General features: G+C 33.1%; 8 protein-coding genes and 1 long non-coding RNA gene across 15 annotated transcripts; 5 read left to right on the top strand and 4 right to left on the bottom strand.

Moving 5' to 3' along the window:
• The first annotated feature begins 2,570 nt into the window (after nucleotides 1-2,570).
• LOC137836019 (nodulin-30) lies at nucleotides 2,571-4,145 on the top strand. The gene is made up of 2 exons (XM_068644822.1): nucleotides 2,571-3,313; nucleotides 3,900-4,145. The coding sequence occupies exons 1-2, from the start codon at nucleotides 2,659-2,661 to the stop codon at nucleotides 3,914-3,916; spliced, it is 672 nt and encodes a 223-aa protein (XP_068500923.1). The 5' UTR covers nucleotides 2,571-2,658; the 3' UTR covers nucleotides 3,917-4,145.
• A 16,344-nt stretch (nucleotides 4,146-20,489) lies between these two features.
• LOC137836018 (nodulin-30-like) lies at nucleotides 20,490-22,223 on the top strand. Its single transcript, XM_068644821.1, has 2 exons — nucleotides 20,490-21,341; nucleotides 21,978-22,223. The coding sequence occupies exons 1-2, from the start codon at nucleotides 20,642-20,644 to the stop codon at nucleotides 21,992-21,994; spliced, it is 717 nt and encodes a 238-aa protein (XP_068500922.1). The 5' UTR covers nucleotides 20,490-20,641; the 3' UTR covers nucleotides 21,995-22,223.
• Nucleotides 22,224-23,900: 1,677 nt separating this feature from the next.
• Nucleotides 23,901-26,386, bottom strand: LOC137836017 (uncharacterized protein At2g34160-like). Its single transcript, XM_068644820.1, has 5 exons — nucleotides 26,161-26,386; nucleotides 26,033-26,081; nucleotides 24,492-24,554; nucleotides 24,305-24,369; nucleotides 23,901-24,161 (listed from the first exon to the last, which is right to left on the bottom strand). The coding sequence occupies exons 1-5, from the start codon at nucleotides 26,275-26,277 to the stop codon at nucleotides 24,066-24,068; spliced, it is 390 nt and encodes a 129-aa protein (XP_068500921.1). The 5' UTR covers nucleotides 26,278-26,386; the 3' UTR covers nucleotides 23,901-24,065.
• A 3,342-nt stretch (nucleotides 26,387-29,728) lies between these two features.
• On the top strand, nucleotides 29,729-30,902 carry LOC137836011 (glyoxylase I 4-like). The gene is made up of 3 exons (XM_068644813.1): nucleotides 29,729-29,988; nucleotides 30,186-30,291; nucleotides 30,418-30,902. Exons 1-3 carry the CDS (start codon nucleotides 29,834-29,836, stop codon nucleotides 30,697-30,699), a joined length of 543 nt encoding a protein of 180 aa, XP_068500914.1. The 5' UTR covers nucleotides 29,729-29,833; the 3' UTR covers nucleotides 30,700-30,902.
• An 8,695-nt stretch (nucleotides 30,903-39,597) lies between these two features.
• LOC137836009 (peptide deformylase 1A, chloroplastic/mitochondrial-like) lies at nucleotides 39,598-42,059 on the top strand. 4 transcript variants are annotated; one of them, XM_068644810.1, is made up of 4 exons: nucleotides 39,598-40,049; nucleotides 40,152-40,241; nucleotides 40,358-40,425; nucleotides 41,515-42,059. In XM_068644810.1, exons 1-4 carry the CDS (start codon nucleotides 39,681-39,683, stop codon nucleotides 41,750-41,752), a joined length of 765 nt encoding a protein of 254 aa, XP_068500911.1. In that variant the 5' UTR covers nucleotides 39,598-39,680; the 3' UTR covers nucleotides 41,753-42,059. The 4 variants fall into 4 exon arrangements, with proteins under 4 accessions (XP_068500911.1, XP_068500912.1, XP_068500910.1 ...); XM_068644811.1 differs by having other exon boundaries at nucleotides 39,640-40,067; nucleotides 40,358-40,395; XM_068644809.1 differs by having other exon boundaries at nucleotides 39,644-40,067.
• Nucleotides 42,060-42,678: 619 nt separating this feature from the next.
• On the top strand, nucleotides 42,679-43,230 carry LOC137836010 (uncharacterized). The gene is made up of 2 exons (XR_011085177.1): nucleotides 42,679-42,810; nucleotides 42,894-43,230. It is a non-coding gene; the product is annotated as an uncharacterized lncRNA (long non-coding RNA).
• LOC137836008 (probable polygalacturonase At1g80170) lies at nucleotides 42,823-46,066 on the bottom strand. Its single transcript, XM_068644808.1, has 9 exons — nucleotides 45,540-46,066; nucleotides 45,024-45,155; nucleotides 44,741-44,911; nucleotides 44,635-44,655; nucleotides 44,325-44,532; nucleotides 43,893-43,974; nucleotides 43,707-43,815; nucleotides 43,505-43,621; nucleotides 42,823-43,164 (listed from the first exon to the last, which is right to left on the bottom strand). The coding sequence occupies exons 1-9, from the start codon at nucleotides 45,753-45,755 to the stop codon at nucleotides 42,874-42,876; spliced, it is 1,347 nt and encodes a 448-aa protein (XP_068500909.1). The 5' UTR covers nucleotides 45,756-46,066; the 3' UTR covers nucleotides 42,823-42,873.
• Nucleotides 46,067-49,351: 3,285 nt separating this feature from the next.
• LOC137834437 (uncharacterized protein At1g15400-like) lies at nucleotides 49,352-49,808 on the bottom strand. The gene is made up of 2 exons (XM_068642492.1): nucleotides 49,465-49,808; nucleotides 49,352-49,364 (listed from the first exon to the last, which is right to left on the bottom strand). The coding sequence occupies exons 1-2, from the start codon at nucleotides 49,806-49,808 to the stop codon at nucleotides 49,352-49,354; spliced, it is 357 nt and encodes a 118-aa protein (XP_068498593.1).
• A 1,853-nt stretch (nucleotides 49,809-51,661) lies between these two features.
• Nucleotides 51,662-68,365, bottom strand: LOC137836007 (ABC transporter C family member 13). 4 transcript variants are annotated; one of them, XM_068644806.1, is made up of 37 exons: nucleotides 68,197-68,324; nucleotides 67,658-67,698; nucleotides 67,454-67,553; nucleotides 66,978-67,133; nucleotides 66,748-66,879; nucleotides 66,510-66,610; nucleotides 66,202-66,265; nucleotides 65,575-65,826; nucleotides 64,608-64,677; nucleotides 64,207-64,267; nucleotides 63,214-63,301; nucleotides 62,909-63,027; nucleotides 62,412-62,509; nucleotides 61,727-61,793; nucleotides 60,954-61,071; nucleotides 60,683-60,799; nucleotides 60,486-60,566; nucleotides 60,161-60,397; nucleotides 59,745-59,846; nucleotides 59,598-59,665; nucleotides 59,333-59,464; nucleotides 59,077-59,224; nucleotides 58,596-58,879; nucleotides 58,328-58,487; nucleotides 57,685-57,860; nucleotides 57,493-57,604; nucleotides 57,341-57,394; nucleotides 56,970-57,092; nucleotides 56,018-56,116; nucleotides 55,747-55,839; nucleotides 55,562-55,672; nucleotides 55,316-55,477; nucleotides 55,038-55,225; nucleotides 54,677-54,866; nucleotides 54,188-54,355; nucleotides 53,996-54,098; nucleotides 51,662-52,085 (listed from the first exon to the last, which is right to left on the bottom strand). In XM_068644806.1, the coding sequence occupies exons 1-36, from the start codon at nucleotides 68,236-68,238 to the stop codon at nucleotides 54,018-54,020; spliced, it is 4,395 nt and encodes a 1,464-aa protein (XP_068500907.1). In that variant the 5' UTR covers nucleotides 68,239-68,324; the 3' UTR covers nucleotides 51,662-52,085; nucleotides 53,996-54,017. The 4 variants fall into 4 exon arrangements, with proteins under 4 accessions (XP_068500907.1, XP_068500906.1, XP_068500905.1 ...); XM_068644805.1 differs by having other exon boundaries at nucleotides 51,683-52,082; XM_068644804.1 differs by lacking the exon at nucleotides 51,662-52,085 and adding an exon at nucleotides 53,621-53,879.
• Nucleotides 68,366-69,979: the final 1,614 nt, after the last annotated feature.

The raw sequence follows: 69,979 nt of genomic DNA, 5'->3' as shown, positions 1-69,979 counted from the left end.
CTGTCTTTTTCAGGTTCTTGAGGAGAATCGAGGTGCGAAGGACGGAAGCTAGTGTGGTGCAAAGCCGATCCAGAAGGAGAAACCATCGACGTGGCAAGGCTCTTGCGCTCTGGTCAACCGGCAGGATCACATTTGTCCTTCAATTAAAAAATTTCATTTTTTTAGTTTTTCAATTTTATCAAATGTTATTTTTAGTTCTTGATATTGAACTACATTAGTGATGATGATGTGAAAAACTATTATCTACTTAATATTTATTTATATATATATATATATTTAATTAAGTGTCATAATTTTTGAAAATTTATCAAATACTTAAATGTCTTTTTCTCCTCTAAATTGTGGAAACTATTTGTTTTGGTCTTCTATTTTGTTGTGATATTTCCTATTTTACTCCTACTTTGTAAAATCTCACTCTAACTCTAAAGTGTGATACACTAACACCAATGAAAACTTCTTTACTTAAATCAAATTCATCATGTTACTCCTCTATGAAAAATTTTAATCGAATCACCAAAAAGAAACAATATGTAACCAATTTGGATAATTAAAAACATATTTAAAATTTTAATAAATTTTGAAAAGCTATGTCACTTAATTAAATTCATGGAAGAAATGTTGAGTTGTTCATACACAAAATAACATATTACATCTTAAACGTATATACATTTATATATTTACATTTAATAAATATTGTAAATATCAAACACACGTCATACCAAAGTTGCAACTTATTATAAAATATTTAATATTAGTTGTGTCATTGGATTCTTATATAATTTTTATGATTTAGAGTATAAATAAAATATTAAATTCAATCATGAATTCTAAAGATATTTTATAAAAAAATATTTTCAAATATAATATTTAAAACTTAAAACATATGAAAAACTAATTTAAAAATGTTGTACAATATATCCACCAATCATGAACTCCAACACCTTAAATTTGAAAGATGTAATTGCAAAAAAAATAACTAATAAAAATGGTTAATTAAGTTTTTAACGAAGTTTAATTGTCCACAGAAATTGATGAATATATCATGTAATCCAAAAAAAAAATACTGGAATAATGTAAAAGTTTGCTGTGTTATCCTATTATATTTTACCAACTTTTTTCTTAATTATCTTATATTACTCGTAATCACCCAATACGTTTTAAGAGAGTCTAATTTAGTAACTAATGGAAAAAAAATCTATTTTTAAAAAGAGACTTAAAAATATAATTATACAATTTGTCATTTAACGAAAATTTATTCTTCAACTATAACAAAATTGTTTCCCTACTAAATAAATTTAACTACATGAATTATATAGTTCTTTTGTCAATTAATTGTGTTTATTAAAAATATAGTCTTGTAACTAATTAATATAATTACGTATTTTCAATTTATATGTGTTTGTATTTTTATATATTTAATTTACCATAAAAATGTATTTTTATATAATTGTCGTTCTAAACAAACAATTTTAGTTATAACCGTGTTGTAATATAATAATGAATTAACTCTTAATTTTAATGAAGGATCGACCTCTTTTTGAACCCAATTTTCCAAATTAAACATTATTTTTTTATGGGAGTTTTTGGTCCATCCAATACCCGAAAGGGCTGTAAAATATTTTTATTTATATATTTTTTATCACAAATGCTTGATAACTTATTTAACATAATGAAAAATAATAATTACGTAACTATTTTTCTTCTCATCAGGTCTCTTTTCTTAGAAATTATTATTATTATTATTATTATTATATATATAAAAGAAAATTATTAAATAGAAATTAATTTTAGTGATCAAAATAATTAGTTCCTATATTGACTAAATTAGAGACTACCATTTTATAATTTAAAAAACTATTGATATCTAAAGTAGTTTCTATTATTAATAAAAAGAATTATAAAATAATTTTTAAATTGGTATCTAATTACTATTTATTAATGTTTTAGTTACTAATTACGTATATTCTAAATTAATTTTTTTTAATTTTTTAATACTAATTTAGAATCTAAAATATTAATAACTAAAATTTAGTAACTAATTTAAATTTCAATTTAAAAACTATTTTATAATATTTTATTAATATAGAAATCACATTCAATACTAATAATTTTTTAATCTTTAAATTAGTATTTAATTTAATAAATGACTAATTTTTTTATCTTTAAATTACTAATTTTCTTGTATCGTATATATATATATATTATATATATATATATATATCGTTATAATAATATTTTTAAAAACTAAAAAAATAAATACAAATATTACAATATTTTTAGTATATTAATATACTTTAAACTTTATAAAAACAATTTTCAAGATAAAATTACTTAAATACTATAAAATATTTTTATTTTTATTTAATATAAATTCTAACATAAATTATGAAATGTTTTTATCGTATAGATTTTTATCATAGTATATTAAATACATTAATTTTATTTTATTGTTAGAGAGGTAGATATATTTTTAACTCTTGAAAAACAAATGAGTCAGGTTGTGTAATAAAGATGAAAGGTCGTTATAAATTTGTATAATAAACATGTTCATGGTTTCTACATTCTTCTATATATACTGTAAAATTCATGTACCTCAGCACCAAACAAAATCTAAAACTGTAAATTGGTTTATCACTGGAAATCCAATTGAGGGAGAAAATGAGAGCCATACTAATTACTCTGTTCTTGATCCTAAGTGTGGTAGTTGCAGAAGAGGCAGAAGATGCTGCAATTGTTGAAACCATTGATCCTGCAAAAGAAGCAGGAATTTCTGTAGCAACTAATCCTGCAAAAGATCATGGAATTGGTGGAACTGGTGAAATCAATGATCTTGCTGAAGATGCTGGAGTTGGTATTAGCAAAGCCATTTATCAAACACTTAGTGGGCAACCTGAAGCGTACGAATCTCCAAGATTCAAGAGGTTTGTGACACATTGCAGCTCACATGTTGCTGAAACATGCAGTGATCCAATGCACTATGAGGGTGGAATCCGTAACCCAACTGGGTTGTCTCACTGCATTTTTGATTCCATGAAAGCATGCTTGGCAAATCATAAAGCCTCGCTTTATGACTCCGCTCGTTCCAAAACCCTAAATCTTAAACCCACAAAAGTCGAATATTTACCGGTTATCATTCAGACAGTAAAATTTCAAACTGTGTTGAAAACCTGCTCTCAAGTCAGTGCACAAAGTTGTTTGAGTGATTCTGATGTTGATGCATCAACTTTAGGAGCTTGTCTCTTACCATCTTTTAACCAGTGTGTGTATCCTACTCCACCTCCACCACCTCCACCACCTCCACCACCTCCTCCTGGTAAGACTTCTTTAATAATATATATGATTTAAGAAATATAATTAACACACTTTTATTTCTGTATTTTGTTAACAAAACTCATTTTAGATTAACCTCTACAAAATTCTACCTTTTCACCACTACTTTTCATTAAAACAAAAAAAATATAATATTAAAAAATAATATTTAGTTTAGAGTTTATGGTTTAGAATTAAAGATTAAGGTTTACACATACTAAACTCTAAATTCTAAGATCTTATATCGATTAAAAATAAAAATATTTCATAATATATAAATTTTATGTTTTATTTTATTATAAAATTACATAAATGCATCATTTCATGTGAAATTTTTGAAAAACATGTAAATAATTTCGAAAACCATTACATGAGCAGATATATTCATAATGGAAATAGAAGTAGTTTCATCAAACAAATTAATATTATAGGATTTTCAAAAACATAACACTAATGTGGCTTCTTATAGTTTTTTCTTACATTATGTGTTCTTATTATATCTGATGTTTCACATGTTTTCCATTGCTTCTTCTTTTTTTCTGGAATTAATGTTTATATTTTAGAAGCTTAAAAGGTTGTGGTTTGTGCAGATGAGACACGAAGATAAATCATACTGGGGAAGTACTTATAGTTAGCATTGCCATATTATGCTAATACAACAATAATCGCAATGCTTTCTCCATCATCTTATATATGTAATAAATAATCTCTTTTTTCTAGCTAAGATTAAACTCTTAATCTCGTTCTTAATTTAATTTATGGTGAAGGATCTGTTATACCTTCAATATTCTATGTCACTCTATGATACATGGTAATGAAGTTTGATTTTCTATTCACACTGTAACATCCTAATTTTTACCCATATATTAAAACAAACAATATCTAATTACAAATAACATATACTACTTTCTCATATGTGTATCTCAAAAGAAATATCCCTCTTCATAGGGATTTAATATATACATTAAAAGTTTTAACAACAAAACAAAACATTCAAATAAAACTATCTCATCCTCAGCTGCTCACTAAGGAGTTCTATTACCTGCAATCTCATCTGCTCCCGTGTAAAACACGATCATCACAAATAAAGAAACAAACACAAACAAATAAAGGGTAAGCTATCTATATAAAAAGTTTTGATATAATTCAAATTTTAAATTAATAAGCATAATTCATCAATTCTCATGCGATTTCTCAATTTTAATATGAGATATTGATATTAAAAATATTTGAATTACATTTCTTAATTATTGATTTTTCTTTCAAAAACTTGTTTCCATCATGTAGGAGAGAAATGAAAGACATTTAAAAAAAATGACACGTATACATGCACACGTGTAATCATAGAATAAAATAATATATTTTTGCTTAATTATGTTTGTAGTCTAAATTTTTTGAATAATTTTGATTTTGGTCTCCTAAATTTTAAATTTGCTCTTAAGTTTCAAATTGATAAATTGATTATACTATTTCTTTTTGTACCGATCAGGTGGTCGGAAATGATAACGTGGCAGCAAGCGATAACATATGCGTGTTGAGCGAGACATCTGGATGACAGAAGGGAAGCACATCGGAAAGTTTGTGTAGTCGCCAATTGTCAGCTTGGCGTTCTCCAGTATATATAACCGGCGGTCACCAGGCTTGCGTCGTAGTCGCCGGTTGCGAGTTTATAACCGGCGGTCACCAGGTTTGCGTCGTAGTTGCCAGTTGCGAGTTTATAACCGGCGGTCACCAGGCTTGCGTCGTAGTCGCCGGTTGCGAGTTTATAACCAGCGGTCACCAGGTTTGCGTCATAGTCGCCGTATGCGAGTTTATAACCGGCGGTCACCAGCCTTGCGTCGTAGTCGCCGTGTGAGTTTTAGGAGATCAGGTGGTTTGAGACCGCCGAAAGGGACACATCGCCGAAAGATCAGGAAGGCTTGCTTAAGGCTTTCAAGAGGTACTAATACGAAAGGCGAGGTTATCAGACGATCATTCCCTAGCCAGAGGTTGAGGCAAGGGAACAGTTTACCAGAACATGCATGATGCACGAGTGAAGCAGATCATCATAAGCGGCAAGCGAAACCATAGGGAAGGTGTGTATGGTGACCCCCCGCACTCGCCACTTAAGGGGTCGTGCTCCAAGGAAGCTGTAGTTGCTCCTCGACGGGGTAACTTAGTCAAATAGCTTGAAGAGTAGAGTTGACGCTCAAGTAGAAGGTGACTCCAGATGGTGACACGTGTACAGTTGGATGCGAGCCACGTGTCCAGAGGTGTAACCGTCAGGAGAGAGAAAGTGCTCAGGTATATAAGGAACTCTAACGAACTTATGAGGTATGCGCGTTCAGAACACTTCTTTACGCTTTGAGAACACTTGAGTACGCTGATAAGTGTCTAATTTCAGTAATATTTCATATTAAAATATAGGCACTTATGAGGATTTATTGCTAATTTACATATAAAATAATCCCTAATTTATGAATTTATACCTTTTTACATTTTTTATGATTTTTATTTGAATAAGAGTATTTTATTCCCAAATTTGGTGTTAATTGCAGATTTCTAAGGAAGATTGGAGATTTGGATTAAAGATGAATGATTTGAGCTAAAAAGATAAAGATAGAAGGTCCCAGAAGGGAAAAGATGCAAAGAAAGATTGGGCCTTTTTTTTATGTTTTATCATTTAGCCCATTAGCGCGACACAATAAACAACCTAACCCTAGAAAACTAGGATAAATAGAGGGCTAGAGGCTCAACCTTAGTGTGCCAGATTGAGAGGAAAACACCATAGAGTGAATTGTAACCCAATTGGGAGAATGGAATGTGATAGAAGTATGCGTGGCTAATTCTACCCTTTGGGATTGGGAGTAATCTGCTCAAACTCTTATGTATTGAGGTGATATTTTATATATTAATATTCAGTTCTTGATTGATTATTGGTATTGTTGTTTTACTTTTAATTCTCCATGACAAATTGAGAATCTTAAATCTGACCGGGAGGTATTTTTAGGGTTTGGACCTAAACAACAATACTTAACATATTTGAGTGTTAGGAATAGACTTGAAATGTTAATTGCTATTAAACGTCTGAGCTTCGTTCTAAGTTGTTCTTATAAGTATGCGAGGGATCGATAGTTAGGGAACATTCTTAAGGATTTTATATGCGAGGAATCGATATAAATGATTTTTATACGGGCATCAATTTCAATTAAAGAACTTAATATTAACATGCTAATCAAAATACATGAGAGTGAGAGAGATGAAACTTAATCCCAATTTTTCCAATTGAAGCAACTAATTCTTTGTTTGTTTTCTTATTGGTCAGTGCCAACATAATCACTTCACACTCTTTTTTATTGTTCTGTTGTTATATTTAGCGAATATTGTACTCGATGATTCACTGTTCTTTGTGGGATCGATATCCGTCATTAGGGACAATTATTACTTCTGACAAACGCGGTGCACTTGCCGTAAAAAGTCATCAAGTTTTTGGCGCCGTTCCTTGAGTTTTAGCTTTTCTCTCTTAGATTTTTGGTGGTTCCGTCACTGACTTGAGCGTCGGAGCGCGATCGGCCGCAGTGGCGCCACTCTGTCTTTTTCAGGTTCTTGAGGAGAATCGAGGTGCGAAGGACGGAAGCTAGCATGGTGCAAAGCCGATCCAGAAGGAGAAACCATCGACGTGGCAAGGCTCTTGCGCTCTGGTCAACCGGCAGGATCATCAGGTGCCCACCGTGGGGCCGTGTAAAACGTGTTCCCATCCACAGCGTGAGTTCTTGAAGTTTCTGCAGTTTCTGTGTGGTTGTGTGTTGGTGCAACCATTCTTCACCGTTCCTTCGAGCTTCTGTTCGGTGAATTGAAGTTTTCCACCGTTCGTTTGGGTTTTAATCGGTAGTTTGAAGTTTTCCACCGTTCGTTTGAGCTTTCGATCGGTTTCTTGAAGTTTCTTGCTGCTTGTGCGGTGTTCGATCGATTGAATCGAGGTTTTACCGTTTGTTCGCGTTTCTGATCGGTGAATCGGGAGTTTTGCTGGAGAAGCGGTAGGTTCGTGGTGAGATTGCGAGTTTCTGTGAAGGTTTGACGTCCGAATCTATCGGCGTGTTGTTGTGGTTGCATTTGAGGAAGTTCTTGGGTGTTTGAGAGTTTTGATCGATTGATTGCTGGATCGATCGTTTGTTGGTGAAGGTTTTGTTCGCTGGAGTTTGATTTGCTGATTTTTCATGAGAAAGATGAGAAGCAACCGTTCAAGTCCCGTTGTGCCAATTGCTGCAGAAGGCGCCATGACCATGGCGCAGATGATGGAGATCATGCGTGCGTTGCAGGAAAATATGGAGGCATCGCGCATAGAGCAAGCGAAGATGCATGAGGACCTGGTCGCCTCTCAGGCCAGAAACGAGGAGCTCAGTAAAGTAACTAAGGAGACTAAGGAGTTGCGTCAAGCTCTTTAAGAGCAGAGAGGGCGCACAGTTGCTGAAGAGGTCGCGCCGTCATCGCCACCGCGCGTCTTCCCAATGCCGTTTGCTCAGGCGATCACGGACACGCCTATCCCTGCGAGCGTAGTACCCGTGAAAGCCTCTTTCACCAGCGTGGAGGATCCTGAAGCACATCTCACTACGTTCCACACGCAGATGATGCTGTCAGGAGGCTCAGATGCTGTATATTGCAAGATGTTTGTGAGCACGCTCCAGGGAACGGCGCTGGAATGGTTTGTTAGCCTGCCTACAGGTCACATAACCAATTTCCAGCAGTTTTTGAAGCTCTTCGTTGACCAGTACATTGTGAACAAGGCGCCACCTAGGGTATCTTATGATTTGTTCGACGTAAGGCAGTACCAGGGAGAGTCCCTCAGGGACTACTTGAATCGCTTTGGAGCACAGATGGTCCGCTTGCCTGCTAAAGACGAGGAGATGTTGGTGTACGCCTTCAAAAAGGGCGTGCTGTCGGGACCCTTCTGTGAGGCGTTGATTAGGGCCCACCCCGCCACGTTTGCTGAAGTTAAACGACTTGCGGTGGCCCACATCGCCGACGAGAGTGAGGTCGTCGAGAAAAGAGGGAGCGTGGCTCCTGCTAGGCCACGAGCCCAGACCAGAATCCAGCCGCAGAGGGTGCTGGAGACGGAGGCGGCCAAGAGGGATCAAAGGACTCGCCATCCTTACGATCCAAAGAAAAACAAGGGAAGGGGCCCAGGGCGCCCCAGGGAGTACAACCGCCCACCAAAGCACAAGTTTTTCATGGGGTTGACGGATCTGATCGTCATTCCCAACATAACAGCCAGGCTTAAGGCGCCTGAGAAAGTGAGCGACAAGGTGTTAGGACCAAAACCAAACGCCTGGTGTGAGTTCCACCAGAGTTTTGGTCACACCGTTGATTCGTGTTTGGCCCTGGGATACCAGCTCGACGACCTGGTCAAGAGCGGTTTCCTGAATGATTACCTGCTAGACAGGAGGACAGGGGGTGCGTCGAGCTCCCAGCCGGCGAGTGGGGAGGGTCAGCAGCACGAGGTGCCAACCCATGTCGAGATCAAGTACCTCGTCATGAACGCCCCCTCTGCGTATAACATTTTGTTGGGAAGGCCAACACTCAACAGAATAGGAGTTGTGCCCTCGACCAGGCACATGAAGGTTAAGTTGCCATCTATGGAGGGGGTGGTGATCACCATCAAATCTGACCAGAAGGAAGCGAAAAAGTGCTATGAGAATAGCCTGAAGAATAAGAGGTCAGTGAGTTACATCACGACCACGCCGCCCCCCGGTGTGGAGCCCAGGTCGATGGCGATGGAGGTGACCGCCGACGGTGATGTCGTTATGGTAGACGCTGAAACAGGGGGAGAAAACGTTGATCGGGGGGAAGAAGCGAGAAACCGCCTAGAGGAAGCGAGGGAATCGGGGATCGCCAGGGAAGCCAGGCCCGCCCCCGTCGAAGAGTGGCTCGAGAGGGAGATCGGGGGTAAGGTCTTCAAGTTGGGAAGATCTTTGAGAAAAGAGCTACAAGACCAGATCGCCAAGGTGATAGAAAGGCATCTGGATGCTTTTGCATGGTCTGCTTTAGACATGCCGGGAATTGACCTCGACTTCTTGTGTCACCATTTGGCGATGGACACGCAAGTCAGACCAGTGCGACAAAGAAGAAGGAAGTTTAACGAGGAGAGGAGACAGACGATTAGGGATGAAACGCAGAAGCTCCTCGCCGCAGGCCATATCAGGGAGGTCCAGTACCCTGAATGGTTAGCTAATGTCGTACTGGTGAAGAAGAGCAACGGGAAGTGGCGCATGTGCGTCGACTTCACAGACCTGAACAAGGCTTGTCCAAAGGATTCATACCCTTTGCCAAGCATAGATGCCCTGGTCGAGAGTGCAGCAGGGTGCAAGTTGCTGAGTTTTCTGGACGCCTTCTCGGGGTATAATCAGATAAAGATGCATCCTATGGATGAAGAAAAAACTGCCTTCATGACTGAGAGGTCCTGCTACTGTTACAAGGTGATGCCCTTCGGGCTGAAAAATGCGGGGGTCACGTACCAAATATTGATGGATAAGGTACTTGCACCGATGCTGAGAAGGAATGTGCAAGCGTACGTAGATGATATGGTCGTGACCTCGTTAGAGAAGAGCAAGCACGTCTCAGATCTGGAAGAGTTGTTCACCACGATTGCCAAGTTCAGATTAAAGCTAAACCCCGAGAAGTGCATTTTCGGCGTGGAGGCAGGGAAGTTCTTAGGTTTTCTCTTAACTGAAAGAGGAATAGAGGCAAATCCTTATAAGTGCGCTGCCATCTTGGCAATGAGGAGCCCGGCTGCCATGAAGGAGGTGCAGCAACTTACAGGTCGGATGACCGCTCTGTCTCATTTCGTATCAGCTAGTGGAGAGAAGGGTCATCCGTACTTCCAATGTTTAAGGTGAAACAACAAGTTTGTCTGGTCGAAGGAGTGTGAAGAGGCCTTCGTGAAGCTTAAAAAGTACCTGGCGAGCTCGCCGGTTTTGTGCAAACCCATGGTAGGAACCCCTCTCAGGTTGTATTTTGCTGTGACTGAGAGGGCGGTGAGTGCGGTGCTCGCCCAAGATCAAGACCAGGCTCAGAAGCCTATCTATTTCGTCAGCAAGGTGTTGCAAGGCCCGGAGGTGAGGTATCAGGCCTTGGAGGAAGCTGCACTGGCTGTAGTATTTTCGGCGAGGAGGTTGCGCCACTATTTTCACAGTTTTACGGTGCTGGTGATGACCGACTTGCCCATCCAGAAAGTCCTGAAGAAACCTAATGTAGCTGGGAGAATGGTGAAGTGGGCGGTAGAGCTGTCAGAGTTCGACATCAAATATGAGCCCTGAGGACCGATCAAGGGGCAGATTTTCGCTGATTTTGTGGTCGAGCTCTCGTCAGAAGCAGCACGAGTCGAAGGGGACGATTTTCGTTGGGTGCTTTCGGTGGACGGATCGACTAACCAACAGGGTAGCGGTGTTGGAGTCATTCTGGAAGGCCCCAACGGCGTGCTGATAGAACAATCCTTGAGATTTGCTTTTAAAGCCAGCAACAATCAAGCAGAGTATGAGGTGCTGATCGCCGGAATTTTGTTGGCTAAGGAGATGGGGGCTAGGGTGTTGATGGCCAAGAGTGACTCATTGTTAGTCACGGGACAAGTAACAGGCGAGTTCCAGGCCAAAGATCCACAAATGACGGCTTACTTAGAGTATGTGCGGGAGTTGAAGAGTTCCTTTGTCTCATTTGAAGTAGTGCATGTGCCCAGAGAACAAAATGCCCGAGCAGACTTGCTAGCCAAGCTCGTCAGTTCGGGCAAGGGGGGTAGGCAGAGGACGGTGATCCAAGAAACTATGAAGACGCCTAGAGCATTTGTGGCAGACCACCTGGTTCTTCAGATAAGCAAGTCGATGGAGAAAGCGTCAAGGAGTCACAGGTCCTTGACCCAGGAGACCTTGAGATCGCCGAGAATAAGAGCGTGTCGGGGGGACAGGGTGAACATGACGCAGGTCTGCGCTACGCATGAGCTAGACACATGGATAACACAGTACAAGCGCTGCCTGGCAGATGGCCTTCTCCCGCTGGATCCGATGGAGGCTAAAAGGATAAAGAAGAACTCTAGCAAGTTCACCATGATCGATGGCGAGTTGTACAGGTTTGGGTTTACACACCCACTCCTAGAATGTGTGCACGGAGAAAAATGCACTAGAATTATGGCTGAGCTCCACGAAGGTATATGTGGGAGTCACGTCGGGAGTCGAGCTCTGGCTGCAAGAACTCTCCGTGCAGGTTATTACTGGCCAACGATGAGGGAAGACTGCAAGAAGTATGCTCAGTGTTGCAAGCAATGCCAGCAGCACGCCGATTGGCACAAGGCGCCCCCAGAAGAGCTGAAGTCAATTTACATCCCTTGGCCATTTCATACTTGGGAAATTGACATTCTGGGACCTTTCCCATTGGCGGTCAGGCAGATGAAATACTTGGTGGTGACAATTGAATATTTCACCAAGTGGATCGAAGTAGAGCCAGTAGCCCAGATCACCGCACACAAGATCGAGAGCTTTGTATGGAAGAACATTGTGTGCCGGTTTGGTGTGCCTAAGCGCCTGGTGTCGGATAATGGGACTCAGTTTGCAAGTCACCTACTGAAGAAGCTGTGCGAGGAGGTGGGAATACAGCAGGTGTTTGCATCCGTCGAGCACCCACAAACAAATGGCCAAGTAGAGTCTGCCAATCGGGTGTTGCTGAGAGGTTTGAAAAGAAGGCTAGAGAAAGCTAAGGGGTCGTGGGCTGAAGAGGTACCCCGCATAGTTTGGGCGTACCATACCACTGAGCAGTCAGGAACCCACGAGACACCGTTTAGCTTGGTTTATGGATGTGATGCAATGATTCTAGTCGAAAACCAGGAGAGCTCGCCGAGATTCCAAAACTTTGTAGTAGAAGACTCAAATGAAGAAAGAAGGTTGAGTCTGGATTTACTGGATGAGGTCAGGGAGGAGGCAAGAGTAAAAGCTGAGGCAGTAAAAAGGAGGATTGAACGAAGATACAACTCCAGGGTAATGTCAAGGCAGTTTAGAGAGGGCGACCTGGTGATGAGGAAGGCCCATCAGTACGAGATAGAGAACAAGTTATCGCCAAAGTGGACAGGACCGTTTAGAATAACCGAGGCGCTCGGGAACGGCGCCTACCGCTTAGAGACGTTAGAAGGGGGGTGATTCCTCGTACTTGGAACGCCACACATCTCAAATTATATTACAGTTAAAGCTTTGTAAGTAAAAACGAACATGAAGTGATTTACATGCTTTCTGTTAAAACAGTTTGAAAGGGGGCACTCTTTTTTCCCTAAGGAGGGTTTTTAATAAGACCACCCAATAAAAGAAGAGTTTTCAAGCTTAAGTTTCTGAGTTTGCATGCATGTTTGTGTTGAAAGCTTGTAGAAAAAAGACCTTGTCACTCGTACGTGATTTAAGGCGAGTTCAAAGTTGTATTGCATGCTCTCAATTAAAAGTTTTTAAGTCCCCATCGTCTTTCGGCGATTGGCGGCATCAGTTAAAAGTTTTAAAGTCCCCATCGTCCTTCCGCAATTGGCGGCATCAGTCAAAAGTTTTTAAGTCCCCATCGTCTTTCGGCGATTGGCGGCATCAGTTAAAAGTTTTTAAGTCCCCATCGTCCTTCGGCGATTGGCGGCATCAGTCAAAAGTTTTTAAGTCCCCATCGTCTTTCGGCCATTGGCGGCATCAGTTAAAAGTTTTTAAAGTCCTCATCGTTTTTCGATGATCGTTTTTCGGCGATCGGTGGCATCAGATAAAAGTTTCAAAGTCCCCATCGTTTTTCGACGATCGGTGGCACTAGTTAAAATTTTGAAAGACCTCATCGTCTTTCGGCGATCGGAGGCACCAGCAATGATTAAAGACCTCAACGCCCTCGTGCGTCTTAAGGCGAGAAAGAGATAAAGTCCTCATCGACTTTGTGCGAGTGCAGGCGAGAACAGATTAAAAGACCTCTCTGCACCAGCAGATAGAGGTAAGATTAAAAGACCTCTCTGCACCAGCAGATAGACGCAAAATTAAAAGTCCTCAGTGCATCCAGGGGGGAGGAGATGTACACCCTGGGCAAGTTGAGGCACCAGAAAAAGTCATTCTCGCCGTTGAGCGAGTTCAGGCAAGATAAAGTCCTTCTCGCCGTTGAGCGAGTTCAGGCAAGATAAAGTCCTTCTCACCTTAGAGTGAGTTCAGGCCAGAGAAAGTCCTTCTCACCGCAGAGTGAGTTCAAGCAAGATGAGCTGAAAATTCAGGGGTGTTCGTGACCTTAAATGGTGGGAAGGGAAGGAAAATGCCTTTCCCCCCCTTTAAGTGAAACATCAATATTGACCCAGTAAGACCAGATCATTGTTCTGAAACTCAGGGAGGTAGAGAAGGATCCGAAAGGCGCCTCTACCCCCAGATTAGGGAACAATGATCAAGTTATGAATATGAGAAAGGACACATCGCCAGAATACTACGGCGATCAGAAGAACCACAGGCGATGACAGGAGTAAGGGCCCACTTCGATTGGGCAGATCAGGTGAACTGTATCTTAAATATCTGTTTGAGTTGAAATTTGCTGTTTAGTAAGTAGTTTCACGCTGAAGTTTGTTACCTTAAGTTCACAAGTTTTATTAAAATGTCATCGTTTGAGAGTTAACAGTTTGATAAATTGTTATAAGATTAACAGTTTGTTCAAGTTCAAAGCAGTGAGTAAACGGTTAAGCTCGAGTATCGTTGAGTTGATTTATTTGAGCGAGTTCTACCGGTTACGATGGTTAATCACACAGCGAGTAAGAATAAGAAGAATTCAAAGAGAAGTAGCAGAAAACAACATCTTAGCAGAAGAAGTTATATAAAGCAGTATCAGTTCAAGTTTGAACGCAAATGTGATCAAGTACGTAAGCAGCTATTACATATAAAGTTTTTACAAACAAAGATAAGCGCCAAGTTTCAAAAACACGGTGATGGAGGGAGGCGGTTAGTCTTCAGATGGCACGATCTTCCCATCCACCACCTCGTTGCAGATTGATACCATGGAGAGGTCGAGCTCAGCGTATTGGCATGAGACTTGCTCCAAAGCGGCGTCGAACTCGGCGACAAGGACTTGGGCGGAACTTTGCTCGAGCTCTTGTGCTTGTTTCTTCAGCTCCTCGATTTCTTCACGAGCCCGAGCAAGTTCTTAAGCGGCCTTCTTTCCTTCATCCTGAGCCTGAGCCAACTCTGCAGCAATTTTCGTAGCCCCTTCTCGAGCCTCGACGAGCTCAGCAAGAGCGTCGTCCCTTGCCTTTTCGACCTGTCCAAGAAGAATCTCCCGGTCTGCTGATCTTTTTTCAAGGTTTTCCACCTTGATCGCATCTGCTTTCATGGCAGCCTCCAAGTTGGTCACCTTGAGCCTGTAAGGGACCAGTTTGCTCTCCAGCTCGATTTTCTCTTGGGCTTGGAGCTGCAGTCTTTTGCGCAGATCGGAGGCCTCCGCGCGCTCCTGAGCTCAGCATCCATGGCGTCCTCCAGCCTTGAATGGTCCAGCTCCATCATCATCAAGTTGCAAGACAGTTTCTCAGCCTCAGCTCTTGTCATCAGGTTTGACTCTTTGAGCACTGAGTTCTCGTCTTGGAGTTTCTTGTTAGAGTCCTGCACAGCCTTCGATACGATCAAGGGGAGATCCTCCGCCATCATCTTTAGTTTAGCTGTGAAGGGCCCCAAGATCTCTCCGATGGAGGTTGGGAGGTTTGAGTTTGTTGCTGCTGGAGGTGCTGGAGGAGCTTGTTGCTGACTTTCACCACCACCCTCTTGTGTTGCAAGGGCAAGGGGGGCTTCTTGGCGTGGTAGTGAAGTTGGAGACTCTGTAATGAGAATTGGCGAATTATGAGCGCGCTCATCCTCGCCTAATGCAGCCCCAGCAATAGAAGCAGTAGAAGGAGGACCCTCTCCAACAGACATGAAGGGTGTGGAGGTGCTTGGAGGGTTCTCCATGAAGTTAGGGTCGCTGCTTTCGACCACCGGGGGTGCAACGGCCAAGGGTGTTGCTTGGACTGGTTGTGTTGGAGTCGGAGGTGAGGGCGGTGTTGTTGTTGGGATTGCGGGAGGTGAAGAGGGAGCTACCCTTTTCCTTTTGGTGACAAGGTCATCTTCGGTTTCCTCATCATCCTCTTCATCCTCCTGTACCACCTGAGTAGTTTTCCTTTTGGATCTCCTAAGGACCAGTTTCTTCCTTTGGGGGGCGGGTGGTACCCCGGAGGAGGTTGCACCTCGGGGGAGAGTTTTTTCTTGAGCAGCGGCGATCGCCACCACCGGATTGGGCGCAGCTTGGGAGCCCGCCGCCAGTTTGTGAGATCGGGCGATCGTCCTCAGTTCTGCTAATTTCCCTTTTCCCAACATGTTATCTGCATGAGGTAAAGCACGGTTGAGCAATCAAAACAGAAACAGAAATATAAGCGCATTAATGCAGAGACAACACAAGCGATACATGGTTAAAAGATCAGAATCAACACAGAGTAATAGAATGCCAAAGCAGAGCGGGGAAGGCGCTAAGTTAGGTATTAACTTGAAGTGAAGGACTTGGTGTGGAGGTAGGAGCTAACCTATATGTATTTCGAGCTGGGTTTCGAAGAACTCGTAGGGAATGATTGAGGCAGTAGGGAAGATGATGTTGGCGGCAGCGACACTCTTCCAGAAGAGGCAAAGGTCTCTGTCCAACTTCCCCATGTTGTCAGGGCTCCTTGGTCTTCTGATGCTGTCTTTCACCTTCTTGAACACGGTGGTGTAGATGAAGCAGAACAACTCGTCGTTGCTCCCCTTATCGTCCGCACAGACCGGTTCATCCGGGAGGCAGGACAGCACAGCCACTTTGCTATCGTGCTCTTTATGGAAGGAAAGGTCGGACTGGTCTCCCTTCCTTAGCCGGTGCACGCCCAACTCTGTGTTTATTGAAGAAGTCTCCTTTAATAGGGTTGGGGTGGTCCAAGGGTAGAGTTCCTTGTAGTCTCTTGGAGGTAGGAGGCTCCTCCGGCGACTGGTGGAGTTGCTTGAGGAGGATTGGCTTGAGAAGGAGCAGGCCTCTCAGCCTGTGCAGAAGGGGCACCGGAGGCTCGAGGTGGGTTGCGCACTGGTGGAGGATTTACCCCAGGGGCAACCCTACGCGTTTGGGGTAGAGGGTTTCACGATGAAAGAGGGGGTTCGCAGTGGACTTCGTGCGAGCCATCGCAGGAACTGCAAAGAAAAAAAAAGGAGAGGATGAACAAAGATTGCAGAGAACGACTCGATTGAAGACGAAGAAAGAAGAACGAACGAACATGAGTTCGCTGGGATGAACGTGATGGAAGACGAAACCCTAAGTTACGAGGGAGGAGGAAAGGAAAAAACAGCCCACAACGTATGCTCCAGACAGATAATGGATGATGCGAATCGGTTAAAATGCAACAAGTATCAACAGAAGGCGTAAAAGAGTTACCTTTTTATGATCGGATGAGCGTTGAAGAAAGTTGGAGATTGAGAGAGTTAAGAAGTTTCGTGGGTTACAGAGAAAAACTTAGAACGCTTGAGAATGCAGAAAGGTGATGGAACAGTGAGAAGCGTGATAGGGTTTAAGGGTTTTCGAACGTTTTCGGAAGCGCAAACGCTAGCTGAAGATGACTGTTGATGAAAGCCATGTGTCGAGCGATGGGAAAGGAGGTTGGTGGAGCGTCAGAGAAGCAGAGGGTACGGATGTACGGAAATCTGCATCAGTGCCACGTAGATCGACGATGACGTGACCTCTTAGTCTTTTCGCTGGTCAAGTCTCAGCTTAAGACTGGGGGGCTTGTGTACCGATCAGGTGGTCGGAAATGATAACGTGGCAGCAAGCGATAACATAGGCGTGTTGAGCGGGACATCTGGATGACAGAAGGGAAGCACATCGGGAAGTTTGTGTAGTCGCCAATTGTCAGTTTGGCGTTCTCCAGTATATATAACCGGCAATCACCAGGCTCGCGTCGTAGTCGCCGGTTGCGAGTTTATAACCGGCAGTCACCAGGCTTGCGTCATAGTCGCCGTATGCGAGTTTATAACCGGCGGTCACCAGCCTTGCGTCGTAGTCGCCGTGTGAGTTTTAGGAGATCAGGTGGTTTGAGACCGCCGAAAGGGGCACATCGCTGAAAGATCAGGAAGGCTTGCTTAAGGCTTTCAAGAGGTACTAATACGAAAGGCGAGGTTATCAGACGATCATTCCCTAGCCAGAGGTTGAGGCAAGGGAACAGTTTACCAGAACATGCATGATGCACGAGTGAAGCAGATCATCATAAGCGACAAGCGAGACCACAGGGAAGGTGTGTATGGTGACACCCCGCACTCGCCACTTAAGGGGTCGCGCTCCAAGGAAGCTGTAGTTGCTCCTCGACGGGGTAACTTAGTCAAATAGCTTGAAGAGTAGAGTTGACGCTCAAGTAGAAGGTGACTCCAGATGGTGACACGTGTACAGCTGGATGCGAGCCACGTGTCCAGAGGTGTAACCGTCAGGAGAGAGAAAGTGCTCAGGTATATAAGGAACTCTAACGAACTTATGAGGTACGCGCGTTCAGAACACTTCTTTACGCTTTGAGAACACTTGAGTACGCTGAGAGAGATTTTGCACGGTTCCTTGAGTTTTAGCTTTTCTCTCTTAGATTTTTGGTGGTTCCGTCACTGACTTGAGCGTCGGAGCGCGATCGGCCGCAGCGGCCCACTCTGTCTTTTTCAGGTTCTTGAGGAGAATCGAGGTGCGAAGGACGGAAGCTAGTGTGGTGCAAAGCCGATCCAGAAGGAGAAACCATCGACGTGGCAAGGCTCTTGCGCTCTGGTCAACCGGCAGGATCACATTTGTCCTTCAATTAAAAAATTTCATTTTTTTAGTTTTTCAATTTTATCAAATGTTATTTTTAGTTCTTGATATTGAACTACATTAGTGATGATGATGTGAAAAACTATTATCTACTTAATATTTATTTATATATATATATATATTTAATTAAGTGTCATAATTTTTTGAAAATTTATCAAATACTTAAATGTCTTTTTTCTCCTCTAAATTGTGGAAACTATTTGTTTTGGTCTTCTATTTTGTTGTGATATTTCCTATTTTACTCCTACTTTGTAAAATCTCACTCTAACTCTAAAGTGTGATACACTAACACCAATGAAAACTTCTTTACTTAAATCAAATTCATCATGTTACTCCTCTATGAAAAATTTTAATCGAATCACCAAAAAGAAACAATATGTAACCAATTTGGATAATTAAAAACATATTTAAAATTTTAATAAATTTTGAAAAGCTATGTCACTTAATTAAATTCATGGAAGAAATGTTGAGTTGTTCATACACAAAATAACATATTACATCTTAAACGTATATACATTTATATATTTACATTTAATAAATATTGTAAATATCAAACACACGTCATACCAAAGTTGCAACTTATTATAAAATATTTAATATTAGTTGTGTCATTGGATTCTTATATAATTTTTATGATTTAGAGTATAAATAAAATATTAAATTCAATCATGAATTCTAAAGATATTTTTATAAAAAAAATATTTTCAAATATAATATTTAAAACTTAAAACATATGAAAAACTAATTTAAAAATGTTGTACAATATATCCACCAATCATGAACTCCAACACCTTAAATTTGAAAGATGTAATTGCAAAAAAAATAACTAATAAAAATGGTTAATTAAGTTTTTAACGAAGTTTAATTGTCCACAGAAATTGATGAATATATCATGTAATCCAAAAAAAAAAATACTGGAATAATGTAAAAGTTTGCTGTGTTATCCTATTATATTTTTACCAACTTTTTTCTTAATTATCTTATATTACTCGTAATCACCCAATACGTTTTAAGAGAGTCTAATTTAGTAACTAATGGAAAAAAAAATCTATTTTTAAAAAGAGACTTAAAAATATAATTATACAATTTGTCATTTAACGAAAATTTATTCTTCAACTATAACAAAATTGTTTCCCTACTAAATAAATTTAACTACATGAATTATATAGTTCTTTTGTCAATTAATTGTGTTTATTAAAAATATAGTCTTGTAACTAATTAATATAATTACGTATTTTCAATTTATATGTGTTTGTATTTTTATATATTTAATTTACCATAAAAATGTATTTTTATATAATTGTCGTTCTAAACAAACAATTTTAGTTATAACCGTGTTGTAATATAATAATGAATTAACTCTTAATTTTAATGAAGGATCGACCTCTTTTTGAACCCAATTTTTCCAAATTAAACATTATTTTTTTATGGGAGTTTTTGGTCCATCCAATACCCGAAAGGGCTGTAAAATATTTTTTATTTATATATTTTTTTATCACAAATGCTTGATAACTTATTTAACATAATGAAAAATAATAATTACGTAACTATTTTTCTTCTCATCAGGTCTCTTTTCTTAGAAATTATTATTATTATTATTATTATATATATAAAAGAAAATTATTAAATAGAAATTAATTTTAGTGATCAAAATAATTAGTTCCTATATTGACTAAATTAGAGACTACCATTTTATAATTTAAAAAACTATTGATATCTAAAGTAGTTTCTATTATTAATAAAAAGAATTATAAAATAATTTTTAAATTGGTATCTAATTACTATTTATTAATGTTTTAGTTACTAATTACGTATATTCTAAATTAATTTTTTTTAATTTTTTAATACTAATTTAGAATCTAAAATATTAATAACTAAAATTTAGTAACTAATTTAAATTTCAATTTAAAAACTATTTTATAATATTTTATTAATATAGAAATCACATTCAATACTAATAATTTTTTAATCTTTAAATTAGTATTTAATTTAATAAATGACTAATTTTTTTATCTTTAAATTACTAATTTTCTTGTATCGTATATATATATATATTATATATATATATATATATCGTTATAATAATATTTTTAAAAACTAAAAAAATAAATACAAATATTACAATATTTTTAGTATATTAATATACTTTAAACTTTATAAAAACAATTTTCAAGATAAAATTTACTTAAATACTATAAAATATTTTTATTTTTATTTAATATAAATTCTAACATAAATTATGAAATGTTTTTATCGTATAGATTTTTATCATAGTATATTAAATACATTAATTTTATTTTATTGTTAGAGAGGTAGATATATTTTTAACTCTTGAAAAACAAATGAGTCAGGTTGTGTAATAAAGATGAAAGGTCGTTATAAATTTGTATAATAAACATGTTCATGGTTTCTACATTCTTCTATATATACTGTAAAATTCATGTACCTCAGCACCAAACAAAATCTAAAACTGTAAATTGGTTTATCACTGGAAATCCAATTGAGGGAGAAAATGAGAGCCATACTAATTACTCTGTTCTTGATCCTAAGTGTGGTAGTTGCAGAAGAGGCAGAAGATGCTGCAATTGTTGAAACCATTGATCCTGCAAAAGAAGCAGGAATTTCTGTAGCAACTAATCCTGCAAAAGATCATGGAATTGGTGGAACTGGTGAAATCAATGATCTTGCTGAAGATGCTGGAGTTGGTATTAGCAAAGCCATTTATCAAACACTTAGTGGGCAACCTGAAGCGTACGAATCTCCAAGATTCAAGAGGTTTGTGACACATTGCAGCTCACATGTTGCTGAAACATGCAGTGATCCAATGCACTATGAGGGTGGAATCCGTAACCCAACTGGGTTGTCTCACTGCATTTTTGATTCCATGAAAGCATGCTTGGCAAATCATAAAGCCTCGCTTTATGACTCCGCTCGTTCCAAAACCCTAAATCTTAAACCCACAAAAGTCGAATATTTACCGGTTATCATTCAGACAGTAAAATTTCAAACTGTGTTGAAAACCTGCTCTCAAGTCAGTGCACAAAGTTGTTTGAGTGATTCTGATGTTGATGCATCAACTTTAGGAGCTTGTCTCTTACCATCTTTGAACCAGTGTGTGTATCATACTCAAATGCCACCTCTACCACCTCCACCACTTCCACCACCTCTACGTCCACCACCTCAACGTCCAACACCTCCTGCTCCACCTGCTGGTAAGACTTCTTTAATAATATATATGATTTAAGAAATATAATTAACACACTTTTATTTCTGTATTTTGTTAACAAAACTCATTTTAGATTAACCTCTACAAAATTCTACCTTTTCATCACTACTTTTTTATTAAAACCAAAACAAAAAATATTAAAAAATATATTTCATTGTATCTCGAACTTTTTCTTGTCCGAAAGTTTAAAATTTAAAATTTAGAGTTTGTGATTTAGAATTTAAGATTTAGGATTTCTACTTACTAAACCTTAAACTTTAAGATTACATTGACTAAAAATAAAAATATTTCATAATATATAAATTTTATGTTTTATTTTATTATAAAATTATATAAATGCATCATTTCATGTGAAATTTTAGAAAAATATGTAAATAATTTCGAAAACCATTACATGAGCAGATATATTCATGATGGAAATAGAAGTAGTTTCATCAAACAAATTAATATTATAGGATTTTCAAAAACATAACACTAAATGTGGCTTCTTATAGTTTTTTCTTACATTATGTGTTCTTATTATATCTGATGTTTCACATGTTTTCTGTTTTCCATTGTTTCTTTTTTTTTTTTGGAATTAATGTTTATATTTTAGAAGCTTAAAAGGTTGTGGTTTGTGCAGATAAGACAAGAAGATAAATCATACTGGGGAAGTACTTATAGTTAGCATTGCCATATTATGCTAATACAACAATAATCGCAATGCTTTCTCCATCATCTTATATATGTAATAAATAATCTCTTTTTTCTAGCTAAGATTAAACTCTTAATCTCGTTCTTAATTTAATTTATGGTGAAAGATCTGTTATACCTTCAATATTCTATGTCACTCTATGATACATGGTAATGAAGTTTGATTTTCTATTCACATGCTTTAACTTCTATAATAGTATAAGCTCATAAAATACACTTTTTTATATTACTTTCCAATATTTTGTATCATGTATTGAATAAATTTTTATGTGGGTCTTACTAAAAGATTTAACTCTATTTTTTTTATCTGATGATGATTTAAAATGTGTTATATAAAAAGTATTATTCATTTTTAAAAACTCACAACTAACACTAGTTCAATGAATTTTTTAATATACAATCACTATAGAACTAATGTGATAAAAACAAGTAAAGAAACTCATTTAAATTTTGTTGTAGATTATCAAATACAAGAAAATTAAGGCTTTTTACAAATAATATGGAACTCGATATTAAATTTTGCTAAATATCACTCGCGCGTGTGAAAATATTTTTCCATTTAAAGTTTAAAATTGGTTTTTCTTAATTAAAGTTTAAATTAAAAAATTTATAAGCAGAACAGTAAAAGGAAAACTTAACCTCTGGTATGTAAAAAAAATGGTGGTTAAAAATAATTTGGTATAAGGTTAAATAATAAAAACGATTTAATTTATTGATAGATAGATAATTATTGAAAGAAAATGGTTTAAATATGTAATTGTGAAACATGGTGAGAAAAAAAAATTAAATGAATTTTTATGGATTAAAATTATGAATGCATTTGGTAGAATAATATAAAATTTTTAAAAAAACATAAAACAATGATATAACTTTTAATTATGTTTCACAATTATTTTCGTTTTATGACAAATGTTTTACGATAAATATTGTATTACTTCTATTAAACAATTTAATAATATTAAATTATTCAATGTGGTGGGTAATTAAGTTATTTATTTAAAAACCTTTATCACTCCTCTTAGATTATTTATTCCAAAAGGTTTAAATAAATATTTTGACCGATCAAACATATTAATGTTAGAATCTAACTTTTAAATATTAATGTATAAAACGAGCATGACAAAATTTATACGTTGATTTCTTTATAATTATATAATTATAAATGTTATAAATTGATAATAAAGTTTTATCTACAATATGTTTAAAAAAAAAAATTCAAAAATATTTATTTCTTATTTTTATAATCATATAATTCAAAAATATTTATTTTTTATTTTTATAATCATAATAAAAATTTATACTGAAATTTCATAAAATTAATGAATTTTTTTATGATTATTAAAAATTCAACAAATATTTTTCAAATTAAACATATGAATACATGTCCTATAAATATCATACAAGTATTAGAAGTTTCATAAAATTAATGTATTTTTTTTATGATTATTAAAAATTTAATAAATATTTTTCAAATTAAACACAAATTAAACATATTTTTTTTATGATTATTAAAAATTCAATAAATATTTTTCAAATTAAACACAAATTAAACATATGAACGTCCTACAAGTGTGAGTGTCATAGAAATATTAGTGTCTGACACATATGTCAGACACAGACAAATTTCTTAGTTTAGAATATTATCATTTAAATAGACCCTTTTCATAATACTTTTCAGTTTCCACCGAAATATTGTTTAGAAGTGTATTTCATCAATTTAATACAAGTTTTTTTAATTAGATTGTGTTGCTGAAATAAGGGAGGAAATGTAAGGTTGAGCTGCAATTGACATAGATTGACAAATTCATAGAGATTAGAGCACTAGAATTGATACATAAAACGAAGCAAAAAATGAAATTAAGAAATGCCTATTTTATAGAGAAAAGAAACAAGGAATTTTGTTGTTCAATATAGCAGGTCAGTCTATAAAGACGTGTCCTCTACCTCGCCACAATAAAAACGCAAATTACGAAGCGGTACATTTCTTCAACAGATTCAGGCGTAATTTTTAGGAAATTTATGCGTTTTGCTCGTCCCCATTTTCACCGTCTTCAGCAGCTGCAGCAGCCATCAATTCGTCGAAGTTTGCTGTCTTCCCAAGTACTATTTCAATCTAAAACGAGTTATGAAATGCAAAAACTTAGGCTAGTTGTAAAGCAGATTCCAAAACTATGGGTAGGAATCACACACACATCAAGGCCAAACAAGCTCCAAGAAAACATTCTAGAGTGAACACAAATTTGTTTCTAGACTTACCTTGGCCTTTTGAACAGGTCTACCTCTAGAATCGTCCTTTATATCAACAGTTGATGTCGTGATTTCTGCATGAAGATTGCGTCATTAACAAATTAGATTAGATTATTTGTGCACTGAAGAATCTGATAGAGGTGACAAGAAGGGAAGGGATTTCACAGGAAAGAAATGGGAAAAAATAGAATCTCACTCTTCTCAACAGCAAGTCCGTTGTTTTTCAAAATTTCAGCAACAGTTACCACTGTGGCAATAGCTGCAAAACAAAAAAAAACGGGTTGAAAAATCCGAAATCATATTAAGATTGGAATCAAGGAAAGAGAATAGAAAAAAGAGGAGTAGAAAGTCTCATAAAAAGCATTGCATTGTAATCTACTAATTAAGGGAACAACATGATAGCAACATAAAAATATTGCCTCTCAATTATAAAATTTTATGAGTTACTCTATCTAACATTCCATTATTGAAATATACTTATCAGACTGTTGCAACAGTTTTCTCCCAGTATAACAGATGATAAAAGACAATGGCACACTACAGTGGAGCATAGCAGCTATTTGAATGCTATATCAATGTTACTAAGATATAGGCTTCAAAAACCAAATTGTTAACCCTAAAACAACATAGTTTAGGTATATTCTTCGGGTAAATTTGTGATTTCTCCCTAATTTTCTATGCATTTTTTGCTATGAGAACATAATAGCTTTTGAAACCCTTCTGCCTTAAACATTACACATAAGACTGTAATTTTTCTGTTCCTTCACACTTTACCAGTCTATTGTTTTTTTCTATGTACCATTCTTCTTCCTTTCAACTTTCCACTTCGAATTAGCCTAATTTTATCTAACTCATTATGCTATTTTTCTATTAATTTCATAACCAACTTTCATTTTTCGACTTCAACCGTACATCTTATTGCTCCTAGATTGACATTGATTGCCTGGGTAAACTCTAACTTATTATTAATACCTTTGATTTTATTACCATTTATATTTCTAATATTAGTAAGTTCGAATTATAATATTAATAACTGCAATAGAATTTTCATCTTACACGACGTACACGCCATTTTTTCATATCTATGTAATGGATTATACTTCAAACCCAAACTGGACGAAATGCCCATGTAGGTAACTCTCACGAAGTTAATCATCAGTCAAGGACAAACCTCCAAAATACAGCTACGTCAAAAATTAGCTTGTCCAATTTGACAAAGTCAGATTATACACACTTCAGTTCTTACTCCTAGGCCTAGCCCAAGGATACCATGGGGTCAGCAAAGCAAACAAACCTACGACTTATCTGGAATTTCACGAGGCATCGGAGCATAGAAGGCCAGTGATATGATGCTTTAAAACTGAGCATAAGTACATATATAGAAAGTTTAACACCAGCATCACAGTACAGAAAGTTTAATTCAGAGGAAAATACGAAAGGCCTGAATCAAACAACAAGACTGAAGGAATTCAAAAGTTCAGCCAGTGAAACCTAATCAATTTATGTCTGTTTCCAAGAGTAATGTTCTGTTCAACGAATGCAAGACTTTTGAAATGCAATTATTCTTTGGTTTATAAACAATTTCCAACAGAACAGAGTTATATTCAGCAACCTGAATGAACAGAAAGGATTGATTCCACATTGTAAATCAATAAGCAAGCAATAGAACCAACAGCAGCGAAATTCAACGAATAAAACTCAAAACAGAGAGAAATAAGGCGATAGGGATTTGAATACCCATTCCTAGTGCTGAAAGTTCGACCTCGTTATGCTGTTGCATGTATCTCTGCAGAAACGGAAAAATGAAACATGAGGAAAGAAATGAAATGAAATGAAACTCTAACGAGCTTGAAAATCTGATATACCTTGGCGAGATTAACGTAGAAGAAGAGGGGCTTCTTGGTGTTGGAGACCTGAATGCGATTCTTCTTGTAGGAATCGGTGATGTTGATGTTGTTCACTCCCTCTGTTATGGCTTCCATTCTTCTCTCTTTCTCTCTCACTCACACACTCGCGCGATGATGCTAACAACCAAAAACCCTAACGACTTCTCTATCAAATGTGATTCAGAAATGAAAAAAAGCCGTGTACTCCTTTCTCCCTCCCACGGGCCTGGGCCCAATCTTATATTCACCAAACTCAATCATACTGGGCCAAGCCCGTGTTCTTTAGAAACATTCTCTTTGCACCATACCAATTTCTCCCTGCACCCAATCTATCATTAAAATGACGAAAATATTCCTACAAAATCATAAAAATATCTTAAAAAAATCTGAAAATCTAGAATCCTTTTACATAATACATTTTCAGATTTGGATTTCTTAAACATATTTTTGAATTTTAAAAATTCTTTTCCATAATATATATATATATTAAAAATGTTCTCAGAGTTGGGACCAAGAGAACAATTGTCTTTCTTCTTGATTGATCGGTCTACCTCTCTTCCATTCTCCTTAAAATGGTATTTGTACTCTCATTTCACTCTCTTCCTTCTTGTCTTCACGAACTCCAAACTCGGATGATACTTGTAAAAGACACTCTGATACTTAAGTGAAATTTCTGTATTCGACACTCGGTACTATTAATACTGAATGACGACTTACCTGTTTCTTGAAATTGGTGTCTATTTATATGGTTATCATGAGTTCTTTGTTATTCGGTCGGATTAGAGTTTTTAATCGAAATTAATAGTGTATTACTAAATATTTGACCACTGATTAGTCTGGTTAATTTTTTATTTGGATATAATGAATTGGGTTATATCGGTCGATCTTGACTAATGTTGGATTTCCAGCTCTCTTAACTATTTTTTGTTTTTTTGTTTTAAAGTTAAATTTTATTTAATAATTTTCTTTGTAAAGACGTGTATTCACAATTAAACTTTCATTAAGAATAAAAACAGTCACTATAATAGGTTTCTTGCTTAAACCATATTATATATTATAAAGTATACAGAAACGACACATATTTAATATTGTACTATTAATGTTGAGCAAGTGCTAATTTATTATATCGCCATAATACCAAAACCCCTTACATATGCCCACAGAATCTCTTTTTTCCATATTTTAATCACTACTTCAAAGCAATTACATTGCTTTAAATGTTTTTTACGACTTAAGTCATACTTTGCATGCAAAATATTTCTCTAAATTTAAAAATTACATTAAATATTTTATTATATTTTTCATATGGAACTCCTAAGTAAATTCTCAAGTACAAGTTAGACTGTATTTTTGAAAAAAATCAAACTAATTATATTTTATTCGTTTGATTTAGTTTTCATTTCTCAATTTTTTTTATAATTTAAACCAACTCAGTTTTGTAAAAATCGAACTAATTAAATTTGTATTAATAGAATATTATATTATTACGTATACAAAAAGACCGGAGCAGAAAATAAACAAAATTACTCTATAAAGAATCCGACCTTGACTTTGGAAGAATATAAATAATTTTTTTTATATATTGAGTATAAATCTATTTTATATAGTTAAAAGATATTTATACTGTCAAAAAAACAACGAAATTAAAATATAAAAATGGAAAATCAGTGGATCGATGTTGTCTTCATTATATTAGGTAACTAAAGTGATTATGTTATTTGTCCAGAAATAATTTATCGTGCTTCACATCTTTTTTTTCTGCTATTTATTCATGTGGGCTCAAGTAATGAAAATCTTGAAGAAAATAATGGAGACATATAATAGTGAAAATTAATTCAGACATAATGCATGGATACTAACCAATGAAAGCAATAGCTTCCTTGTGTTATTAGAAAAAAATCTTTAAGGAGGTATTTAAAACAAGAAAATGAAGTGTGGGAAATATGGACTCCAAAACAAGATTTTTTTTTCATTATTTAGTTTTTTATTCATAGTGCAAGGTTGATTTATTTGAATGAAAAAAGTTTAAAAAAATGAAACATTTACTATAAAAATAAAATTATTAAAAGTAAAAAGGATTAAAATTTGTGTATAATGAAAGATAAAAACTAAGAAATTTCATCTACTCTCACGAGTATCCAAAAAAGTCTTTTGACCAAAAGACTAAAACACTTGATAATTTTCTTATATTTTAGAATAATATATTACTAATTTATAAAAAAAAAAATCAAAATATAACCAATCTTTCTAAAAAGGGGATCTTCCAACTTAGGTATGATCTAAGATGTTATTCTATGATATGAGGATCTCAATTAATTAAATAGATAAAATCAAATATGCTGATGAATTGACACGTCTATTTTCTAAGTGAAAGTGTTTTTTATTCTTCAAACTTGATGAAAAAGATGTCTAAACTTGAAAAAAATGACATTCATTCATCTTTAACACTGTGACATCCTTTAATGTTTGTTCCAAATTATTACGTTGGAGCTTAGAATGTGTATCATAAAAGAAGAGTGTCATAAAGAATATCAAAGACTTCAAACTTGTGAAAATTAATGCAAAAATTAATGCACTATAACTTGTGACCTTGTGCAGTGTATATAAGATGAAATCATGGCACATTCAATTCAAAATTATACTGTTGAAGGGTTTCGTGATCCTCAATTATTCTTCACTCCCTTATATCCCAAAAATACATTCAATTTATATAAGGCTCAATTAATTTTATTTTACGAGACTTTTATTAAGAAGTCTAACATAGTCAATCTTCAAATACGACTTATATATTTGTTAAGTAATTTGCAAAGCTACTATAAAAATCTAATTATAGCCCCTTAAAATTTGCAACCACAATCTTACTAAATTACCAAAGTTAGATTCCAACTTATAATTTGATATAATTTTGTATTGAAAGAAGTTTCTTTTGAATAATTTAAGATTATTTTAGAAGAAATTAAAGAACTTAGGTTTTGAAACAACGTAATCTTGAATGGGGGAGTTGTCGATGGTTTAGAAGTAGTTGTTTTGGTTCAAGTGAAGACTTGATATTGGATTACGTCAAAGTAGTCTCTCTGGTTTGTTCTCCTTTTACGAGTGGTGTCTCAAACCTTCGATCTGTATGATGATGGTTTCTTGATATATCTTTTAACTCAAGTGTTTGTTTTTAGGGTATTTATTTTTAGGTTAAGTCAGGAGTATTTTGTAATCCTAGACGTGCGAGTTTTAAGATGGAGTGTCTTAGATATTTTATTTTATATAAAGGTGTAAGGTTGAACCACTCCTAAAGTGATTCAAATTTATTTATTTTTTATTGTTAAAAGAATACTTTGAAACAACTTTAATAAATAAAATATAAGAAAAATGGCAATACTATTACACTGTTCATGGAATTGCATTTAACGTTTTTCTAATTGGATTTGATGGGGGCGTGGATTTGACCGGTGATTGGCTAACGTGGAAACGAGGTGTCAAAAAAAAATATCCATCGATGTGGGACTCATGGCGACTTGCCTTCTATATATAGTTCCCAGCCATTTCGCCTTGGTAGGTGCACTTCCTCTCTTTTTTTTCTTCTGCTCCTTCCCTTTCTATCTTCTTCTTCTCTCTCTCTGGTTTTGCATTTTCAACTCTTGGTTTGTTGCTTCAGAAAATGAAAGAAATCGTAGAAAACCCTCTGCACCTAAAGTCCGTCAACCACATCTCCCTCGTCTGCACCTCCGTCGTAAAATCCATCAACTTCTATCAGAACGTTCTCGGCTTCTTCCCCATCAGAAGGCCAGGATCATTTGATTTTGACGGCGCATGGTAATTCAATTTTTTCCTACCAAAAATGAACTCTAAGGGTATCTCGGTGAAAATTGTGTGTGAAAATTGTGTGTTTGCGTGTTTATCAGAGAACGAGCTTTTAGAAAACTCTCATCACCCCAACAAAACAACTTGTTTCAGTCCAAAAAATTTCAAATTTTCTTGTGGGTGGACTAAATTTTGTAATCATTGTGCAGGCTATTTGGATATGGAATTGGGATTCACTTGCTTCAATTAGAGGAGCCGAACGTGATTCCAAGAAAGAAAGAAATCAATCCAAAGGATAATCACATATCATTCCAGGCAAGATTGTGGTGTTTACTTGATTCAGCTTTTTGATTTGTTCATGATAGGTGTGTGTTTGACAAATTGACTGAATGAAAGGAACTAACATGGTTTTTGTGGGTGTGGGTTGATGAATGAAAACAGTGTGAAAGCATGGTGGCAGTGGAGAAGAAGCTTGAGGAAATGGAGATGGAGTACGTGCGTGCAACGGTGGAAGAAGGTGGGATCAAAGTGGACCAGTTGTTTTTCCATGACCCAGATGGGTTCATGATCGAGATATGCAACTGTGATAGCCTTCCGGTGATTCCTTTGGGAGGTGACATGGTTAGGTCATGCTCTCGAGTGAACCTTCAGATGCTTCAACACAGACAGATACACCAGATTGTGAAACAGGACTCAACCAAAATTCAAAATGCTATTGTTTAAGTCACACATGCATCCATGGATATCAACTCCTCCTTCTTCTTCATGCTGTTATAGTGTTCTTATTTCTGGTTTCTTTTCTCAATTTTGTTCTTGTTTTGAAGCATAAACTGCTCCTTATACAAACTGTTCTTGAATGTATAAAGAAGAAGAATATTAAATGATGAGTTTCATCTTATATAAATATTTTCAGTTTTTCCTATCAATTATAAGTGGAAATTATAATGAAGCTTTTAAAAGGTCTGAATTATTGGACGAAATATTTGTTGTTTAAAACTTTAAATTTATGTAGTGTTTTTTTATTTTTTTTAATTAAAGTTTAGAATTAAAGATGTTCTCGGGTTGAAACCAAGAGAACGATTACTTTCCTTATCGATCGGTCTATTTTTCTTCCACTCTACTTAAATTAACTTTACGACCTCTTCGTGCTTCTTTACTTTTCATTTTCGTTAACTTCAAATTCGAATTATACTTGTAAAAGACACTTTAACGTTCAAATAAGACTTCAGTGTCCGACACTCGGTAATATTAGGACTGAATGATGACGTACTTTAGTTCTTGAAATTTGTCCATATTTATATGATTATTATAGATAATTTGTTATTAGGTCAAACTAAGAATTTGAATCATGATTAAAAATGTATTACTTGATGTTTCATCTCTAATTAGTCTCGTTAATCTTCTGTTAGGGCATGATGATTTTAATTATGTCGGTCGATTTTAACTGGATACCAGACCTCCAAGTATCGTATGAGCATGAACGGTACAAAAGATATTAAATCTGAAAATTATTTTAAAAATTATAGAAACATTTGTTCAAAACATAAACAAAGCTATAGATATAACAGGAAATTCGAGAGAACGGCATGGTTAACCAATTAAGCACGAAAAGAAATTTTTAACAGTTTTTTAGGTTTGATTCATTTTAGTGTCAATGAACATTTGATGAAGTCGTGAAGCATGCATGTTGTACATATTAATTTGAATTAATAATTCTCGAACTTCTGATTTTTTTTACACATTAACTTTATTAATCAACTGAATGGCAAATGTATTAAGTTTCATAATAACCACTTTAAAGTTATATTAAAATGATGTTAACATTTTTATATTAAATGACTCTTTCAATTTCATAAATACCAAAAACATGATTAATTAGTGTTACGATATAAATTATATGGGTTCTCTTATTTATTTCAGATAAAATGTTTTTGATTATATATTTTGAATTTCAAATTATTACCTTTACATATACATATTTGGTTTTTTTTAGTGTATATATCCCTTAATATATTACTTTTTATGTAATAAAAAGTATATGCTCTCGTATATTAAATTAATTATTCAATAATCTAAAAAAATAATTATAGATTACAAACTAAATTAATTATTACAACTAAAAATAAATATTGACAATATAAAAAGTCTTACTTATTTACATTGCATACACTTTTCTAAAAAACTTAAAATCAATAACTAATCATGTGTATAGAATGAAGCAACCATCGTTAGAAGGGTAGGTAAAATTTGAGAATCAACAAACTCACCAATCTAGGGTGGGAAATGATAGTGATATATATTTTTATTACATATTAGAGTTTATTAAAAAATATAAAAAAATTGGTTGATTTTATTTCTTATTTAATTACCTGTATTTATGAATCTATAATTTTACGTTGAAGTGGGAAAATAAATTGTAAAATTTGATTAAATAATCCAAACTTGAAATCCTCGTATTAATAATTTTGGGTAAGAAGTTATAACATAGAAACACATAAAATAAAGGTTATAATGCCAAATTATTTTTTGTCCCTACTCTAAATATTAGAGTTTAAGTATTTGTAGTAAGAAAATATTTTTGGAATGATTTCTTACAACTTTTTTTTATGTGTAAGAAACGAAATTTTAGCTTGTATTGTAATAATACCACATCTTAACATCCTATTTCAAAATTCATTTATTATGACAAAAAAAACTGACAATAATAGTTTTAGTAATTTTCTTATTACAAATACCTAAAGTTTAGCTTAGAAATGAAAATAAATTTCACAGTGAAAGAAACTAAAAAAATATTTATGTTCACTGACACAAACAAAATCATTAAGTTTACCAGAAGATTTTAACAAAACTAAATAGTAATCAAGCATTAGATATTACACTCTTAATTATGATCCAAAATTCCAATTCGGCTCAATAACAAATGGTCCATGATAATCATATAAATAGTCACAGATTTTGAAAATAAGTATGTCATTGTCCCGCATTAATTACACCAAACATCAAGATCTCACCTAAACATCAGAGTATCTTTTGCATGTACCATCCATGGAAGAAAAAACACAAAAGAATTGTGAAGTTGTTATGAAAAGAAAGAAAATAGTGAAATATCCATCAACAAGGATTGATTGAGAAAGGGAAAAGAGTAAGATAAGAAATTGAAATTGAGATGCAATAAGGATGAGAGTTACTGACTGTAAACATGGTGAGTCAGCACCAGCAATGAAACACAAAAGCTGAATTGGATATGCCAATTTTGTTTCGTCACCATTTTTTATGCCAAAAATTATAAAATGCTTCAATTATTTCTTCCATTCACATCAAACTTTATTATAAAATCTAAGTTTAGTTAATATTATTTGCATACTACATTTTCATTTATGTTTTGGCGTCTATAATTAGTTTTCCCAAATTTTAAAAATCAACCTAGTAGAAATTTTAACATAATTATCATAAAATAAATAATAGGATAAAAGAATTAAACTTTGAATGACGCGAGAGAATCAATTTTGATGAACTGCAAACATAATTTGACACAAAAGTAAATTACAAAAAGGTTGTCTTCATGAAATAAAAGTTGCATGTGAAGGGTTCAAAAAGTTAGGTTAGAAAATAGTGATGGTTACTGACTTTTAGTTACTATTTCAATAATAAAAAAACTGTCATACATTTCAATAAAAAATATTTGAACATTTTGAATACGATCCTTCACATAAAATGAAAGAATAATAAAAAAAAATTTGAAAGAAACAATTGAATCTATTATTATTAAATGTATCATAAAATAATTCCTGATTAATTCACACTACTTTTGTATGCTCATTTGTTAAATAATATATTTATTCCGTTTTATGATAAAAGGGGTGAAGGGGAAATCAAAGGATAAAATTCTAATTTGAGATAACTTTCATACTAAATAAATTATATTATCAACCAATTAAAAATTCGTATAGATATATGACGTTGAAAGTAATTACTACAAACAATAATTCATTTTGATTTGTCTTATTTTTCCTTTTTTTTAGATAGATATTCATTAATTTTTTTTGTCGCATACTTTAATCTTGAATTAAATAAATAATATACAATGTATTTTAATTAAAACATTGGTTTTTTAAAATATTTTAAAACCCATATATAGTTTTGGGCTGATCCAAAGTTTTAGGTTGACTCCGTTTTATGTAAGGCTAATTCTGCCTATACATGAATTATGATCTACACTCATATTTTTTTTTAAACTCCAAATTATCTTTATAATTTTTTTAGATTTTGCATTTTTTTTTCTGGATCTTAGTGTTTAAAAACATTCCTATGTTCCGGAAGATCATATCCAGAATACACATATTATTTTTTTATGTTGTGAATATAAATATTCGAAAATTTAAGAGTAAAATAAACATTTTTGTACTTGGATGCAGATCACAATTGATTTTATTAGTGGAAGAATTAGCCTGAATGAGTGTTAGAACTTGTTGGTGTGACTTATAAATTAAAATTTCATTTTTAGACTTTTTTTTTGTGAAGTAACTTTGTTGACTTAATTTTGTAATAATTATCTTAAAAATAATATTTATAGTGATTTTTAATTAGTTGATAATGCATAACTTTTTATATTAGTATACAGTTAAAGTGTAAAAACTTTATGCATTATCATCCAATAAAAATTGTCATACATATGCCTAAAATCAATGACCTAACAACCAAATCACTTTTCCCTCATTAGTTTTGGGATTGTTAAATTTCAGTTATAAATTTTATAAAAGATGTAGTCATAAAACTTAACCTGCATACTCATAAATAGTATGATGACCATAAAAAAGTGTGAGATAAAAAAAAGTGCAGAAAAAAAATTATGTTTTATATATAAAAAAAAATCATGTGAAATCCCAACATAAACCCATCATAAAGAAGCTATTGAAACATCATTTTATAGAACTAACATATCAATGATATAGGCTTAGCTTTACCTTATGAGATGTGAATATAAAAACGTTGTCATCTACTATTAAAAAGTGGATTTTAATACTATTAAAAATGACTTTTTAAGTTTAATTCAAGTAAAATTGAAATTTAATATCAGAAGTAAACTTCAAATCTAACTTAATTTTATAAAATATTTTTATAAGATGAGATTTGCAGTTATTTATGTACTATGGGTTGGAGATTACACATATAGTATATAACTGGGTGCAAATCTTATCTTATAAATCGCTTTTATGAGATTTAATTAGACTTAAAGTTTACTTCTTAATATGGTATTGGAGTCGTTTTGAGTCTATTCTGTTTTTGTTCGACTTACCAGGCTACACGATATCGGATCGTTATCGGACCACCCATGATATATAGTCTCAGATATAAGTGTAACTTTTACGTGAGGAATGTGTTGGAGATCCCACATATAATATATAGGTGGATGCAAATCTTACTTTATAAACCAGTTTTATGAGGTTGAGTTTTGCGTAAAATCTACTTCTTAATACTATGAATTGATCGTATCTCTAATCGACATGAGATTAAAAAAAAAAGTTTAAAATAATATTACTTTAACTTTCACCATGGTTGCCAAAGGAATCATACATTGGTTAAAACTGATAGGGATTGTATACTTTTATTTGTCCAAACCATGCATGGTTCTCCAACAAAAGAAACAAGAAATGAAGAGAAAGGAAATTAATTAAGGATATGATTAGATTTAGAGACCCCTATTAAGCATTTGGTGGTAATTCTCTATGGATTGGAGCCTCTGAATGAGGAGCTGGTTCCTGAAGTTCTTGATGAATGCATCAGCACTAGCATTGATGTCTTCAACAGCCTTCTCTGTTCTCTCTCTCCCCTCTGTCACCTTCTTCTCTGATCCCTCTTCTGATGATCCCTGCAACTGCTTCTTCCTCAATCTTCCTTCCATCTCCATATCAGAAATTTGCTGTTGATGCTTGTGTTCTTGTTGTGGAATGCAGCAGCATATTTATAGATGAACAAAGAAGGGAATATGCGGTTTCTACTTTTTAATTCATACCTTTATTTTGCCTCTGCTTCATGTAATGTTTTCACACTGCTTTTAGCTTCAAACCAAAGTTAATTGAGTCTGGGAAGAAAAAAAAGTGCCTCAGACAGAATATTTAGCTGTTTTTTTTTCTATCAACGAGAATAAATAAAATGAGATATTTTATAAATATTTTAATTTTTATATAAAAAAATTCAGATCAAACTTCTTTAACACTGAATTAAATTAAGAATACAAAAGAACTTTACAAAACATCAATCAAAAATCAAAGTAATTAACATAATAAGATATAGACATAATCATATTAAAATAATCACATTAAAATATGATTATCAGATCACGTCAACGTCAACCATAATAATTAATATATATATATATATATATATATAATATTCAAATTAATTTTCCAATTCACTCAATAATTCATTTCTTAATAATATATGCTAAAATTTGAGTAAGAAAAAAAGAAATTATTGTCCATCCCACGCGGTTGTGGCATGTGCAATGCACCGTTGAATTTCATCTTGCGGCTTAAGACATGGTGATATGCCCATTCCTGCCTCCCAGGATCAGGTTTCAAGACGCCATGTTTCACAAATTATAATAAATATTTTATTTTATAGGATTATAACTGTGACTTTCTTTTACATTCACTATCAATTAAGTTTCTAAATAGTTTTGGAATCACACATCAACTAAATATAAAAATAATTAATAAATATAATATAATTGAATCAAAATTTTATTTTATAATTAGTTTAATTACCTTTTTCGTCTCTATATTTATAACCAATAGTCAATTTAGTACAATGGTTTTTAAAAAATTCAATTTCGTTCCTAAGTTTTTTAAAATGTATTCAAAATGGTCCTTTATGTTAAATATCACCAAACGGCGTTAAGTGGTGTTTATGTGGCAGACACGTGTAAGTTACGTGGATTGTGCTTACATTACTTTGGTGAATACTGAATTAGGGTTTAGGTTATTCAAATTGGGGATTTCGAATTTCTGATTTAGGGTTTCTGATACGAGGATTGCTCCCCTGGTTGGATTCTGTGGTCTAATGGACAATTCCACAATGGTTGCAGTGAGCGAAGTAAACTTCATAATTGAAACTATGTTGGTTAACTGATTAATTAGAGTTGCAGTTTCAATTAAGATCGCACCTCCGAATTCACTCGCACCACAGAATCAAATGAGGGGAGCACACCTCCGAATGGAATCGAAGTTGGGAAGCGCACCACAGAATCCAACCAGGGGAGCAATCCTCGTATTAGAAACCCTAAATCAGAAATTCGAAATCCCCAATTTGAATAACCTAAACCATAATTCAGTATTCACTAAAGTAATGTAAGCACTATCCACGTAACTTACACGTGTCTGCCACATAAGCACCACTTAACACCGTTTGGTGATATTTAACAGAAAGGACCATTTTGAATACATTTTAAAAAAACTTAGGGACCAAATTGAATTTTTTTAAAACCACGGTACCAAATTAACTATTAACTATAAATATAGGAACGAAAAAGGTAATTAAACCTTTATAATTTAATTTTATAACTTTTTAATATATTATTAGAGTTATTTAAAATTTATTTTAATCAAAGTTTCATAATTTTATATTAACTTATTTGTTATCGAATTACCCATAAATATATAATATTAACTACGAGTTGAAGAATGTCAATATCTACTCACTAATATATAATGAATATCGACATAAAAAATGTGTTTAACATCTTAGAAATAACAACAGAAAAAGTTTTAGTGAGTGTGAGTGAAATTTGAATCACTATATATGAGGAAGAAGATGCATATATTTATTATCTTCATATTATCTTCTAGTTTGAGTTGAAAACAAACTTTTTCTTTGTACGAAATGCTAATGTTTTGATATAGTTGTAAGTGTAGTTAAAATTGTTGAAAAGCAATGATGGAGAAGATAAATTATTGAGCATCTATACCGACCTGTCTAAACCATAATAGATTAGATGGGTGCAATGTATGTGCATTAAATATGATGATGGGCATGTGATTCCCATACGTGGCATTGATTAAGAGGCATGGGGAATTCCTATTTCTCTCACAAAATGCCAAATGGGTACATAAAGGCTTTTCTATTTGCAACACCTACACTTCCTTCTATACCACAACATCTTTATCAAAAACCCTAATTTGAAAATTAGCATATCAATTTGAAAACCTTATACCACATATTCTCTTGACACACAAAGCAATGTTAATTATATAGATATAAAAGCATTAGACGAATGTGATGCACAACATAAATGCTAAAGCAGACACAAACCAAACTTATACCATATAGTTATAAATACATACCAGATACTTATAAATACATAAGTGAATTTTTTCTGGGTTTAGGGTTTAAGATTTAGAATTTATGGTTTTATAGAATTATTTATAAATAAATATAGTTTATATACATATTTTTTTTAATATATAGATTTTGTCCTAATTTTCTATATTTTTATATTTTCTTTAATTTTATTTTTAATAATATTTTTTATGTGATGATAAATTATTGTGTTGTTACTTGAGTTGTCAGTATACCTGAATGTTTGAGATGTCAAGTTGCATAATAATACTTAATATAAAAACATTTTTATAAAAAATAAACATGATTCGGATGTGATATGTACTATGAAAGTGATAAGATACTCATAAAAATAAAAGTTAAAGTGCATATTCAATTTTTAGCAAATATTATTTAGTATCTTTTAACATTATCATCATTATTTTGTTTATGCAAAGGTTTATATAGTGAAGTAATATCAATTGTTTTAAATATGGATTTTAAAATAATCATTAATAAAACTAATATTTTTAAAGGACATTACTAAAACGCAATTAACTTGGTTTTTACTTTTTCGGAAGATAGTAATAAAACCTTTTTTAATTTATTTAGTAATTTTATAACGAATAATAGTTTTCACGCTTTTATTATCTAAATAATTCATTTCCGGATGATATTGATATACATGTTCCACCTTCTTTATAATTCCATATGTAATAATTAAAATAACTATTTTAAAATTATTTTTTCATATTGAAAATATTTTTATTTTTACTCTATCATAATTTTAAAATAATCATTATTTTTTTTCGTTAATTTTCAATAATACTCAAAATTGAAATTAAATATTATTGATTATTAATTATAAATTCTTAATTCTTATTAAAATATATTTTAATTAACTAACTACTTTTATGCCATTTTTAAAACTATATTAAATATATTAATTATTAAACAAATTTATCTAATTGTTTTTTAAATCAAAATTAGTTACCAATATAATTTAAATAAAAAATAGAAAAAAAAACTTAAATTTCGGTTTTTTCTGACCGAATTCTCAACCTAAATTTTAAGTTAAGTATATTTGACTAAATAAATTGGCAATATTATATATATAAGAGAAAAAAAAACGGTAAATCTATGCTTTCAACCATATTTTTCGTAATGATACATTAACCATTATAATTTTGTATATAATTATATTATAATTCCAAATATTATTATTTTAATATTTTTTTATATTATTTAATTATAAACTACTTTTAATTATTTATATTTATTTTTAAATCCATCTCATAAAGTTCTAAACTATTATTTTCCTTTTCCGAAATAGAAAATAGAATAAAATGAAATTAATTTGAATATGGGAGTGGGTGAAAGAAGAAAGCATGGAAGCGGTGCAGCTGGTGGCGTTGCGGCTGCGCGTGGTTCCGGTGGCGGCGTACCTCTTACGAAACGGCGTCGTAATGCACGGGTGCCTTCGAAGCAGCAGCAGCACCACCACCACCACCACCAGCACGAACGGAATGGCAGGGAAGAGGATGAGCTCAGGTTCGGGATGGTTGATGGACGGAGCATGGAAGTTACCGAAAATTGTGAAAGCCGGAGAACCGGTTCTGCACGAGCGAGCCAAAGAAGTTGAGGCGTCAGAGATGAAATCAGAGAGAGTACAGAAGATCATCGACGACATGATCCGCGTCATGCGAAAGGCACCTGGTGTTGGTCTCGCTGCTCCACAGATTGGAATTTCCCTTAGGGTTTCTATCTTATCTAATGTGCCTTATCATTTTCTGGATCAATAACACTTACCTATGCAATCGCATCGAAATATATGATTTCTTTTATGTGTTTGTGTGTAGATAATTGTTTTGGAAGATAAAGAAGAATATATGGGTTATGATGATGAGGAAGCGCTCAAAGAACAAGATAGAAGACCTTTTCATCTTATGGTATGTCTATGTCTGTCTCCATCTCCAATTCTATGCAATGCAAACAATAGAGAACTATTCAATTCAACTTCACATCATAATATGCAAATTCATTCAGCTCTCTTGATTTGAGGTAGGTGATCTTGAATCCTAAGCTGAAGAAGAAGACCAACAGGTCTGCACTCTTTTTTGAAGGATGCTTGAGGTGTGCCTATACCTTGTTAACAATTCATTACTTGCTTTTCCATAAGTTTCAATATCTCCATTCCTCCTTATAGTAACATTCAGTGGCAGATGCATTTGTGTTTTTACTTTTAGGAATTCTACATTGAGAAATGCTGGTAACATACTTTGCTATACACTTGTTTGAACTCACTCTTTATTATTGATTGAAAATTTATTTCACATTACTAAATTTTGAAATTCTTTCGTCACATTTAAATGAGTCTCAATCATGGTTTTATGTTTTTGCAACAATCTTTAATCAATGATAGAGAGCGTGCTGTATATTTAAGTGTCTGTCTAGACTCTTGACGCAGTCGGTCATTTCTTGAGTTATGGCTTCAAATTTCCCGAGACCAGCATCCTGCCTTTAATTTTCTCAATTACTTTAGCATAACAAAGAAGAGATTATGGAACAAATAAAAAAGATCCACTTGTTTTCAAGTGATTACTAGTATGATACCATATTATCTGAAGATTTTCTATACATATACCATATGTATATATATTCTTCCATTTTAAAGAATGGTTCAGAGTTAATGTGATTGAAGTTGTTAAGGGCTAAACTAAAATGTCGCAAATTTCTTATTTGCTTTCCAAACGATGAGTCTTCAGTTCGTGCATGTAACCGGTACGTAAAAGTTCTGCTAATATCTATAAATTATCTATAAGATGATTGCTTAGATGATTTCTAAACTTTGAGATCACAAGAAGCTGTGACCTCCATATTCTGTTGTAGCTTGGGTTTAAGTTTCAACCATGTTTGTCTTAATTTTTGTATCTTATCTGTATGTTCTTTTCCTTATTTTTTAAATGTGGCTTTCGATATTCAATAGAGTTTGTGGAGGTTTAAAAGCAGTTTCAAAAGGGCATGTGCAAAAGAACAGTGGGATCTCTTAACAATATTATCCCTCTCTCTTGTAAATGTGCCACGTTTTCAGTGAGATTGTCCACCAACCTGATTGGGTCCAATTGAATTTGTTGATTAACTATTGTTGAGCTAACAGCTAGTCAATGTTGTTGTCATAATTTAACATATAAGAACATCTTCATCTGTAATGACATTTTGCAGTGTTGTTGGTTACGCTGTGGTAGAGCGACACCTTGATGTTGAGGTCGAAGGTTTTGATCGTTACGGGAAACCCATCAAAATAAATGCCACTGGTTGGCAGGCTCGGATTTTACAACATGAGTGTGATCACTTGGATGGAACACTGTATGTTGATAAGATGGTACCTCGAACTTTCAGAGCTCCAGAAAACAGTTCTAAGCCTCTTGCCCGTGGATGCCCCAAACTTGGCCCTCGCTAACACTGTTGCTTTTTAGAGCTTGAAGCTTTGAAACAGCTTCTTCACAAATTTCTTGTTCATGTTAGTGAAAAGTCGTCACTTGTAGATCTTAGCATGTAGTCCAGATGCATTAAGTTAGAAATATTTAGAGTTTGGGGAGTGACTAAATTTCACTCACTTTTCAGTGTCTGAATTCTGCCTTTCTGTCTGATCAATTCACTTCATACAAGTTTCAATATTCTTGATATTAATCATCCCTAGCTTTTTACACTGTGTATACAACGAATCTTGGGTATGTACCATAAACACGCTACGTGTTTTTGTTTTACTTTTGAGATATTAAGTTGTATGTTTATTATTAGTCTATTCAAGTAATGTTCCTTTACCATTTATGCGCTGCTGAAGAATTCATCTTCTACTGTATGAAAATGGTAGAAAAGTTTGACAATTAAGAAACATCATGCAAATGGAATTTAACATTTTTCTTTCTGTGCATTTTCTTTTTTCCTTATCATTGAGCATAATTTTGATGCTCAAAGATTACACAAGACTTAAAAAACGTGTAATTGGAATTTACAAAAGAGACGAGACAATCATGATATGGATATCTGTTTTCCCCATAGACAATGGTTTACAAAATAATGAAAACAAATCATTTGTTCAATAGTATAATCTTTTTGTCTGTTCTTATTCTATGATTTTAAATTTTATGAACCAGTTTTGAAATGTGAATGTTGAGTTGGAAATTTGTAAAGTGGTATATGATATGCTTGCTACCAATGATGATTTCGTGTAAACACAATTCACTGATTTTATTATATCTTTCTTCGTATTTGTTGGATTTGCGCTATGTTTGTTGGGTGAAAAACTAGACAGACTTTTTGTGCTACTATGTAAAAGAAGCCCTTGAAAAGTTAAGAAACAAGTTCTAAAATCATGATCAAAGTTGAACTTGATATTTTGAAAACGTGACTTACCAGTGACTTGTTTTGCAGATATCTTGATGTGTAAAAATTGTTTGAAAAATACGAGTTGTATAATTCAAATCTAGACTTCCAAACCTTCAAAATGGATCACAGGTGACCACCATATATACCTTCCCCTTAAACGATAGAGTACTCATTTTATTCTATACCTTTGATTCAAATGGAATGAATAACAGGGTTTGACTCTACCAAGACATTTTGTCTAATGAAATCATCACTGGTTGAGAAACAAGTGGGAGGAGGATACAAGAATCCCCGAGCAGAACCGTGAGCTTGCCAGCAGAAAGAGCTAGTATTTCCTCCGAAGCACGATACAAGAAAAATATTTTCAAGATATAGTCCTTCACATGGAGAAACGTCACTGCATGCAAATTTAATTGCTTCATCGGTGGCTGAAGTTCCTTGTATATCAATGAAGGATATATTCTCCACTCTCACAGCCGAAGTCTGTATTTTGATACAGGAAATTACATTCTTTCAGTATATTTGAGCTTCAGTATAGTTTACTACAAATTTGAACTTCTCTATCAATTCTAGAAGCTAAATCCCTCTGTTGTTTGGAATAAATTTTGAAAGAAAAAACAAGGACTAAGTGATTTGTCCTCCTTGGAGATTCAGAGGTCTAGTGACTACATAATCAATGCGAAGTATATTCTCCAAATAATATTTTTTCTCAAAGTTATGGAGACAGTTCCTCAAAAGTTTCCCCAACCAACTATAATGCATCACTCCACATAAAGGAAAATTTGTCAGAATGTGCTAGCAAAAACATCAAAAAATTCTGTACCTGGTTTTCACATGGATGTTGTGAATCACAGTAGTATTGATCTATTAGTATTGGATTAGAGACATTTTCCATCAATATATTCTGGAATGTGATCTTGGAGGCAAAACCAGTACCACCCTAATGAAAATTTGAGGGAAGTCAATCAATGTGTTCATTGCTGGATGACTATAAAAAGAAAGTGCTACAGTGTTAAGAAACTCACCTGCCAAGTTTTGATTCTCACCCCATTATCTGTGTTGTAAAGATAAGCTCCATCGACAATTACATTCTGCACCGTCTCCCATTTCTTTGATTTTCCCAAGCTACCGATGCTGAAAAATTAGGTTCCAGGTTAAAACAATTACACCACTTAATGTCTTGAGAATTGAAAAGTGAAAGTTACTTTCACCTTATGCCATGGCCAGGACCACAAGAGATGTTTCTGATCCAGACCCGTGAAGAATTTCTGACTATTGAAATGCAGTCATCACCTGAAATTGAAAATAATGGACTGCATTATTTTTCTTTTGGTATATGATTTCACTACCAAAGTTTATTCTGGAACATAATGTAAGTGATGAGAGTAATCATTGCAATTAGAGTGAGCTCTCGTCCAAATTCTGCAACATGCATGGTTCTTCATATTTTGCCTGTTATTGTTCAAGTTTTGCTCATTTTTGTTCCTCTGATTTTTCTTTAGTGTGTTCTGTAATATGGCTAATTATTTAATAATTACAGGACAATTGCTATTTGAGGTAAAGAACATTTAAATTGCCGTTGAAACCTTAACATCATTCAAGCCTAAAATGACACTTGGTTGAAAATAAGTGTTCAGCAGTACCTGTTCTAATTACAGTATCCCTGACCTGAACCCCCTTTGTTGCACTGATATGGATTCCATCAGTATTAGGGCTGAAAGCAGGTGCTAATACTTTGAGATGGGAGGCAAGAACCCTCATACAGTTAGTGAATGACAAGTGCATTTGTTGGCTATTTATCAGCATAAGATTTCTGATTGTTAGATCCTTGCATTTATGAAAAGTCAGAGCCTGCAGTGTAAATGTTGTTTCATATTCAGCCAATAAAACACATAACAGATATCAGATGAGGGAAACCGATCTGGTTTTCTCCATATTTGAAGCTTCACTAACCGTTGGAGCAGGATGACATGGCTGCGAAAGGACATTTTGAAGCCACTTTAGTTACACAGTTGATTAAACTTGAACAAAATATTAACTTATTTCCAGGAAGCAATACATTTTTGGTGTTGATCTTGCATGATCTGGCCCACCATTCCTCTCCCATTCCATTGATACTCCCTCCACCATCAACAGTGAGGTGATTCACCCCATGGAAGTAAAGCCATTTGCGCTGGTTTAAACCAAGCCACACAGCAGGATCTTGCGGTGCAACTATTGTACCTGATATCTATAACAACTTTGAAAGTTAATAGAGTGCATATTTTCTATAGAATCACACCTCATTCGGGAACTGAAAGGAGCACATGACAAGAATGGGAGATTTGACTCTGTGAGCATACCACCAAAGTAATCTTAGATCGACAAGGCCCACCAATGTCAACTGGATGAACAAGAAAAGTTTTCCCAAATGGAAAAACAAGATTTATAATTCCAGCAAGAGAACAAGCGATTCCCCAAGCCCCCAGGAAGGCCTGAAAAGATAAATAAATAAACAAAGTCATGGTGGCTGTTACTGTGCTTGCAGTTGCTGCAGGGGAGATTCCTAACCCTACCTAGCTCTTTCATACAAATTATCAAACATTTCATGGCTATTATGAGATCTAAGACAACAGGGTTGCATCTTTAACTATTCCTAAGCATTTAGCAAGACTTGAATCTGAATACTTCAGTTTTAAGCAGAAGATTCATTCAAAATACCCTCCTCCCTGATTCACACTCTAAACAAACACCCTTTCCTGTGGATTATCAAGCAATTCGGTTCACTACATGTAAGTGATTTTCCTGTTGCAACAATTACACCATTATGATTGCTGATAAAAAAAAAAGCAGCATGTGAAATAGAAGGAAGCAATTACCTCGGTGTCATTGTGAAAGCCATCTCCTTTTGCACCATAATCATCGACATAAAGAACCCATTTGGTTCTAGTTCTGCTTCTTCTCCACCTGGAACGTGGGTGCTGGATCACAGAATCAAACCCTTCTGCACCAGTGAGATATGGAGTGACAAGTACATTTACATGAATGAAGATAATAATAAATGCCCAACTGAAACAATATCTGAGGTTCTTCATTTTCTGTCAGATTCGGAAGTTTTGTGAGAGAATCTTATGTTGCTGGTTCAGTAGGAACAACTAGTTAAAGAGTAACACGTAACAGAAACACTATTTAAAGACACTGCACAAGATTACAACGTAAGTGGCAATGTTTGTATTCATCAAACCATAATCGAAGCTATTTGTTTTTCATTTTAGCATAAAATTTGTCTCTTGGTAATCTAATCTTGCAAGAGCCGAAATTTCCTTCTCTTGTACCCTTCTGCTTCCCATACAAAATAACTGGATCCAAATGATAAAGAATTTCGTGTTACGTCGTTTTTTCTCTCTCTCTCTCTTGGTGCTTTTTTCTTGCTTTAACTAGGGTTGCTAAATTGTTAACTTTTTTTAGCGTCAATTTTTTTTTATGATCGAGTTAATGATAATTTAAATATATTTATCTTTTTTAATTTATCGAAAAGTTTTAAAAATAAAATTGTAAAAGAGTTTAAAAAAATCTAAATCTTTTAAATAAATAAAGTGATTGATTGATTCAATGATACTATTTCAACAAACTTAAAATTTTGAAAAGGTTTTTTAGTTATATAATCTGAAACTAATAGTCATACACTCAGAATTCTAAAACGTTTTGATATATGAAAAACACTAAGAAAGTTAACCTAAAACATTAAAAATGATACATTTTGGTCCTGTTATTAAGAAAGAAATTTAATTTAATTTTATAAAATTAATTTATAAGATAAAATTTACATATGTAATGTAACTCCGAGACATTAAAAAAAATAATCCTTGAACATGAATTTCAAATAAATAAATCAAATAGAAAAATTGCAAACAGAATGTGTCCACACACACTAGAAAAGAACTCGGACATAACAAAAGGGTGCAATTATACAACTTTTTGGTCCTCGATTCTACAACATATTAAGAACATGTATTGGCAAATTGAAACATCATGATGATTAGGTATAAATTTTTACCTCTTTACAACAAGAATTTGAATATTTTTAAAATATATCTTTTATGCTTTGTTTGTATTAGAGAATAAATTTTTAAAAAATATGAAGAAAATGAGGTTATTTGGATTAACATAAATATAGTAAAAAATAAATGAAAAATGATGAAAGTTTGTGAGTGATTTAATAAATATAATCAATTTTAAAAAGTTATAAAATAGTATATATAATAATTAATTATTTATATTATTATAAATTAATTGTATTGGATGCTTGTGTTTAATTCTTGTATTGGATTTGTCTTGTCATCTCATATACCATCTTATTGTTTATGCTTCTCAAGAATCACTTCAACTCAACCACTATATCTCAGAATATCAATTATTTTTAATAACTCTCATTGGTATCCATTATTCTTGTTTTCACCCAAATCACCATACATAATTTCAACTTAAAATAAGTTAATTAACTGTCTATTTTTTGTTCTAGACACTTATTGATAAGAAAAGTAATAATTAATATTGCCATGCATTTATAAGTATATTTATGTAATATTAGTTATTAATTTTTTTATCATTTTAATCTTACGTTATCCATTTATAAGTGAATTTTAAGTTTAATTCAATCCTATAAAATCGGTTAGGTTTGCATTTTTTATATACTATGAATATCCTTATTTCTATTTGATATAGAATTTCCAATCCATTTTTACTTTAAGGTTTATATATCTAAGTGTGGTCCAATAGAAGTGACCTGATCAACTTAATAAATTTTTGTTAAGATAAATTTTAAATAACTCTGAACACTGTTAAAAGTGAAAACTTAATTTAACTTTATAAAATCGATCAAGTCCAAGTCGAATATGTTCCATTTTGACCTAAATCGTGGGAAAGCCCGTGACGAAGTAAAATTAACCAAGATTCGTGGGACTATTATTGATGAACCCCTATAGAATTATCACCATGTAATAACATTAATTTGGAGAATTATATTATGGGAATATCAATCTTATTATGAAATAATACTATAATATGTCACATTAAAACCTGAACAAACTATTGTCAAATATCCAAGTCCATGAAAGCTTATAAATAGATGATAACATATTAGGGTTTAGGATTTAGGGTGGGAGTGATCCAAACTCATTTTTTAGCACTATATTCACTATATACACAAAATTTGATGATCTTACTGAAACTCAGTATTTTCTATAGATGGAACCCCTCATTTCTTGAAAATTATATTACTAGATACTGAAGTAAGGAAAGAAAATTTCAACCGTCTCGTATCAACAAAAAGAACATTCATTTATATACTATAAAAAAATCATTAAATACAAAAATATTATAAAGTAGGTTTGGGATGAAGTGGGTGTAGAAGCTTAGTGAGTGTCCACCATAAAATTTGGGCTTCATATTATCCAAGCAAGTGTTGTGTTTTGTTTGGTATGTATCCAAAGAGACACCAAAAACCAATGCATAGATAAAAAATGAGTGTCTTGCTCATACTTTCTCCTTCTAGTGGACACCTCTTCACGCATAAAACGCCAAACAAAGGGATACCATAAAATCACTTACATTTTTCTATTATATAAATATTAATAATCAAAATTTGCCCTATTAAATAACAATTAATCAAAGAAAAAAAAATAAAAATTAAAGCGAGAAAATAACATGAGTAATGTTTGGTTGCAATTAGTTTTGGGAGAATAGTTATTTTCTTTAAAAAAAACTCTCTAAAAAATAATCAGAATACGCAATTATTTAACTAACATAAGTTAAACCAAAACTACGCATTATTTTATCCTCATTCTAAAATAACATCCCATTTTATAATTTACGCTATTAAAAACTCAACTCCTATTTATAATATAAGGATATATAAAATTAATTCCCTTGTGTAAATTTCTTAGTAAAATTTGTGGGCCTATTGGTAAAATTATTGAATATATAAAACAATATTATAGATTATATCAACACAAAATAATTACATATCATTACTTCACTACAAAACATAGAGCAGGATAACAACCGTTAAAAAGTTAAAGTATTATAATGATTTGTCAATTCATAATCATCAATAGTATATATATAGTATTTATTCCTTCCATTCTCATTTTTGTTGGAAATTATGGAAAATTAAATTAACAAAAATGCAGTTTATAAATATTCTGATATCGTTAATATATTTTAATATATGGACTTTAAGTTTAATTCAATTTCATAAGATCGGTTAATAGGGTGCAGAATCCAACACAAACACTTATTAGGATAAATTCGAAATAGTTCTGATATCATATTACGAAGTAAACTTTAAGCCTAACTCAACCTTATAAAACTAGTATACAATAAAATATTTTCATTTCTAGTCGATGTGCGATCTCCAACATTTAAGATAATTTAAATACATTTTTTTTTTAATTTATAAAAATGGATTTGATAAAATATTAATCTCTAAAATGAATAATATCTCAAAAATACAGTAATTCACTAGGATAAATATATTATCACTTGAATTTGAGGTTGAAAGAGAGTTAAAAAAGCAAAACATTATGATAAAAAAAATGGAAGAGAGAGTTGAAATTAAGAAAAGAGAAGTAATAGAGTAGTGAGGTGATGATTATGTCCTTAATTTAATATAAATTCAACTCAACCGGCCCTACACTACCAACCTAAAAGTGAAAACATTACATCATAAAACCAAAGAGTAGAAACCTCGCCGGAATATTCTTTCTCCGTCGCCTGCAACAACCTCCACCCTCCGTCGTCTACCTCGCTCGATGCTTCGCGGCCATAGTCCGTTGCGGCTTGCTGTGGTCCCGCGGCGGTGTTTTTCCGAACGCGGCGCAGAAGCCGCATGCAGAGAGTCTGGGAGACGGAGGCTCGATCGCCGGCGATACTTTTCCGGTGCGGTAGGCGCGAGCTCCGCCGCTGGTGCGGGTTCTCTGGAGAGGCGGCGGTGGTTGAAGTTGAAGGTCTTTAGTCTGATCGGCGTCGTTGTTTTGGTGTTGGTTATTGAGTTTGTTGAATTCCTCTGATAAGAACTTATCGTCCCAAACGAAGCCGGAAGAACCCTGCCTCCTGAAGGAAACTGCAGATCTTTGAAGACCAGCCATGGCAGCGAGAGTAAGCAATTCTGAATTTTGGCACCAATTTCTCTAACTGTTTCTCTGTGGTTGTTGTGTTGTGTTCACTTTTCTTCTCTATGCGCATAATAAATAAATGAGAGAGAGAGAGAGGGGACAGTTGGTGAAGGTGAAGAAAATGTTTAAAAGTGGTTCATAGAAGTCTCCTATTAAGCCATTAGTAATCCCTCATTACACTTCACAATTTCAATTTTTTTTTTTAAATATAGTAGAAGACATAGTTATGACACTTTAGTTATATCGATATCAACTAACAATAATCATCTGGTATCACACGAAGGATTAAATGAAAAATTATTTATAAACAAAATTGTTCATTAAATAAATTATAAGTTAACAATTTTATCAGTTCATACATTCAATTTAATAAAAATGTAAAAAAGGCAATTACTTCTGCACCATATCACTGCACCCGATTCCAGTGAAAAAGACGAAACTGTCCTTAAAAAAAATTTCTGAAATATGTGTTCTGGATTTTTTTTCAGAACAAATTTTTATATTACGGATTTTTTTATCCGAAATGGATTTTTCATTTTTGTTTCTGGATTTTCATTTCTGAAACACAATAATCTCTTTTTTGGATTTTTTTTTTCAGAATGTATTATTTTTAATTCCAGATTTTTTTTCCAAAATAGGATTTTAATTTTTGTTTTCAGATTTTTATTTCCAAAACTCAATAATCACTTTCGAATTTATTTTTCTAGAATATATTATTTTCAATTCCAAATTTTTATTTCCAAAATTAAGGACATTTTTGTAAACTAAAAAGATATATTGGGTGCAGGAAACATTTGCCCGTAAAAAATTATAAATTTAATTTTTCCACATTTTAACAATGGTCCACTTACTATAAATAATCCAAAAAAAATAATAGTCTTAATAGTAAATATAACACAATTAACTTCAAAACAAACTATTAACTCAACTTTTGTATATATATAAACCGTTAAAATGCTGAAGAAAGTAATTAATATAGGAAGTTAATTATTAAATGGTGGAGGGCGAAAAGTTGAATGTATATTTGAAAATATTAAATAAAGAATTTTTAATTAATGGGTTTTTAATTTGCGGTGGATATAAAAAATGATGGGCATTATGAGTTTGTGCGCAATTTAGCATGAGAGACGGGGTGTTAGGTCCACCAAGTGAGTGAGTGTGTGCACACTAACTCCACTGGCCTGTCATATCATAATCCCTCAATGAATCAAACTAACAAAACGCATTCACCTCCTTGTCGCCTCTAATAATACCTTTAATTATTTCTATTTGGAATTCGTCTTAAATTATTATAATATATTTACTTATATGCTTATTATAATAATAATATAATCTAATAATATAATTTACTAGTACTCTCTTTATCTAATGTTATATATTTTGCACGCATAGAAAATATTTACTTTGAAAAAAAAACTAAGAATTTATTGATATAAAATAAAGTGCAAAAAGAGAATTTACCTTAAAAATATGTTTTAGACAATATTTGTTATTATTGGATTACAAACAATCTTCTTTTTTGACCTATCAGCTTTTCGATATTCTATTTGGACTTGAACTTTGTTACACTGTTTATTTGATTTGGATTTGGATATAGTTTATGAACTGAATCAACTGGAACTCTCGATCTATGGTCTTGGTAGTTGTTCTCAGGTATTATGTGTGCACCTACAAGAAGTTTCGATGATAAAATTAGATTTTAGTTAATTATTATATAAAATTCACTATACTTAACTCTTAACTCTAAGGTTAATCACCTATTTATAATATTTTTTATTAGACTTCAGATTTAATTGGACATTTTCTCTTTACATCTAATATTTATTAAACATAACTACCATAGGCTTATGCAATGGGTTTTGCCAGCCTAGACAGTACCCAATTACTTTCATTTCCTTTAAAAAAATGATACCAAGAATATTTAAAAGTTAAATAAATAAATTACAAATTCTTTAAAGCTAGAAAATTATGAGCAAAATAATACAATTTTATCAAGTTACAAACGGAAACAAGAAAATAAAGGTTTAAGTTAGATAGTTTGAAATAAAAACTATGCCCATGAGACTTGCTAACAGCAAGGAGGATACTCCTAAAGGAGGCCATTTGATCTCAGTGTAACCATGAAATCTGCACACCAGTTTCCTTCGCGGAAGAGAATGTAGATATTGAATGCTCTTGTACAGAGGCAATGATGGTTGCATAGTTACTGTACTTCTAGGAGTTGAATGCTCCCGGAATGATTGGTATCTACTACCAATTCATGGAGGTAAATATATTAATTAATTAAAATATATATTAACATTAATTAAATCATGACATGTGTCTTAATTTAGGTTTAACAGGAGTCTATCAAATACTATAAATAAATGTAACAATTATGTAAAAAAAAAATATTATGGAAGAAATCAATTTTACAATCAGTAATAGTCATAGTCTCAGCCCTTCATAACAATAATTGTCTCATAAAGATCAACATTATCCAAGACTATATATAACAATAATTATCTCATAAAGGTTAACATTATCCAGGCTAGTTTTCCATAACAATGTGACATTAGATCCAAGCATTTCCAAAATGACATTATTCAAACCATAGGAGGCATTAATCAAACCAACTTTGCTTCTTTTAGGCCGCATCATATTTAACTCTTTTCCACTCATAATTCGTTGCATTAAAGACATTGCCACCAATTTAATTCTCAAGTTCAGAATCCCGTTCAAGACTTATTAGAATGAAAAGTCGTATACGAAATATGAAATATCAGAGTCTCTTCTAGGACAAAAGAAAAAGTTCATTTCCCACTAACGGTAAAGTCTTTGTACAGCAGTTCATTAATGACTAAAAAACATAAAATTGAATTTATTAAATTAACATAATATAATTTGTTAGACTTGAATTGATCAATTTCAATAGAATGAAGTATTTCTAAAGTTCATTCATAAAGTCAATATAGTATAAAATTAATGACTTTAATCAATGACCTATAAGATTAGGTCTTAGACTAAATCTAAAGCTATATTCAATGGTACGTGTAACCATTTTATTTATTGAGATCGTGTCATTCTATATAGAAAATGAATTATCTTATTTATTTTTGAATCAAGGAAATAATAATTCATAATAAGATTAGAGAAAGAGTGTGTCCGAAAAAAATACCTATTACTAGTAGTATAGGTGTGTTTCTAAATAATCATTGAGTGCCCAATCTCAGGTTCGTTTACATCTGTTCCCATTTATAAAAAAAAAAAACTAAATTTGTTTAATTTTATTTATAAAAACATATTTTCGAACTAGTTCCTTGCAAAATTATTTATGTACCCTAGATTTATTAAGAAATGTATTTTTGAGACATTAATGTAAGGATAATTTTGGAATGAAAGCATAATTTGTTATACTTTTATAAATTGGAACAGAAGCAGGTAAATAAAAGGATTTAAGTTAGCAATTGAAAGTTGGCAGTTTCTTCCTGTACCCTACATTTTTCTTCCTGCACCCCACAATGTTATGCAAAGACCAAACTGTCCCTATTACTTTTTAAAAACCCTAAAATGCATTTGAACTGTATTTTTTTTTATTATGATTATGGAATCCGAAAAAACTTCGGATTAGCACTTCTGGTAAAATTTCGGATCACCAATCCATAATTTAAAATATGCATTTCACATTCAAAAAAAAGCATTCTGGATCCACAAATCCATAACAGAAATGTGCATTCCAAATTCAGAAATCCATAATTAAAAAAAAAAAAACATTCTGGATCCACCAATCCGTAACAAAATTAGACTTTCGGATTCAGCAATTTGGAAATCAATAATTATGTAAAAATTGCTTCCAGAACACACCCTCATCCAAAAAAAAATGATTCAGTTCTGAATTGATGAATCCGTAGCACACTCCCATATCCCTATTTCCAGTAACCACGATGCCCTTTTTCATATAAAAGGTCAAGGCCAGTTTCGGAATTTAGAAAATTGTGGGAGTGCAGGAAGAAAAACATAGGGGTGCAGGAAGAAGAAGCCTTGAATGTTATGCTGTCACCTCACCTGTTGTTGGCTAAAATTAGTTCTACTAACTTAGATGAAAAGTCGAGAACATGTTTTGCAGTTGCATTGATCTAGGCAATTGAAAGTTTGGATTTGATATTTTACAGTAGGCATACCATCACAGAAAGGATTCCATGGCTACATTGCTGAAGCTCTAACAAAAGTAGAAAATATCGAGCTGTCGTCTTTCAGAAGAACCTGTGGGTTACCCTGTTCAACCTACGCGGACGAGGGAGGAAAGCTCATGTTATTTCATCTTGCCTCATTCTTTTCTAATAATGACACCAAATTACATGAATAAAGCATACCAGTTTCCCGTGGTCAAGAATCAGAATGTTGTCCATATTTACAACAGTTGAAATCCGGTGAGCAATTGTGAGGACTGTCATTCCTTTGCATTCTCCAGATATGGTAGTTTGCAGCAGTGAAGCAGTTTGAATGTCTACATTGGCTGTGCATTCATCCAAACAGAGAACCTAAAAGGGCAAGAGGAACCTCTCACTAAGATTTGGAAGTGGCATGTCATATTTTCTCCAGAAACATTTTTTTTAATACATATTGAAAACTTACTTGAGTGAATTTCAAAATTGATTCATAAACCAATAAATCTTATTAAAATAGACTATAATAACATTTTAAAAAGTAAATTTTAAGTTTAATTCAATTTTATAAAATTAGTATGTGAAATTTACATTCACTTATTTTTTATTTTTTATAATTTAGTCGTATATTAAAGTTGTTTGTTAACAAGAAATAAAAAAAGTCAAAGACCAAAATTCCTTAATCATGATTCTTACCTTGGAAGATTTCAAAAGTGCACGTGCGAGGCAAAGAAGTTGTCGCTGGCCAACTGAAAATGGCATCCCTCCTTCCTTTACAAGAAGGTCCAGCCCTCCAGCTACTTCTACTTCCTCTTTCACATGGCACTTTTCCAATGCATTCCAAATTTTTAAGTCATCATTCATTTTGAAAGGATCTAGGTTATCCCTAGAACATTGAGAATACAGAGTGTTATGTAGAGATGAAGTGTAGGTGCAGTCAGAGTAAATGCTAATACAGTTTCTTCTTGAAAAGAATGTAAGAACATTATCATCTAGAAGGAGCTAAATCAGAGGTTGCATCAGAAGTATTTTAAGTGAAAAAATCCAAATGAAGTACCTTAATGATCCTTCGAACAAAAATGGACTCTGAGGAACAATGGCCAAATGTGTACGTAGTTCTCTGACCGGAATATTTTTAATATCCACGCCATCAATTGAGATAGAGCCTGTACATATTGGAGTAAGACGGAAAAGAGCATTTAACACACTGGACTTTCCAGCACCTGTTCTTCCAATTATTCCAACCTGAATACATTTCACGCAATTAGTATTAAACGTAATGGGTGTGTTAAACCTAAGAAAACTTCAGTGCAAATTCAAAAGTAGTTCACGGACTTGTGTCCCTCCAGCAATTCTAAAACTAAGATTGCAGAGTGCAGCTGGCAAAGATGGTATATATTTCAAAGTAACACACTGGAATTCGATAAATCCTTGATTTGGCCAATCTGGATTCAAGTATAGGCATCCAGTTTGTTCTTCTTGAGGAATGTCCATGTACTAGAAAACATTAAACGAATATTAGGCATCAGCGTATATGTGTCTAAACATGTTTCAACTAAGGGAAATAAGTCTTATTCATACTTGAAGAGTTCTTTCAACTGAAACCATTTCCTTTTCTGTTTCAGTGAAGCTTGATAAAAAACTCCCCAATAAGGACACAATTGGAGCTGCATATGAGAGGGCCAATCCTACCTGTGGAAAAAAAAGTTCAATGTACAAAATCTGTTGATCAAATCAGAGATTTAATAAAAGGATAGCAAACAAACCAGTCCTGGGGTACCAAAGTTGATGGGCAGACTGCCATGAGATCCAATAACAGCCATCACAGCTATGAAGGAGATGATAAATGCACCTAATAACTGGAAGAAAGTAATTATTAGCAACAACTAATACTCCAGATTTAATACATATTCAAATTTAACCGATGGATGTACTTTATTTTTGCACGTAGAAATCTTGTAAAATGTAAAGTTTAAGGTGAATTGCTGTATTTTCTCATCTTGAAATGTCAATAAATATAATTGACTCAAAGACTACCTGGAGACGCAAGGAAAGCCACAAACTTGCCACTATCTCTGTGTAGGAAGTCTTCTGATACAACGTTATATGTTCAGTGAATTTGGTAAAGAAAAAGTCCTGGTAAAAATGATCATTGTATTATAGTTATTAGTTGCGCCAACTCACATGGCTAGTATAATTTTTCTCGGTACATAAGACAAACAACTAATTCATGTAGAAGACCAAAGAAAAAAAAACACTTTAAAGTACATTGAAAATCAAGAATTCAACCCTATAAAACCAGCTTGTAACATGAAGTTTCACCCACTTATACATTACAATTTGGTTTTATCTTTAGTCAATGTAAGATTTTCAACAAAAAAAAGTATCGCAAAAGGCACCACAACTAATTAAAGAAACCAAACAAATAATAAGCACCTCATAAGGTAGTTCAGTTGACAATGGTAGGTATTTCCAAGTAACCAAGGTGAAGGAAAAATATTGAATGTATTTCTAAATGTGATTACAGTCTAAATTTATAGACTATTTACAATCTACTTAAGAAAAGAAATAATAGATAATTAAAGTTATACTAATCAAATCACCAAAAGATATTAAATATGTCCTAATAAATAGAAAACTGAATATGTACTAATTATGGAATAATTATCTCTTAATTACGCAACATAAAGGTAAAACAATTAGTTTCAAGCCACATCTAAATCTTTACTTAACAGTATAAATATCTTTTTGTAAGAAATTTCACATGGTAAACTGGTCTTCGCCAACACTGAAAACTACAATAGCCAGGTTCACTCCATATCATTAATATACATGACAAGAAAAGATTTTAAACAAATAGCTATTTTATCGTCCTCGGATCTTATTGATGTGATGTGCATGTTATATCTTAAGTACCCTTGTTCAGTAAAGTTCTTCAACATGATACAAAGTTCTATTTAAGATCATTACTTTAAAATTACATATTTACCTCAGATTTAAACGCCCTAATAGTTGATGATCCATCAAGTGTTTCAGTGAAAGATGAGTATATTGGAGAACGAGAAACACTATCCAGTCTTCGTAATTCTCTTGATGTTGACCTGTAGAAGAACTGAAGCCACTGCATAGATCAGTTGATTTTGATTGTCTATTATACCAAGTCAAAGAAGTGATTATGGTTTTAAACGTTTGAAACTCAAAAATACTGAAATAATTTATTTGTAGTATTATACCCTTATTTTATATTCCATAATTATGCGGGTTTCCAAATTCATACAATTTAATAACAAATAATCCTAATAGTTTTAGGAACTTACAAAGGAGAGCTTAAATAAGAGTGTCAACAAGAAAAAATAATACCTGAAGTCTACTGTAGATATACCAAAATGGTAATAGCAAGAGTAAGAAGAAGACCTACATAAAATCGAAAGATAAAAACAGATCATGGGGAACATTAACACAAATCTTGGTAGTTCCATAGTACATATGACAAACCAAGAAAATCAATGTACCTGTACGTAACACAAAATTATTGTAATACCCAACAAGCCTACGAAATTAGCTAGGAGAATGTTCAGAATGAATGGAAGTGAATCATCAATGGTATAAAGATCTGAAGATAACCTGCACAAAACATAATAAATCGTGAAACATAAATTTATATTATCATTATCTGCTATTCCCTGAAGACATCTTATTCTAACCTGTTCAGTATTCTCCCACCAGGGGTCTGATCAAAGAATTGGACAGGTGCATTCATAAGCCTGTTGAGCAATTTATTGTGTACCTTAGTTGCAGCTTGTAATCCACCAAATGCAAAAGAGAATGCCCTCACCAATGTGAAAAGGGAATTAATAATACAAAAGAGACATAGTATAGCCTGCACCATTAATTATCATCTCAAACAAATTAGAAAGTTACATTCAATAGTAGCTCATAGAGTGGTAGGTAAAATAGTCAGGTAATTTTAACGTACTACAAATGGTTTTAAAATAGTGAACCAAGAATTTCAAATAATGTTTAATACTGAAATTATCTGGAATTACAAGCTTCACTTAACTCCATTCTCCAGCATGATGTTTATAGGGGTGAAAGTGAGGAATTCGTTCTTTCTTTTCAATAGATTCAAACTCTTTAAACTGAAGTTTCCAATAAAAAACTCCTTTGCATTACTTAGAACTATTATAATTAAGAAAAATAATTGAACTATAAGTATTTCGTTTTGCACAAGACATATTTAATTGTCCATGAAATATTTGTTGTGCCATAAAATATTTAGTTGTCCATAAGTCATGTCCAGAAAGAAAAATGTACTATGCAAACTATCACTGCTGCTCATCCCCTTACCAGATAGAAGGAGATGGAATATCTTGTCTGACTGCCTTCTGCTGTTGTATCAACCCAATATGAAAGCCATAAATCATTTCCATTACGAGAAGCTTGCATCAGAATAGCTGATAGGCATATAATGACTGTCATGAACCAGCCAGTGAAGACAGCATAATTCCTTCAAAAGGCACTAAATTGTTAATCAACTATTGAAGATCACAAAATCCTATCTACAAACTGACAATACCCATACATATCTATCAGAGACGTTTATGTTTGTACTTACTTATACACTCCAATCTCAACTTTTCCCTCTTTCCTCAACTCAACTTCAACTATCTCCTGTGCTCCCTCCAGATCATGCACAATACCTGTATCAAGAAGAGACTGCTCCTTGGATTTGGAAGAAAGATTTGGGCTGCAAGATTGTCTATGATTCTGTAAAGCTGAATCAATTTCATTCAACGGAGAGAATTCTGTAAATGAATTAATTGGAAAGTCATGTGAATTTCCCATCCACTTTATGTGTCCCTTCTCCATTACAACAATCTTATCAGCAGAAGATATTGCCTGTACATAAATTGAGATGCATCAATAAGTTAATCCTTATATAAGTATACATTTTATAGAAATACCAAATATACAATACATATCTTCTGAAAAATATCAGAGAAAATATCATGTTCATCTGAATTTAATCGAAATACTTGACAAAACAACCAATGTAATTATGATCATAAATAATAGTTTTGAAGAGTCACAATAACCTGAATGTTATGGGTACAGAGCAATCGAGTTTTTCTCTGCATAAGGGGACCTAGAATGGCCTTGTATAAGATACATTGAGCAACTTGTACATCTACTGCACTCAGGACATCATCAAGCATAACAACAGCTGAGTCATGATACAATGCCCTGCTAATTGAACAGTATTAGAATTTAGAACAGCCTTTTTATAAAAATAATCAAGGCATAAAACCCCCCAAATATACTTATAATAAAAAGAGAATTGGAAGATAGCACCTTGCCAAAGCAAGACGTGCTCTCTGTCCACCCGATAAGTTGACTCCTTTCTCTCCAATATAAGCCATGTCACCTCCAATCATCAATGAGACATCAACATCTAATGCACATGCCTTCAGTGTATCAGTATACCTGTAAAGAGCATTAGTTCTTTTGGTTCGGTTCAAAAAATGTCTGCAAAGGTCAAGGTCACACTGAGCAGAAGAAAAAGGTCTAGATTAAAATTATGAGGTATAAAAAACTCCTAAAGTTGAAGGCATTATACCTTTCAGGATCATAGCTTTTCCCAAATAATATGTTGTCCCGCACCGTTCCAGATAAAATCCAAGGGACCTGCTGTGTGAGACTTTGAGGAAACAAAGAGCTAAGAAATTTCACTAGAGACTAAGCATATCAATTATCATATACAAACCTGAGGTACATAAGCAATGGATTCATTGGAATAAATAGAGCCACGAACAAGCTGCATTTCTCCAAGAATTGAATATAACAGGGATGATTTACCTGAACCAACCTGAATACACGCAGTTGGTGAAGTAATAATAGATATAACTAAGTTGTGCTTCACATATTAGAAGTAGGTTCATATATCAATTTGAATTGTGAATATTGAAATGCTAGTGATCTTGACAGATACAGAAGACTGAGTGAATGGAATCATGACATACATTATATATTTTGAACTAATGATCTCAAGCATCTATTTTTCTTTAGTTGTGATGCCAAAATATGATGGATGTGCATATCCCGTGAAATTACTTTACCATACAAGATTATTTGATTTTATTTGCTAAAGACATCTTGATAAAATTCAAACAAGGATCTGACCTCGCCAATAACTGCAACAAAGGAACCCTGGGACACACTTAGAGTCACATGATTCAACACCAAATTTAATGTTTGTTCCTCACTGCTTGACCAAGTACAACATGCATCTTGGATAAATACACCCAAACCTTGTACAGAATCAAGCTTTTCACTTAGGAATGAACTCGTGTCTCCCACTTCAACTTTATGTTCAGGACACGCGAGAAACCTACTCAACCGTCTGGAAGATATGATGGCCTGCAGTTATATTAACAGAAACAATTCATCCTAATGCATGTACAAATAAACTCAGTTCATAAAAAACTATGGAATATGGAAGACTCACATCAATCAATCCATTAATTACCCAAGGGAATGAATTTAGTGGAGAAATAAGGGTGTTGAACAAAGCAAGACAAGTGAAAACCTGCAATAGAGGTTTTCTACTGCATTAGATTTCTTAACAATGACAGAAAATAATTAAATGCAAAATAAAGAAGAAAAACTTGTCAGTAAGATTAGGTGAAATAAATTTGAATATACCATTGCAGCATCAAGTTGATGTCCCATCAATGCATAAAGTCCAAATGTGAAAAGAGAAAAGAGCGTTGGTGTTGAAGCCCAAAAGAAAACACACCATGCATCCAGGTACTTTCGAGTCTATAAAAAATGGATGAGACATGATGATAAAAATTAAATAAGACAGAAGGCAAACAATTTCCTTTTGCCATTCTTCAATACTACCTTAGTGGATTTCAGGAAATTTTTTACCGTTTTATCCATAAATAGATAAAATCAGAATATAAATTCTTACAGCTAAGTGTTTGACTTCCAAAGATCTTGTATTCATCAACCAACTAGAAAAAAGAAGTTCCCATCCATACATCTTCAAAGTGCGAATATACGTCAAAAGTTCTCCTGTCTTACGAATCCTATAAGAAAATCATAAATTTTAGTATTGCAAATATGCATGAACAGATTTCATTCATATTCATCCATCGTTTCAGTAAAATGAGAAAATCAGGCAAAGAATAATAAGCTGTTAATCTTAAGGGGCAGAAGATGAGAACGGGAATTCTCAAGATAAGTAACTGCTGGAAGAAAAATGAATTATATTCTTAAGAGTAAAAATTGCTTCTCAGCCAAGCCAAGACTTTACTTTCTAGGAACTCCGACCATTCACTGATAACTAGATAACCTCTTCAAACTCCAAAGCAAAAGAAATGATTGCACAAATGTTAGTATTTATGCATAGCAGCGTATGTGTTGCAAATTATTACATTACATGTCCATCAGAGACATGTGACTGTAACTTAAATTACTCTTTTAACATTGTGTCACAACTTCAGGAGTTAAGAGAATTTTAAGCAACATGCAATGCGCTGTGTGTCCTCTGTAAGAATATCGTTGATGGAAAAATTATATTGACATGTATAATATAATTGGAAAAGCAACACAAATTGTAATAACACAACTTGCAATTTTTGAGGAGGGAGCTGACCAAATGAATTAATGGAAATATGAAAGTCAAAGTATGACTTATCTTTGGAAACTTTCTACCAAATTAATCAATTTATTTATGGTTACCTTTCATCTTTCTCCTTCATCATCTGCTCAGTAGCCCTTGCAATCAATTGCGCTATCCATTTATTCACTGAAGATTAAAATTGAGTAATAAAACAAATATTAATTTTTTAAATAGATTAATGAACTTCAAGGTCAAGTAAATATTTCTTAAAAATGATCCAAAATAAAAAGCATCTGACTTCTAAGAGGGTCTCCAACAGGCTTTTTGTTCAAAATTCTTAGGATGAAGAAACTATTTCTTCAAGAAATCCCCCATTGGAGATAATATGCGTAGCACAACCAATTTCTTCACCTTAAGACTTGTTTCGTATAAAAGAAACAGTTTATTCAAAATAAAAACAATATTTTTATACCTTAAAACTCGTATGAGATATGCCCTAAGATACAAGTTAAATCAAAACAGATAGCAGACAAACATCCCTGAGAGTACAACTTAAATCAAATGTTATTGATACAGTATAAAATAAAAACTTCTCTCTAAATTCAGTTATTGATAATATTTAAGAAAAAATTACTGTTTGGATTTAAGAAACAAATCTATTTATAGATACAAACTTATATGCAAATTCATTCCAACTGATATTCGCCATGATGAACTCAAGCAGGTGAAAGAGGATTAAACATGGGTTGTAATGTAACAAGTGCGGCTTATTGTCACACACAAAATTCTAAGTGATATTTCTACCTGGTATCAATAAAATAGTTATTGCTAATCCAGATACAAATGCAAATTTGACTTGAGTATACAAAAGATACAGAGCCACTCCAATTTGTAGAGGCAGGCTGAAACAAAACAAAAATGCTTAAGATCTACACAAATTACATCATTAATTATTAACAGGAATGACTTCATATCAAATGTAAGCTACAGAAGATGTTTTCAGGTTAGCATAAATTCTATCAAATATATCTGATGTAAAACCCAATATTATCCCATACAGCTAAACCTCAGCAGGTTCAGTGAAACACTAAAGTAGCTTATACACATATCATATCTTTAACCCATAGAATAAATAACTCACGGCAACTTCATTGAATACCTGTGAATTTCATTCATAGTAAGACAAAATAAGGATCTTTTACAATTGATAAGTCTGTTGGGTACAGATATTTAAAGAGAACAGAAAAACAATATTGGTAAAATGTATTAGCATTAAGAAGTTTAAATTAAAAAGGGAATACCTCCACATATCATGGAAATTATTACACAAGTTCACAGTTCGGTCAGCATCTACTGACATAAATGTCTGAATTTCTCCATTTGTAAATTTTGAACGCTCTGCTAAGTTCAAACGTAGACACTTCAAACACATGAAACAATGTCTATATTTTAGTACCAAAGCATAATCATGAGCCACACTGTCAAAAGCCATGCATGCATCAGTAACAACACTAGGAGAGTATATAAAAAGAGTATGTGCATTTTATTATTACGAAAAACTATAATTTCAGCATTCACAAACAAATAAAATAAAAGAATTGCATACCTTCTCATAGATTAGAGTCATGATACTAGATCGCGGCTTCAGCTTCAGTTTGGAAAGATGAAAAGTATATTGTGTATCTAAAAAGGATCTAGACCAGAAGGACACTTCTCACTAATTGTTAGTTACTGGTAAATAAAGCCAAAAAACATCAAAGTTATGCTAACCCATACATTTAAATATTCATTGCTCAAAGTCCAACAGAATGCAACATAAAAATGTTGCTGGATACAAAGAAAATGCAATAAAGACATGACTAAAGGTTCACTGAGAGAAACCTTTCTCTTTGCCGTTCTGCACATAGTTGCTTTAAGAGGATTACAATTTCTGATTTGCAGACAGATTGGACAGAATTGTTTCAATTTTAGAAACATTGACTTTTTGTTTCTTTTTTTATATGTTAGAAGGTTAACTTTTCCCCTCCCTCAAGTTGCATTCTTCTCTTACCTACACTACTCTAGAAGCTTAAGTTGTTTATGTGGAGGCCTGTGGATGGTTTTATATCTCGAACACATTGATACAATTTCTTTTTCTGTTGAAAAAGAAGATAATGATTTTTTTTCTATTGGGTTCTCAATTCTAACTTTGTGAATTTAATCTTATTTACACAATTGAATTGCCATTTTATCTAATCAACTATGGTTGAATAATGGCGAGGAGTTATTCTATACAGTTTCATTTCATATTGTGTAAGATGAGGATTGCCTAAGCTTTGTAAGTTTTAATTAAGTCATATCCCTAGTTGATATGAGATTAAACACCATCTTAAGGCTACAAATAAGAAAACATCCAAAGGGGCAAGACTAAGGCATGTTAGGGATGACCACAATCAAGATAACTTTCTAACAATAACACACAATAAGAAAAGAAGAATGGCTTAAATCGAGCTTATTAAGTTTGGACAATCATCACCTGAACCTTAAACTTATTATACAGGAAAAACATATGGGTGAATTATAATATAATAAACTATATAACTACAAGAGTTAAACTTACTTAATTATAGAGGTGAGCCCCAAGGATAATGCAAGTAAATACCCATCCAAATTCGCTGAACCTGGAAGAAATAACAAAATGGAACCAAATTTTTATGAAGTTTTCTTGTTGCAGTTGATGGATATGCAGATAGAAGAAAATTATTTAAGGAAAAAAAAAGGAATGACATAACCATCACCATAACCATGTTTATGTTAATATATTTGACATGTAAATGTTTGCAATGTTTTCAACTGATGTATAAAGTTATGCATCAAGGAATGTGAAATAAAAGTATAGTGCATAAAAGGAATAAAGTAATGAAGAAGCTTATCAAATAAGAGGATAACTAAAGCTTCGGTACAAGTCAAAATTTTAATAATCAATAGTGGAGAAACACAAACTATTACTCCTTGTAATACCTTGTTGAAGAAACTGGATCAGCTTATTGAGAAGCAATGGTCCCGCAAAACCAATACAATCATTAATCACCTGGAAGTTGTAGATGCATAAATAAATTGAAACAAGATAAAATAAAGCATAGTCAGATTAAATTTTGGTTTATTTATGAAATAAAAGACACCAAATACAAAATAGAAGGACATGATAAAGACTCATTATCATATGGAAACATCCTGTTTTGTCCCTTGTAACTAATAAGTATATATGCCAAGTGTCAGGTGTCAATCCCATTAAAATTATGTAATAATCCAGGTAATCCTACTTAAGTGATCTTATTTTTAAATTGACATGATAAACAATTCAGAGTCATGTAAAGGTATCAATTACCTTTGGCCATGGGATGCTATATACAAACTATGAAACATTCTCTACTTATTTAGAAATTGATAAGGATCGTATTCTTCTAATAAAGATGTCTAGGTACAAGTAAAACATGTTATGACATCCAAGCTGTCATACTATCAATATATTTTCCAGTGGCACCAACCGAAATTTCTAGGCACATAAACAATCAGTTATCTATCACAACAATAGTTAGGAACCTATCACTATTTTGATGATAGCCCTTGAACCATTGGTTGTTACTGAATTCAATGTATAGTACAAAACAAAAGGCATCTTCTGTAGACATAAACTTCTGAGCTACAGAACAGGGATTAAATTTCCTTTCATCTCAAGATAAAAAAATGCTAGAACTTCCATCTCCACGGAAAAAGTCAGAATCCCATGTTGGAAATGAAAATTCAAAATGTTGAAGAAGGGTATTACATGGTTGGACGAATTAGATTCCAGAAGTCCATAGCAGCCTAAACATATGGTGTAAATATTGCGTATAAAGACTAAAGAGTAATGCACAAGCTTTGGTTTCCATCAACATAGATTTATCCAGTGTGCAGGAGGAAAACATGATTTCCTATTGAAAAATACCTTTAATAAACCCAGGCGGAGATATGGCCATCCATATGCACTACATAGTGCTCTAAATAAAGATGCGTTAGAACCATTGTTACTCAGTTGAGCTTGCCAGCAGGATAAAATCACATCATGACAGGAAGAAGGACCCATATCAGTAGGTAGTGGCAATAGGTCATCATAGTCTAATTGTTTTACCACACCATGATTCATTACTGGAGTTATGAAGTTGAAAGTCATCAAATCCCAAAAGTTTCCATCATTTCCCTACATAGAAAGAATATTAATAAAAGTAAATAGTAAAAACATATCACTCTTACAAATTGGAAATAAAAATAACATAATAAAACAACATGAAAAGAGTATATTTTCTTTAAAATATAAGCCAAACATGTAATTATCTCCAAAATAATTATGGAATCTCTGTAATTATCAAAAGCCCCATACTTAAAAAAGAAGTTATACATTTCCCTTTAACTTTTCCACCAACCAACTACTCAAAAAGCACACAAGAACTAAATTGTATTTAAATTCAAAAATTATACTCTACACTTCATCCCATACAAAATGGAGACTAATTATTTTGAGAGTAAGCAAAGGAGTCTATGAAGAGAATTATGTTTGGTGACTACTTAAACTTACAAGGTCTTCATAACCACCTTCCTCAAGGTCCACGCCATTTGAAAGAAGTGGATCTTCCAAAACACTAAAATTGTGACAGCAGAATCAGTCGAGATTTAAATGTGCTCTAGAAACAAAATGTAATTTTCATATCTCTATACTAAATCACATATACTATCAAATGAATGCACTATGCCTGCTACTACAATCAAATCAAGAGAGAAAGATTATTAATTTTACTATATGCTTTTAAAATTTTATCTAATCCTTATCACTAATTTTATGGAAAAAAGAAAGTGACCATGTAAGAAACACATGCCAGTATGTACCTGCTTTTGTAAGATGGTCTCTTTATCCTAATCACATTGATGGCTATGCCAAATGAGATATTCAAGAGAACAACTAAACTTTCGATGATGCATATTGAAACCTACAATTAAAATTGTGTCAATCTTTCACATGTAACTAACTGATTTACAAACTATTTGAAAACGAAAAAAATTGTTAGTAATAAAGGTAAACTTGTCATGCCCAATTAAAAAAAACTAAGCCAGGAAATAATAGCACCTTCAATGATGAAATCTTTGTCATCAAATATAAAACTGCCAATATTGCTTTCGGAATCCACCAGAAACATAAGACACGATTGAAGACAATGTGATGACTGCTGGCACACTTTGTGAAGAAAATAATATTTATCTACACATAGATACGACTGAATAATTACACCACAAGCTATCAAATGCATTAAACTCTACATAACACAGTAGCTGACATCTAAAAGTCAGGAAACTTACCCACACCATCAACTCAGAACAGCTATAGAACCATTTATGATATCCAACAAAGTGACTACTATGCTCTTTCTTCCACTGAAAAAATATGTCTACAATTGAAAGACATGCTCCAACAGCTGGTATAAAATCCAGGACAAATTTTTCTTGAAAGGTCATCTGTTTATTCAATGTAAAGCATCAAATATATGAATATCATTATTTGTCTCAGGTACATACTACTGTAGAATACAGAAACTATATGTGGGGGTAATGATAGCTTTTCCAGGTGAACCAGACAATTTTAATTCAACAAAGTTTGACAATTATGGACAATCACGAGTTGTAGAGAATACCTTACAAAGAAACACTACAGGATTAGAAGGCTCGCAAGTAAGTGTTGTGTAAACAGAATACAGAGACCAGTTTATAGATTTTTAACATAATTTTTTTAGTAGTTTTCTAGTGCCTTCTCAAAAACCTCTAAGATCAGGTAGTACCTGGCCATCTGACCTTCGAACTCCTCGACCAATCTTCTGACTAAATCCAGGCACAACGACCATAACAACCGTCACTATGTTAACTGCAAAACCTAAAACAGTAGGAGATATTAAGGAAAATCAATTCATATGTGCGTGTGTGTGTATATATATATATAATCAGTGAATGAGCTGAAACTAAAATATCAAAAAGAATGAGGATATATGTCTTCAAAGCAGTCAGAAAACCTCTCTCCATCCCAAATCTGTAAACCAGGAAAAAAAGTGCAAGTCAGGATGAGAGTCCAATGAATTTTCATGATCTTTAATGTATAAACATTAAGGCACACTATGATATTCCTTTCATTTTGAGTCATTCATCAATCTCAAGAAATGTTAGTCACTCAGATGGCAGTGACACGGAAGTATAGTTAATTTTGAAGTCAACTGAAACGAAGAAAAAGATTCATATGATTGTTCAATCACATGATCTCAAAACCACAGAACAAGAATTTAGTAACAAACGCGATAAATGCATATTAAGAGTCTTCATGCAGTAGAGAATTGCAGTTTCTTTGAACAGAGTAAGAAACGAACACAGGTAGAAACATGCAATAGTAAAACATTGGAATCTAAAACAGAATGACAAATAAAATGGTGGAGGTTGATTAAACTTCGGAAATGTATGGCTGCCGGAGACAAGTGTTGGTTTCTTGCAGAAAAGAGAGAAAAGAAAAACATTGGAAAGAGGAAGAGATGCGTACGAATGGAGAATTAGGGCAAACTCGATGCAGAAAATCGTCCATGGAAGAGAAGAAGAGGAAGAGACAGAGAAAGAGTGAGTCACGCAAATGGTGTGCTTTGCGGTGCTTTATACTTCTCAATGTGTGTTCATGCATAAAAAAAAGGCGCTAGTCTTGGATTTTTTTTTTCGTTGTCTGAGATATGCAAAAATTTATTTATCTATGTAAACTTTAATTTTAATATTAATATTTTTTAAAATATACAACATGACAAAAATAGTAGTATTTAAAAAAATATTATTATTATATAAAAATACAAATTATTTTTAACTCAACTTTTAATTATGCATTATGCATGACAAATATTTTTATATAAAACATTTCCAATTTCGCTAACGAAATTTTTTACAATAAATATTTATATAAATTATTAATGTATTTTATCTTAATTTAATTATTTTTAATTTTTTAATCAATGTTAGCAAAAGTATAATATTTTATACAATAATTTGAGTGAATTTGTTTAAACTGTATAATTGCAACAAATGAATACTTCCGTAATTAAAATTATTTAAATGTGATTTTAACTATTAACTAACTTTTTTATACTTTAAACTTAGCTTAATTATATATACTTAAAGATTTGATTTGGATTACTGCCCTTGAATGAAGTCAGAGTATTAAAAAACCTATACAATAAATTAAAGAAAAGTGAACAAAACTAAATTTCAGAAAATCCAAAATTAACTGTCATGTGTATGTCATATGAATGGAATAAGAAAAAGAAAAATAAAATTAATGGGATAATATCTATTATAGAATTAAATAGATGTGTTAAAAGACATGTGCAAAGCACTAAATAGCAAAGTTGGGGTGCTAAAAGCAGAATAAGACACAAAATTATTCAAAGAAACTAAAAGCTCTATAATATGTTTATAAATATAATTTACAACAACATAAATTTCACTGCATCCCTTAATACCCAATAAAAAAAATATATATATTGACAAATTGTATCAATCTATAACTCTATTTTTATGTCTATAATTACCCTTTTTACATAAAATGATTAAAATATTTTTTTTTCTGTGTTATCAGTCCCAAGTGTTTTTACTGAAAATGAATTCAGAGAGTGTAACTCAAGTGAAGATTGTGTGCATTATTCCGATTTTAAGTTCGATAAATAACAAATCACCCTATCTAATATATTGTTCACTTTAAATATCAATGTTTTATCACGATTTTCTCTTTAGAAGACATTTCATAAATTGAAAAATGAAGAATTATATTAAACCTCACCTCTGAATAATGTGAAACTATATTCACAATACCGACACAGAATAATTTTCAATATATCATTGAAAAAAAAGAGTTGTGTTTCAGAATTCACATGGAAACTTTGTGCAGAGATGATAAAGATATTAAAGGAAGAAAGTACATTAAAAGATGGGATAAGGATTTGATTAAAGTTTGAGGAATCTTTGCTCAGTTAAAATCTGAACTCACTTTTATGTGCAAATGCAGTGGCCTTACTCGTGCTATACATGTCACACTTCCACTGAACTTAAATACATATACCAAAATATTCTTAAATGCGTATACAGAATAAAAGAAATGGACATTTTAAAAATTTATAAGAATAATTTGATTAAAAATTATAAATTCATTATACCTTATATCTTTTAATTTTAGGTTACTTATTTCTATATTTTCCTATGTCTAACTTCAATTAGGATATTGTTATTTTTTATTTTAATCGTTTGTTGGTCAAAGACAAAGTATGGTTAATTAGATATTTTTTATT

Source organism: Phaseolus vulgaris, chromosome 5 (assembly GCF_000499845.2).
Source record: "Phaseolus vulgaris cultivar G19833 chromosome 5, P. vulgaris v2.0, whole genome shotgun sequence".
NCBI lineage: Eukaryota > Viridiplantae > Streptophyta > Magnoliopsida > Fabales > Fabaceae > Phaseolus > Phaseolus vulgaris.
This window is presented reverse-complemented; position numbering and strand designations above follow the sequence as displayed.

What these genes read in the sequence shown, in the direction of transcription:
- LOC137836018 (XM_068644821.1), top strand. Translation starts at nt 20,642, where the DNA reads ATGAGAGCCATACTAATTACTCTGTTCTTGATCCTAAGTGTGGTAGTT.
- LOC137836007 (XM_068644803.1), bottom strand. Translation starts at nt 68,331, where the DNA reads ATGCATGAACACACATTGAGAAGTATAAAGCACCGCAAAGCACACCAT. An exon ending in TTCGAAGGTCAGATGGCCAG is followed by an intron (nt 67,134 to 67,453) that starts GTACTACCTGAT and finishes TTGAATAAACAG; the next exon opens with ATGACCTTTCAAGAAAAATT. An exon ending in TTGTTGCAGTTATTGGCGAG is followed by an intron (nt 59,847 to 60,160) that starts GTCAGATCCTTG and finishes GCGTGTATTCAG; the next exon opens with GTTGGTTCAGGTAAATCATC.
- LOC137834437 (XM_068642492.1), bottom strand. Translation starts at nt 49,808, where the DNA reads ATGGCTGGTCTTCAAAGATCTGCAGTTTCCTTCAGGAGGCAGGGTTCT.
- LOC137836008 (XM_068644808.1), bottom strand. Translation starts at nt 45,755, where the DNA reads ATGAAGAACCTCAGATATTGTTTCAGTTGGGCATTTATTATTATCTTC. An exon ending in GATCTAAGATTACTTTGGTG is followed by an intron (nt 44,912 to 45,023) that starts GTATGCTCACAG and finishes AAGTTGTTATAG; the next exon opens with ATATCAGGTACAATAGTTGC. An exon ending in GCAAGATCAACACCAAAAAT is followed by an intron (nt 44,656 to 44,740) that starts GTATTGCTTCCT and finishes GTCCTTTCGCAG; the next exon opens with CCATGTCATCCTGCTCCAAC.
- LOC137836011 (XM_068644813.1), top strand. Translation starts at nt 29,834, where the DNA reads ATGAAAGAAATCGTAGAAAACCCTCTGCACCTAAAGTCCGTCAACCAC. An exon ending in TTTGATTTTGACGGCGCATG is followed by an intron (nt 29,989 to 30,185) that starts GTAATTCAATTT and finishes ATCATTGTGCAG; the next exon opens with GCTATTTGGATATGGAATTG. An exon ending in ATAATCACATATCATTCCAG is followed by an intron (nt 30,292 to 30,417) that starts GCAAGATTGTGG and finishes GAATGAAAACAG; the next exon opens with TGTGAAAGCATGGTGGCAGT.
- LOC137836019 (XM_068644822.1), top strand. Translation starts at nt 2,659, where the DNA reads ATGAGAGCCATACTAATTACTCTGTTCTTGATCCTAAGTGTGGTAGTT.
- LOC137836009 (XM_068644809.1), top strand. Translation starts at nt 39,681, where the DNA reads ATGGAAGCGGTGCAGCTGGTGGCGTTGCGGCTGCGCGTGGTTCCGGTG. An exon ending in GGGTTTCTATCTTATCTAAT is followed by an intron (nt 40,068 to 40,151) that starts GTGCCTTATCAT and finishes GTTTGTGTGTAG; the next exon opens with ATAATTGTTTTGGAAGATAA. An exon ending in TTTTTTGAAGGATGCTTGAG is followed by an intron (nt 40,426 to 41,514) that starts GTGTGCCTATAC and finishes GACATTTTGCAG; the next exon opens with TGTTGTTGGTTACGCTGTGG.
- LOC137836017 (XM_068644820.1), bottom strand. Translation starts at nt 26,277, where the DNA reads ATGGAAGCCATAACAGAGGGAGTGAACAACATCAACATCACCGATTCC. An exon ending in CGGACTTGCTGTTGAGAAGA is followed by an intron (nt 24,370 to 24,491) that starts GTGAGATTCTAT and finishes ATCTTCATGCAG; the next exon opens with AAATCACGACATCAACTGTT. An exon ending in GACCTGTTCAAAAGGCCAAG is followed by an intron (nt 24,162 to 24,304) that starts GTAAGTCTAGAA and finishes AACTCGTTTTAG; the next exon opens with ATTGAAATAGTACTTGGGAA.